The 70,005-nt window shown below is 35.8% G+C and overlaps 8 protein-coding genes across 11 annotated transcripts in view; 5 read left to right on the top strand and 3 right to left on the bottom strand.

Moving 5' to 3' along the window:
- The window catches only part of LOC130711006 (probable receptor-like protein kinase At5g18500), a 4,809-nt gene extending 4,726 nt beyond the window's left edge, over positions 1-83 (top strand). For both annotated transcript variants that reach the window (XM_057560433.1, XM_057560434.1), the window contains exon 8: positions 1-83. This exon is cut by the window's left edge and continues 701 nt beyond it. The gene's annotated coding sequence lies outside the window, so the exon portion shown is untranslated.
- Positions 84-1,508: 1,425 nt separating this feature from the next.
- On the bottom strand, positions 1,509-5,784 carry LOC130711009 (pto-interacting protein 1-like). The gene is made up of 8 exons (XM_057560439.1): positions 5,621-5,784; positions 4,542-4,632; positions 3,968-4,215; positions 3,738-3,864; positions 3,064-3,337; positions 2,674-2,806; positions 2,483-2,569; positions 1,509-1,955 (listed from the first exon to the last, which is right to left on the bottom strand). The coding sequence occupies exons 2-8, from the start codon at positions 4,624-4,626 to the stop codon at positions 1,824-1,826; spliced, it is 1,086 nt and encodes a 361-aa protein (XP_057416422.1). The 5' UTR covers positions 4,627-4,632; positions 5,621-5,784; the 3' UTR covers positions 1,509-1,823.
- Positions 5,785-17,364: 11,580 nt separating this feature from the next.
- Positions 17,365-23,530, top strand: LOC130711002 (squamosa promoter-binding-like protein 1). 2 transcript variants are annotated; one of them, XM_057560429.1, is made up of 11 exons: positions 17,365-17,522; positions 17,750-18,422; positions 18,618-18,802; positions 19,786-20,432; positions 20,662-20,736; positions 20,827-20,934; positions 21,043-21,160; positions 21,329-21,470; positions 21,580-21,724; positions 21,962-22,600; positions 22,981-23,530. In XM_057560429.1, exons 2-11 carry the CDS (start codon positions 17,824-17,826, stop codon positions 23,428-23,430), a joined length of 3,108 nt encoding a protein of 1,035 aa, XP_057416412.1. In that variant the 5' UTR covers positions 17,365-17,522; positions 17,750-17,823; the 3' UTR covers positions 23,431-23,530. The 2 variants fall into 2 exon arrangements, with proteins under 2 accessions (XP_057416412.1, XP_057416413.1); XM_057560430.1 differs by lacking the exon at positions 17,365-17,522 and adding an exon at positions 17,531-17,642.
- A 1,430-nt stretch (positions 23,531-24,960) lies between these two features.
- LOC130711007 (pentatricopeptide repeat-containing protein At3g06430, chloroplastic-like) lies at positions 24,961-27,567 on the top strand. Its single transcript, XM_057560435.1, has 2 exons — positions 24,961-25,400; positions 26,054-27,567. The coding sequence occupies exons 1-2, from the start codon at positions 25,050-25,052 to the stop codon at positions 27,185-27,187; spliced, it is 1,485 nt and encodes a 494-aa protein (XP_057416418.1). The 5' UTR covers positions 24,961-25,049; the 3' UTR covers positions 27,188-27,567.
- Positions 27,568-27,954: 387 nt separating this feature from the next.
- Positions 27,955-39,128, top strand: LOC130711001 (pleiotropic drug resistance protein 3). The gene is made up of 24 exons (XM_057560428.1): positions 27,955-28,399; positions 28,822-28,945; positions 29,056-29,141; positions 29,396-29,480; positions 29,740-29,899; positions 29,977-30,053; positions 31,194-31,247; positions 31,362-31,452; positions 31,534-31,835; positions 31,920-32,201; positions 32,290-32,603; positions 32,926-33,086; positions 33,164-33,267; positions 33,689-33,839; positions 33,932-34,069; positions 34,219-34,292; positions 34,388-34,720; positions 34,821-35,111; positions 35,630-35,713; positions 35,845-35,978; positions 36,105-36,332; positions 36,583-36,754; positions 37,850-38,104; positions 38,794-39,128. Exons 1-24 carry the CDS (start codon positions 28,011-28,013, stop codon positions 39,058-39,060), a joined length of 4,356 nt encoding a protein of 1,451 aa, XP_057416411.1. The 5' UTR covers positions 27,955-28,010; the 3' UTR covers positions 39,061-39,128.
- A 2,584-nt stretch (positions 39,129-41,712) lies between these two features.
- LOC130716205 (pleiotropic drug resistance protein 3-like) lies at positions 41,713-51,704 on the bottom strand. 2 transcript variants are annotated; one of them, XM_057566404.1, is made up of 24 exons: positions 51,047-51,704; positions 50,304-50,427; positions 50,067-50,152; positions 49,739-49,823; positions 49,343-49,502; positions 49,173-49,249; positions 49,044-49,097; positions 48,845-48,935; positions 48,348-48,649; positions 47,981-48,262; positions 47,561-47,874; positions 47,309-47,469; positions 47,129-47,232; positions 46,900-47,056; positions 46,672-46,812; positions 46,497-46,570; positions 46,067-46,399; positions 45,683-45,973; positions 44,776-44,859; positions 44,463-44,596; positions 44,098-44,325; positions 43,325-43,496; positions 42,977-43,231; positions 41,713-42,337 (listed from the first exon to the last, which is right to left on the bottom strand). In XM_057566404.1, exons 1-24 carry the CDS (start codon positions 51,475-51,477, stop codon positions 42,071-42,073), a joined length of 4,407 nt encoding a protein of 1,468 aa, XP_057422387.1. In that variant the 5' UTR covers positions 51,478-51,704; the 3' UTR covers positions 41,713-42,070. The 2 variants fall into 2 exon arrangements, with proteins under 2 accessions (XP_057422387.1, XP_057422388.1); XM_057566405.1 differs by lacking the exons at positions 49,343-49,502; positions 49,739-49,823; positions 50,067-50,152; positions 50,304-50,427; positions 51,047-51,704 and having other exon boundaries at positions 49,044-49,087; positions 49,173-49,191.
- A 4,342-nt stretch (positions 51,705-56,046) lies between these two features.
- On the top strand, positions 56,047-59,605 carry LOC130711974 (putative disease resistance protein RGA1). Its single transcript, XM_057561781.1, has 2 exons — positions 56,047-59,016; positions 59,129-59,605. Exon 1 carries the CDS (start codon positions 56,396-56,398, stop codon positions 59,012-59,014), a length of 2,619 nt encoding a protein of 872 aa, XP_057417764.1. The 5' UTR covers positions 56,047-56,395; the 3' UTR covers positions 59,015-59,016; positions 59,129-59,605.
- An 870-nt stretch (positions 59,606-60,475) lies between these two features.
- Positions 60,476-62,706, bottom strand: LOC130711975 (S-adenosylmethionine synthase 1). Its single transcript, XM_057561782.1, has 2 exons — positions 62,554-62,706; positions 60,476-61,872 (listed from the first exon to the last, which is right to left on the bottom strand). Exon 2 carries the CDS (start codon positions 61,870-61,872, stop codon positions 60,691-60,693), a length of 1,182 nt encoding a protein of 393 aa, XP_057417765.1. The 5' UTR covers positions 62,554-62,706; the 3' UTR covers positions 60,476-60,690.
- Between the last annotated feature and the right edge of the window lie 7,299 nt (positions 62,707-70,005).

Genomic DNA, 70,005 nt, shown 5'->3' with positions numbered 1-70,005 from the left:
CAGATTTCATTGATATTCATACATTTTCTTTGTTTCTTGACATATTATTATGATCATGAGATAAGTGGTTTTTCTTTGTGTGAGATGATAAGAAAATGATATCATGCGTCAAGGACAGAAGATATGCTTTGTTGCCTATAATTGTAGTGGACATTTTCTTTATCATTATGAGAGCATAATGGGCTCCCCCTGCAATTTTCTTTGTTATGACAACCAATGTTTGGATCAACTTCTCTTTTATCATAATCAATTATGTAGCCTAGAAACCACTCCACATAATTAATTATGGTTTCAGAATCTCGTAGAAGGATTTCCAAACATGCGATGTTTATTTTTGGTATGGACGAGTGCAATGTTACATAACTTAGAGATTGAGCAGAAAGGAAATTTGTCAAATGTTAACAGACCAGTGAATAGATATTGGCAGTTCGGACACATACAATATGTTTGGATGCAAAGTGAAGCTCACATAAAAGAAAATAAAATGAAGGAAAAGTAAGAGAACATGAGTTTTTTTTTACATAAGGAAAAGAAGCCAAATAAAATGAAAAATAAAAAGTGCATTTACCTTCCATTAGTTTATACATGATTCTATAACAAATTTTCACTCTTGATCGTGGTCTTTATTTTCAATATTTTGATTGTGGTTTGTTGTTTATACATACTTCTTTATTTTTTTTATCTATTCAAGTTTAAGTTTGATTTTCTTTTTTTTTCCTTTAAATTATCTCGATCAATTACGAAATGATTCGATTAATTTTTATCTGTATTAAGGGGGCCCTGACCGATAGCCAAAGACTAATCTCTTTTGAGATGTAAAGATCACTGAAGTGGGCTAGACCTCTTCCAACAAATCTTTTTTTCATACAAATGAACAAGATTCAAACACTTAACAACATACTTATGAAACTCAACTATCCGCCAAATGTGTTATGATTGTTGGTACAATTTAAGAGTTTAGCTAAGTATGCGTTTGTTTGAATAGGAAGCGAAATTTGTAAACTTGTTCTTTCAACAAACGCGCAGTGTTGCATGCTTTCTATTACAAACACATCATAAGTTCATAAAACTAATACATAACGAAAAATCCTCTTACACAATCAGTTTTGGTTTAATTTTTTTAAACATTATTAACTTCCATATAATGTGATAACTCCTTCAATGAACCTTAATGGGCCGCTTCACATGATCATTCTTTTTCTTTAATTCCAAGTAACCATACTTTCTGTGAATGTTTCTAGCAAACGTATAAAATTTGGTTGATAAGTTTAAATATTCATAGAACTATATTTGGATGTGTGCTGGACACACTCCAACTCAGTAGCTAAGAAGCTACATTATAGCTTATGAATGAAGTGATTTTGAAGTCTAAATGTAGGTTGCAGACGTGCAACCAAACATGCACTTAAAAGAATTTCCTACCAAACACCCCCCATAAGAGTTTATGATTATCTTTATATAAATAAGAACCATAAAACCCACAAAAATGAGACAAAACAAAGCTCAAATGGTTCAAGTCAAATATGTTCATTTGATAATGCAACTAAACTCATGTTATTCAGGAAAAGTATACATATATTCAAGTCAAATATGAATCCTTAAAAGAACAAACATAAATTTCCAATAACCATCCAAAACCACAAACCTAAGGGACCTGCATTACAATTTCTATATAATGCTTAGTTAAGAGACAAATCTAAAATGCAAATGATACTTAAATACTAAATGCCTTGGACTCAAATGTGTAATTATTGACACTAGTTACAAAACAACATTTGTTAACGCAGTCTGCAGTCTGCTAGAAGGGACGGAGGGTGAGGAATTTACATGTGGCGCACTTCCTTTGGAAGAGTTGAGCGAGTATTCAGTAGAGGCTGTAGAGCTTTCACTATGATGCTCATGTTTGGCCGAAACTCAGCTTCATATTGCACACACAGTGCAGCAACAGCAGCCATCTTTTACAAAATACAAAACAAAACAAGTATAAATAAGTGGATGAAATGAAAACTAGAAAAAGTTCCCTTCAGAAAAAATATACAAAGCATGTTTGGATCAGCTTATTTTTCGTCAAAATCAATTCTGGTATCCAGAAGCTACTCTCATAAGTTTCTACCCAAAATTGAAATCCAGTAGTAAAATCTCAGAATTGACTATGTTCAACGTAAACACTACTCTTCTCTAGCTTCTACAGACTAAAATTAATACTCGAAGAAGAACTCTTTAACATCTATATTGTCATCCAAAAGGAATTTTACTCAACCAGAATTGACTCTGAGGTCGTCCAACACACACTGAGTAGCTTTTGGGTTTCAGAATTGATTCTAATGAAAGAGAAGCTAATCCAAAGATGCAAGCTATAAGCTCACTAACAATAGAATACAATAAAAAGACCGAAAGCAAGATTTATAAAGAAAGTGTTTGTGGATTATCAAAGTTGAACAAAAAGACAACATTCCACGTCCATAATGTAACACCTTATTACCTTTGCAACTGACTTAACCGGGTACTCTCCCTTTAGTCTAGCATCAACACACTGCTTTACCTTATCTTCACTAAGCTTTGGTGTGGCCTGATAAAATCCAATGAACAAGAATCACAACTTGCAAAATCCGAAGTTCAAAAAAGGGAAAGAAGACCAAAAACAGAATAAACGAAGCTAGCAAAAATTGATACCCATGTAACAAGGCTTTGCTGTCCTCGAGGCAGTGTATGATCAACAGGTTTACGCCCGGTTAGGAGTTCCAAAAGTACAACTCCAAAACTGTAAACATCACTTTTTGAAGTGAGTTGCCCAGTCATTGCATATCTGTCATCCAAAAAATTCAAGCCATTAGTAGTTAAAACAACAACTGTACAATGTAATGAGACTTAAAGAATCAATGAGCCAAATGTATGACCGAGTCTGAGTCTAAAGTGGATTGTAGTTAACTATATTAGAAATATAATGTAAAACCATTCATGTGTCTTTTACCCAGAAACTTAAGCTTTTGAGATAGTTGGTTCATAACATGTTATCAGATCTTCTGACCAAGTGGTATAGAGTTCCATCCAGGAATAACTTACTCTGGAGCATGATAACCGAAGGTTCCAAGAACACGGGTAGAATGAAGACGTGCTGCTGCATCGGGGGCTTGATTTGACAAATCAAAATCAGCAATCTTTGCAACGTCGTCATCGAAAAGCAGTATGTTACTAGATTTAATGTAACGATGGATAATATGTGTCTCTGCCTTCTCATGGAGATATTCAAGTCCTCTGGCTGCTCCAACAGCAATTTTAACTCTCTGAGTCCATGAGAGAACTAAACCAGGTTGTGCACCCTTGACACCTTTGCGTCCTATATCCACAATTATAACAAAAAAATTTATATTACAATGAAGAGATTACTTGATCTAGTTATCTTTAATTAAAAAGAATAAAAAAAGAAGCTTCAACGGTATTGGAACGAGGAACTTGAAGAACTTTTTCATGCCAAAGATAGCTTTCATTGAATTAGTAAAAATTGTGAGTGAACATGTAGGCAAAGAAAAGAACTGTTTGTATGGTATGATTTCAAAGTTATCAAGCCTCATGCACAAGGATGATACTGTTTTCAAGTCGAAATTCCAAAATCACTTGCAAGTTTCTATATATAAGATGTGTAAACATTAATCTTAAATTCACAACAAGAAGTTCGAATGTATTTCTATAACTTCTGCATAAAAGTGAGGATTAATAAGGTATCAGTTATGACTAACCATGTATAATATCATGAAGGGATCCATTAGGAGCATACTCATAGGCAAGGGCGCGACAAGGACCATCAACGCAATAACTAACAAGCTCAACAACATTTTCATGCTTTAGCCTTGATACCACAGATACCTATATAAGTAAGAGATTAATTTTTTTGAATATGATCCAATAAATACAACATGTTTTGTTATCTTATTATTAAGGAAAACTTGTAACAGTTGTTGAACCGAACCTGAGAAAGCAATTCCTGGTCTGGCTGCTTACTGGAATCTAGCTTTTTAATCGCCACTTCACGTCCATTTTTCAATGTCGCACGATATACTTTCCCATATGCACCCTCACCAATGAAAGATTTTGATCCAAAATTATCTGTAACAGACTTCAATTCATCTATGGAAAGGGAAGGGACAGCAATTGGTTGAAAATTTATAGTTGGCGGAGTTATTATTGGTGTGTGTCTGCCATGATAACTATTGTTCCCTGCATGGTATAAACAGAGTTTAAGCCACAAGAAACTGGAAAAACAAAACAGAATTAAAAAGTTAACAGAAGTACAAATTGATGATTAGAAAAATCACAGATTACTAGAGAATGGTTCATAAAAATATAAGCAACGTGTAATACGAAATGTTAATGACAACAAGTTCAATTTGTCTTGTAACACGAATTCATGCAGACTACAGACACAAACTACAAACTTTGCATTTCGAATCATGGTAATGGCATGTATGAAAGTAAATGAAAGATAGAATCTTAAAGCACAGAATATTGTAAAGAAGGAAAAAGGACTGAAAATAGGGAATTACCAGTAGGATAGGTTTGCATGAAGGGTCCTCCTTTGTCAGCAGTTGTATAAGCATCATTTCCTTTGCAAAAGCCAAAGCAACCCATGATCCTCTGCTTTGGAGGTATGTTTCAATGTCAATTGTTAAAACATTGCAAGAAGTGTGAATAAAACTAAGCAAATATGATCAATACAGAAAACAAATTATTCATAAATTAACATAGATATACTCCTTTTTCAACTTCTTCCCTTCACTAGTTTATAAAGTAATTTTAATTTTGCAAAAGAAACAAATTACTACAAAGTCACATGTTAGTCAAACTTTGCAACTAAACTGAAAGAGAAGAAGAAAAGTCAGGCTCTTTGAAAACCACAAATAGAATAACTTTGTGTAACAGATATGTACAATCGTGGACACATACATTCCATTTAATCTGATGTTACAATGACAGAACACCAAATTTCATGCAGTTGGTACTTACAATAAATGCAGCAAAATTGAGAAGGATCATAAACAAACCTCACAAGTCAAGGGTCAACAAAGGCATACTATTATCTTCTTCCCAATTCCCAATAAATAAATGAAGTCAAAACAAATTCCACCAAAGGGTTATAATGATTTGACTAAACGCATGTTTGGATGCACAGTGAAGCCAAAATCAAAGTGCACCGCCCCAAAAGTCGCCCCAAAAGTTAAGGCAAATTGCTTCTGTCCACGATGATTTTGACTCAATGTGGTTTTCTACCGTTTATCCAAACATGCACCAAGCGACACAAATAATTGAAGGAGGCCAGGAAATTTACAAAATACTTCACTCATCTCCCTATCTATGTATTGTTGCAAAGTGAAAGGAAACCCAGAAAAAATAACTGGCTAAAGAAGCAAACAAACACGAACACACACAAAACAAAAACTTTGAAGAGACCCAGAAAGTGATTATCCGAAAAATCAAACTGTATATATAGAATTCCTCTAAGAGAGGAAAAAAAACAAGTCCTGATATTCCAACGTGTTGATGAATAGAAAAGGGTAACTGACCATATAAAGAAAGAAAGATAACAAAAAACGCAAAACTACTGAAGAGAAAAGATCCTATATACCTCTTGGAAAGACTTTGAGATTGTAGTGGTTTGTGTTGTTCAGAGATGAAAGGGAAAAAATGAATGAATGAAAGAGAGAAAGTTTGTAGAATATGGAAGAGGAAGTTGAAGAAGAAGAAGAAGAAGAAAGTTCCTTGACTTCACCGAGAGAAGAAGAAAACTAAACTCACGGCAGACATCAACAAACGTTATTTATTACCTAGTCAACTAACCGTTCCAATTTGGCGGATGTTCTGTCCGCGTCCGCGTCTCTATTTTCTTTTGCTTTACTTTTTTATTTTATTTTATTTTATCGGATTCCGACTTCGACTTAATACTCTCTTTCTAACACGCATTTTTTGATTGGTTGAAATTTTATGTACGACTCAATAAATAAAAAGGGAAACTTACATTTTTAATAGATCATACATAAATTTCAATTAATTAAAAAAAGTGTTCAAGTGAGTGTGGAAAATAGTATGCTACTAACATTTTCCTAAATATAAATTTTGTTGTAAATTTTTTTTATATATAAATAAATATTGCAGCCAAAACCGGTTTAGAGAATCATCATAATTATCGAAAGATTGACAATTAAGATGCCTTTTAGTAAAATTTGCAGAAATGAATTGATATAATTTTTAGAAATTATTCTTTTTTTAATTGGAAATTGTTAAATGTTTCTTAAGTTTTTTATTTGGATTTTTAATGTTTTGTAAGAACTAAAAATAATAAAATTTACTAGAAAAATATTATTTTCATAAAAGAAATAGAGTGGTGGGAAGATGATAACGAAAGAACACTTATAGAAGTATACTTACACTTACTTCACTCCAAGATGATAAGTGGATGCTCGACCCTACAACTAGTCATATATACGAATCAATTAGTCATTAGTGAATTATGATGACAAGAGGCCCGTGTTTTGTGTAACCCAGTTGTAAAGCAACAAAAATAGATGAAGATAGAGCAAATTAAACTTGCATATGCAGCAAACAGCTTCAGCTAGAGTGAGATACTTTTGGGTGGAATTGCATTTTGGTGCTGGATTTGGCTGGTTTGTGAACTTATCTCGTTGGCACTTTAGTATAGATTCCTTCAAGTTTTTCTTTTCCGGGTTATTCACCTCATTATATATAGGACATGTTTATGTTATAAAATTGAATCGAATATCACTTTCCATAAAGTTAAGATCATTTAATTATTTCACTCTCAGAATACCTGAACGGCTGAACCAGTGGATCATTTGGAGGGTCTGAAATATAAAATAAATAAATAATAGTTCAAGTTTTTAACCTTTAAATGAGAAAATCAGTAGTAGACTACTAGACTAGTAGTATGCTCCCTTTAGTTCATTCAAAAAATGCTCCCTTTAGTTGCTATAATAGCTCTTTAATAGTTTTTTTTTTTGAAATTTCCTAGCTCTTTAATAGTTATTTGGTTTAAAATTGATAAAAAGTAAAAAAATTAGTTAATCCAATTGAGTTCAGAAATTGATTTAATTTTATCTTGATTGTGTTAGTTAATTTCATTTTTTTTCCATAAAAATATTAAACAAAAAAGTCACACACACGTTCATTAAAGGGAAAAACTTATATGCAGTACCATATGTGCAGTTGGTACTGTTCTTCAATAAAAAAAACGACACATGGACATAATGTTGAAAAGAAATCCAGGTGTCATGATTTGGTTGGAAAACAGTTCCAACAGCATAATAATTGGTATTGTACTTAAGTTTTCCCTTTCATTTAAACCCCTAGCTCTCTCTCATTGAACAGCCGCCACCTTCCCCTCTCTCTCTCTCTGTGCGTTTCAGATTGGTGTGTGTTTATGTTTTGTTGTGTGTGTCAGTGTGTGTGCGTTTAATGCAATTTATTCTTTTGGTTATCGCCTATCGGGTAAAAATACATGAGCAGAAAACATATCTATCTTGTATGCATGTGTAGAATTACATCTGTCTTGACTAAAATTTGCACAGTTGCACTAATCAACTTGAGGTGACCCATCTTAGGACAAACTCATTAGGGGTGTGGGGTTAATTCTCCACCCTTCCTTCCTTATGCCTAAACAAACTCCTGAGCTTAGCTTTTGTAATGTGGTGTTAATTCTCCGAAAAAAAGTTTGATGCACTTTAATTACACTGTTAACCGGTTAACAAATCAGTGCATTGTAAAAGATTAAGGACTAAAAGTACTAACACAAAGTCCATGAGGACCTGATTGTAATAAGATTAGTGTTAGTTGATTAGTTGGTTACAACTGGATTTACAGCTGGCATTCAGTTAGTAGGTTAGAAAGTTTGTTACAGGATAATTGATGTATAAATAGATTGATCCAGTGTAAATTCCGATTATGTTGAATAAACAAGAAATTCATCTTCTTCAACACTGAAATTTCTCTGTTGAATTCTTTGATGGTATCAGAGCCCTAACGTGGGCTCTGCCATCACCAGCTTCCGCAACCATGGTGCGTCAAGCACAAGCTAGCAACAACAATGGCAATCCGCAACAACATGTGGTCTTGGAGCCAGCATAGAATCCGATTTCACCGTTCTACATCCATTCCGGTGAAAATCCCTCTGCCACAATGGTGACACCACCTCTCAGTGGCAGGAACTACAACGCTTGGGCGAGATCGATGAAGAGAGCCCTAGTAGCGAAGAACAAGTTCAAGTTCATCAATGGCGAAATTCCAGTCGCAGTGCCTGGAGATGCAAATTATGAAGCGTGGGAACGCTGCAATAGTCTAATCCATTCCTGGATCATCAATTCGGTAACATCTTCCATAGCCAATAGCATAGTTTTCGTTGAGAATGCATGTGATGTCTGGAAGGATCTGCGTGATAGGTTTTCACAGGGCGATCTAGTTCGAATTTCTGAATTGCAAAATGAAATAGGAAATTTGAAACAAAATACACTATCTGTGAATGATTACTACACTGAAATCAAAACACTTTGGGAAGAATTGGAGCAATATCGCCCAATTCCACAGTGTAGATGTGCAGTACCCTGTAGATGTGAAGCAATTGAGCATGTTAAGATGTTTAGGGAACAAGATAATGCTATCCGGTTTCTCTTGGGACTGAATGAGAGTTTTGTAGTGGTAAAATCACAAATATTAATGTCGCATCCTTTACCTTCCATAGCTAAGATAGTATCACTAGCTATGCAGCATGAAAGGCAATCTGATTTTGAAGAAAATGAAGATTCTAAAGCACTGGTTAATGCAGTAGAAGGGAAGAAGTCTTATGGAAAAGGAAAAATTTCAGGTTCAGGATACAAGAACATTGGAAAGTACTGTACACATTGCAAGAAGCCAGGGCACACTATTGAAGTTTGTTATAGACTTCATGGCTATCCTACAACTTTTAAACCCAAGGCTGATTCAAATGCTGTTAGTCATGTTAATAATATCTCTGGAGGTTATGATTCTGCAGATGATGCAGATGAAGGCTCAGTTTTGCACAAAGAAAATGAGGATCTTTTCACTGCTGATCAGTATAAGAGGATCCTGACTATGATACAACAAGCAACAGTTTCACAGAAGTCTAAAGACATTGGAGGTGCTTCTGTCAATCATGTGATCAAATCCAGATTCTGTGAGGCAGAAACCACTGGTCATGGTAAGCCTCTTGCCTTATCTTGTTCACAGCAATATAATACTAAGGATTGGATTATTGACTCTGGAGCTAGTGACCATATATGCTTTGACAGAATGAGTTTTGATACATTGACCAAGATAAAACCAATTAGTGTAAAATTACCTAATGGTGCATCTATCCAAACTAGCTATGCTGGCACTATTAAGATCACTGACTTAATTGTGCTTACACATGTTCTGTTTGTACCTAATTTTACATACAATTTGATCTCAGTTCACAAGTTAGCCAAAGCAACTGCTTTTGAAGTCATTTTTGGTGAATTTACCTGTTTTGTTCAGGATGTTCACACCAAGAAGAGGATTGGTTTGGGTAGCTTACAAGAGGATGAGCTTTACCATCTAGTTGTTGCTGGTTTTTCTAGTACTTTTTTTGCTGTTAATAATGTAAATACTGAAATAAATAGCTCAGGACAGGTTATTCCTCCTGGTGCATTGTGGCATTTCAGACTAGGTCACTTGTCACATGATAGGATTCATGCATTGAATGCTTTGTACTCTTCTATTTCTGTAAATAAATCACTTGTTTGTGATATTTGCCATTTGGCAAAACAAAAGAAGAAAATGTTTTCAGAAAGTTTGCATAATGCAAAAGAATGTTTTGATCTAGTGCATATGGATATTTGGGGCCCAATTGCCACTTCTTCTATTCATAATCATAAATACTTCTTGACTGTTTTGGATGATCATAGTAGATTTGTATGGATTGTGTTACTTAAGAGTAAAGGAGAGGTTCAACATCAGGTTAAGAACTTTGTTACTCTAGTAAAGACACAGTTTGGTCGAGCTATTAAGGTCATCAGAAGTGACAATGGACCAGAGTTTAGCTTGCCAGATTTCTATTCTGCTCAGGGCATTCTACACCAGAAAAGTTGTGTTTATACCCCTCAGCAGAATGGGAGGGTAGAAAGAAAGCATCAACATATACTTAATATAGCAAGGGCATTGCTTTTTCAATCTAGTCTACCTAAGAGAATGTGGAGCTATGCTGTTTTGCATGCTATCTATCTCATGAACAGGATACCAAGCAAACTGTTATGTGATAAATCTCCTTATGAATTACTTTTTGGGGAGAAAGCAGATTTACAGCTGATTAAAGTTTTTGGTTCACTATGCTTTGCAAGTACTCAAAGTTTTAATAGATCAAAGCTAGAACCAAGGGCAAGAAAATGTGTTTTCTTGGGGTTCAAGCAAGGGATCAAAGGTTATGTACTTTTGGACTTGAATTCCCATGAGATTTTTGTATCTAGAGATGTGGTCTTCCATGAGTGTGTTCTGCCTTATAAGGGTAAAGCATCTCAACCCTGGACCTGTTTGGATTTGCAAACACAAAGTCAAGATACTGCCAACAAAGCCAGTTTTGATACTCAAAGTGAAGTACTTGAGGGAGAAAGGATTGTTTCAGTTACAGAACCTATTTCCTCCATAGAGACATCCTCATCTCAGTCTGAGAAATTGTCATCTTCATCTCAGGATACTTCATTGCAAGCTACAGATTTGGAGAGAAATGATTCTATTCTCAGAAGATCAACCAGAAATATTAAAAGGCCAGCATATCTCCAAGGCTTCCAATATGATTCTTTGCCTTCCAGAAGTAGTACAGCTCATAGCATTACACAGTATTATTCTCATGATAAGCTGTCTTCTGCACATAAGTCTTTTGTTTGTAATTTGTCTACAGATCAAGAACCAACTACATTTGCAGAGGCAAGTCAACATTCTCACTGGCAAGAAGCTATGCAAGCAGAAATATCTGCATTAGAGAAGAATGGAACTTGGAAGCTTGCAGACTTACCTCAAGGAGTAAAACCTATAGGCAGTAAATGGGTCTATAGAATTAAGAGGAATGCAGATGGTAGCCTTGCAAGATATAAAGCAAGATTAGTAGCAAAGGGGTATAATCAAATAGAAGGACTGGATTATTTTGATACCTTTTCCCCTGTAGCTAAGCTTACTACAGTAAGAGTTGTACTAGCCCTTGCAGCTGCAAAGAATTGGCATTTACATCAGCTCGATGTAGATAATGCATTTCTGCATGGTACACTAGATGAAGATGTTTATATGGAAATTCCTGCAGGAGTCTCTTCAACTAAGCCTAATCAAGTATGCAAATTACAGAAATCATTGTATGGGCTTAAACAAGCAAGTAGGAAATGGTATGAGAAGTTATCTTTGCATTCGAAGAATCTTGGTTATTCACAAACATCCTCAGATCACTCTCTGTTTGTCAAATTCCAAGGGGATCATTTTACTGGGTTACTTGTTTATGTAGATGATGTAATACTGTTTGGAAATTGGCTTGCAGAATTTCAGCTGGTAAAAGATTCCTTGCATCAGGCTTTTGGAATTAAAGATCTAGGTGTACTTAAATACTTCCTTGGCTTGGAGGTAGCACATTCTTCACTGGGAATTTCTCTTTGCCAGAGAAAATATTGTCTAGATCTCCTGCAAGAAACTGGAACATTGGGCAGTAAGACAGTCACAACACCCCTAGATCCAGCATCTAAATTGGTTCATGACCAAGGAGAACCATGTATTGATGCAGCTGCATACAGAAGGCTAGTGGGAAGATTACTCTATCTTACTACTACAAGACCTGATATTTCATTTGCTACACAGCAACTGAGTCAGTTTATGAGTAATCCAATGGACACTCATCATAAAGCAGCATTAAGAGTTTTGAGGTTTTTGAAAGCATCTCCTGGGTTAGGTCTTTTCTTTCCAAGGAATACTCCTCTTTCTCTTCAAGGGTATTCAGATGCAGATTGGGCTGGTTGCTCAGACACACGAAGATCCATTTCTGGTTATTGCTTTTTCCTCGGAGGTTCCTTAATCTCATGGAAAGCTAAAAAAGCAAACTACTGTTTCTCGATCTTCAAGTGAAGCTGAATATAGAGCCTTAGCCTATGCTACTTGTGAGCTACAATGGCTACTTTATCTTCTTGAGGATCTTAAGATTACTTGCACAAAAACCCCAGCTTTGTTTTGTGATAATCAAAGTGCATTGTATATAGCAGCCAATCCTGTCTTTCATGAGAGAACAAAGCATCTTGAGATCGACTGCCATGTTGTAAGGGAGAAATTACAAGCTGGAGTTCTCAAGCTATTGCCCATTCCTACTGCTCTTCAAGTGGCTGATATCTTCACTAAACCTCTTCAACCACGGATTTTCCAAGGGTTCGTTGCAAAACTTGCCATGGTCAATATCTTTCCATCTTCAGCTTGAGGGAGGGTGTAAAAGATTAAGGACTAAAAGTACTAACACAAAGTCCATGAGGACCTGATTGTAATAAGATTAGTGTTAGTTGATTAGTTGGTTACAACTGGATTTACAGCTGGCATTCAGTTAGTAGGTTAGAAAGTTTGTTACAGGATAATTGATGTATAAATAGATTGATCCAGTGTAAATTCTGATTATGTTGAATAAACAAGAAATTCATCTTCTTCAACACTGAAATTTCTCTGTTGAATTCTTTGATGCATCAAAATTAAACTCTAATAATCTAATTCTCCACCCTCTTCCCTATGTATAAACAAACTCCTGAGCTTAGTGGCGGCTCTTTTATTTTAGATAGGGTTGTAACGATGTTTTCTCAAATTTTCTAGTGGCTTATGCTTGGTCTTTTGGTGTCATGATTAAAGTGAGTTTTACTTCATGTAATGTTTTCAAGTGTATAATTGAAGCTTGCCCAGGGCACTGCCTTGACAAGTATTGGAGGCAATAATTTAGTTCACGCTAGAACGAGTTTTTCAATCAAGTTGCAAAGTATGTTTTATTGATATTTAAGTACTTTTTAAATTGCTTTCTCTTGTTTTGGATAATAATTAATTGTTGATAGGAAAGCCAGTGGTAAAGTGAGGATAGGGGAAGTGATTAAGACTCACGTGAAGCAAAAAATCTAAAAAAGCAAATCGCCTATCTAAAAGAAAAGTTGCCCTTCCCCCTTAGGTTGATATTTTTGCTCGGAGTAAGATTGCAAATGCATAATTGACATAGAAACAATCTGATTGATAGAGTTAGGCCGATAATTTTAGATTGTTGTTAAACAGGTGTGTTGATAAAGGGAGCATGTGAATCTCAAATTCTAATTTGTGTAATCAATGCTCCTGAGTAGCACGAGTTTAAAATACCGTGACTACTACTCTAGGTGGAAACTTATCAATCAAATTGTTACCTGATATGATATGTGCGTTTGTAGTTTGACTATGAGCAAACGATCGCTTGATAACACTATTATATACTCTTCACAATTCCAACATTCATTTCAAAACTGATTTATGTTTCTTTAATCAGTATACAATTTTGATGAAGTGACGGTATGTTCTTTGACATGGAATTGATACTCTCAGTTCTTTATAATTTTTTGCTGACTTGTTTAGCAATCCAATGTTTAATTTGAAATGGGTATGTTTTTTTATGCCAGATTGTTATATACAAAGCGTTTTCACATGGTAAATTTGACCTTTTAGAACTTTCAGCTTGATCATTCTCCGGGGAGCTAGTTGCTCCACTAGGAGTCAAGCAGAGTATCAACCTTGATGATACACTTGACTTTACTGACGTTCTCTCAAATTTTCTAGACATCTCAGTGGTAATGTGTCTTATGCTTGGTCTTTTGCACATTCAATTTAAGGTTGAGATTGATATAATTTGTTTCGTCTTCAAATTGAAGGTGCACATTGGAACTTTGTTCATGCTACAACACCCTTCTTTATTCAAATTGATTACAGAGAAGTGGGGAAAGCAGGCAAAGGCAAAGAGAGGATGGGTGAAGTGATCAGTGACCAAAAGATGCAAGAATGCTCGCCTCCCGCAAAGAAAAGTTGTTCTTATTGGATTCATGTACAAACATAATCCTGCTATTGGTAAACTGAATTGAAATATCCCAAACATGAAGTCTAGAAGATGCAATCCAGACCTCAACATACAATTTCACCAAGGATGATATCATCCTATACTACTGTGTGATGATCAAGCCGTGGTGACAAAGAAGAAAGTAAAATGCCATTTGAAGATGCTTGTAAGCGACTCCAAGTCAGGGGATAAACTAGTTATCCACGTCTCCTCACACGGGTGCATCACAAGCTTATTTTGGGAGCACTTATGTGATCATGTTTGGCCTGAAGCACCGTTCACCATCCTACTTGATTGTTGTTACTCGTTTGTTGAAGGCAGCCCATGAAAGTGATCGGGGTGAAGTAGTCGTGTTTGCTGCTTGCGGGGAAAATAGCCTTACATATGATGGTGAATTTATTTTCCCTGCAACCTGCAAACACAATAACTTCGTCTCGATCATCGTGATTCACAGGCTGCCTTCAACAGGGTTTCAAGTAGAAGCAATCAAGTAGGACGGTGAACAGTTCTCCCAAAATAAGCCTGTGATCATTTTCCTGTTTGAACAAACAATTCCTTTAGTTGGTGGTGTGCACCCGTATGACGAGGCGTGGTTATCCTTTGATTGGGGGTTGCTTACAAGCATATTCCCCCGTTTCACAAGGTCGACGCTAGATTGACTGGTGAAATTAGTGTATGTGATGAACCCCAACTAATGAACGAAAGACGAACACTACTTTGGCAGGTGATTTTTAACGTCGGTTGGGGGCTGACACTAATTGAAGGTCAACCGATGCTTATTATCTTTATCATTTCCTACTCTATAGTTAAGTGAGCATACATAATTTAAAATCTGCGCATTGGACTGACTTAACTGATACTAAAGAGTGAAGATTAGTGTTGGGTGAAGTGTGGTGGTGGTGGTGGTAGTGGAGAGAGAATGGGTGAAGGGAGAGAGATGAGTGGTGGTGGTGGTGGTGAGAGAGAGAGACTGAGGAAAGGTAGAGAGAGATTTGAATTTACAAATGGGCAAGGACTAAATTGAGACTAAATGGAAAATTTCAGGGACCAAATTGAAACTAATTTGGCACATAATGTGACATGTGAGTTTTTTTTTCCCATGGATTAACGACACTAAAGAAAAAGGACAAACGAAAGTGTTTTGCAAGTTGAGGAGTTTTTAAAACTATTTTCTAAGTTGAGGGGCCGACCTGCTATAAGCGTGCAAGTTCGATGACCAAATTAAGTATTCACCTCATATTGTTGTTTTTCAAACCCTTGTCTACAATGCAATCACTTCTGAACCACTTAACTTTTTAGACTTTTGTCGGGTGATGATGGGGAATCTTGAAGACTAAACATCTCCAATGGAGATTGCTTAAACCAGTTGGCCCACTTAAACAATGTTGCTTCTTTTGGAGCACCACTGAAGCAACATGACATGACATAGTTGCTTAAATTTAAGTAACGGTTGCTTATCTAAGTAAGAGTTGTATATTTTCTTTCTTCTTACTTTTTGATTAAAAATTATATTTTATCTTTTATTCATGATTTTGAATAGTGTGATGACTTTGAAACAATATAAATATATGAGGTATAGTGAGACTCAAATACAAGTAAAATAAGTAATCGTGGTTGGAGCGAATTCTGTTTGAGTTGCTTAAATCCTATGTGGCAGTTTGGGTCCACTAGAATATTGTTTAAACAACTCAACTAGCAACCTTGCATTGGAGATGCTCTACGGTTTCTTCTCATACGGTAAAAAATGTTCAATTCAAACCCATTTAATGCGTGTACTGGATCTACTGGTGGCTCACAATTAAAGGGAAGGGGCCAGCACCATAAGCATCCAATTCTAACTATTGTTATAGCATGTTTGAATAACATTCTCCATTAGAATCAATTCTAAAACCTAAAAGCTAATTACATCAGCTTCCCCAGAATTGATTACAGTAACTTCAGAAGCTACATTTTGTAGCTTTTCCACTTAAGTGATAATGAAACTACCACTTGCGGAATTAATTAAACACAGTAGAAAGATCTACATCAATTCTTATGACACTTCAGTGTTAGAGAGGACAGGATCCATAGAACTCTAAGCAGGTTAATTTGGATTTGCTGCTGTTAATTTGTAACTTTCATGTTTAATTAACATTATATTTCAACTAATAGATAAAATTATGAAGGATAAAAGTTTGAACATATAGATGCTTAGAATATATATGTTTCCCTCTGTCAATTATTTTTTTCCTTTCAAAGTAGTGACAAACAAATGGTCCCAGTGATTGTGGTTTTCCCAATTTCGAACACCTTTAGCCTCTTGAGAGAAAGGAACTCTGAAAATCTTAATGGGATTTGCCAAGTGGATTTTGATTTTTAGACCCCTTTTTTCCAGTTTCTACCAATTGCTCAGGGCTCACATTAAGATTTGTAGCTTTCACTTCCTTTCTCAGGCTAAACACATGCAATAATTGATTCCTCCATTTCATAAGCTGCCTGAGTCTATCAATTACTTTGAGCTGAAACTATAATTGCTTCAATAATCCAGGTAACCCGTGATTAATTGGTTAGTACAGTTTATCAAGTACTAGTAATAAACTAATAATTAATTTTTTAAAAAATAAACTAATAATCATCGAAAAAAAATCAAGTACTTCAATTTTTTTATGAATTAATTTGAATTATTTAATATAAGAATTAAAAGCTAAAATTTTGTAGTAGAGAGTTGCAGAGAATATAGACACTTATTAACGACTCCATAAAAAAAGCAAGACTAAAACCAAAATTATATATATACTAAGGACAAAATAATGGTTTCAAAAAAGGACAAAATAATTAAAAAAAAAGGCCATATCTGGCAAAACCAAATATAATTTTGAAATTTGTAGCTGAAACTTATTTAAGAAAAAAATACTTTTTTTCCTCTAACTAATATAAAACGTGGGGAATGCTTGATTTCTGATAAATAAGGTATGATGTTTGAGTTTTGTGGATGGAAAAATATCCACCCTAAAAATTAATCACACATGATGTATATATTTGGCTTGAACAAAACTGTCTCTCGCAGAGGATACGAGTAAGTGTAAAAAAATGATTTATTTTCTGAGGAAAATAATTTAAAGAATCTCAAAAGGCCATCTCAAAATTGAACCTCAATTCAACCATACTAGTCCAAGTAAATGGATTTTCAAGTAAAGAGAAAAGAAAAAAGAAAAAAAAAAGCAAATGGGTAGACAGAGGACAGTGGAGAATGAAGATTCCTTTTAATCCATCTCCATCATAATATTATGGGACATGATAGCAATGTTCTCACAAACTAAAAACTAAGATAGTGTCAATGTGTCATTCATTGTCTTGAGTCTGAATCTTGAGAAGTTAGCAGTCAGCACAGAAACAAAGAAAGAAAGAAAGAAGCATTTTGATTTGATATCATGTCAGACTCTTCCCTAACCTTTTTCTAATAATTTCCATCTTGTCTTTTTTGACACACACACCCTTTTGTGTTTTTTTTCCTACTTCCTCATCAAATTCTTCTTCTCTTCCATTTTTTCATGTAAAGTTTCATGCTTGTTAGAAAATGCTTAATCAAGTTTCCATTTTTATTTTCTAGGCTGCTGGTTTTTTGTGTTGAATTGTAAGTTTGATTTTTTTTTTCTTCAGGTGGGATTGGAATTGGAGTGTGTTTCAGCTAGTTTTCTCAAATGGGTATTGCTGATTTGGTTGGATTTTGATTCATGGAGGCTGAATTTGGAGGAAAGAATCCATTTTTGTATGGACCAGAAATGAAGGGTGTTGGCAATGGGAAGAGGAGTTTGGAATGGGATTTGAATGACTGGAAATGGGATGGTGATCTTTTCACTGCTCAGCCTCTCAATTCAGTGCCATCAGATTGTAGGGGTGGCCAGTTTTTCCCACCTGCTCCTGAATTTCCAGCAAAAACTGCTAATTTGTCTTCCAATTTGTCTGCTTCTGTCAACTCAGGAGAGGGAAAGAGAGAGTTGGAGAAAAGGAGGAGGGGTGTTACTGTTAGAGGTGAAGGTGAAGGGGATGAAGGCAATGATGGAAATGGTTCTCTTAATTTGAACCTTGGAGGTCAAGTTTACCCTGTCATGGTAGAAGGGGAGGAAAAAATTGGAAAGAAGACAAGGGTAATTGAGACTACCGCTACCGCCACCACCTTTAACCGTGCTGTGTGTCAAGTTCAAGATTGTAGGGCTGATCTTAGCAGTGCTAAGGATTACCACCGCCGGCACAAGGTTTGTGAAGGGCATTCTAAGGCCACCATGGCATTAGTGGGAAATGTTATGCAGCGTTTCTGCCAACAGTGTAGCAGGTCAGTTAGGTTATATAAATGATCATTTCTTTGGGGTACACATTTTTCATATCTGTGATATGATAATCAAATTAATAAGAAAAGAAAGAGACTCTATTTCTTGTGGTTTTAAGTCCTTGCACTGTGATCAAATTAAAATTTCACAGCATTTACTTTCTTATTCTAGTTGGATTCAACTTGTTAAATTTATGGCAGGTTTCATGTTCTTCAAGAGTTTGATGAAGGGAAAAGAAGTTGTCGTAGGCGTCTGGCTGGCCATAATAGAAGGAGGAGGAGGAAAACTCATCCTGATGCTGAAGTTAATGGAGAGGCTCTAAACGATGAAAGGGGCAGTAGCTATCTGTTAACAAGTCTGATAAGGATACTTTCCAATATGCATTGTGAGTATTTATAGCATCAGAAGTTTCTCAGCTTGGAATTATACATAATTTTATTTATTTGGCCACTATGGTATTAAAGTGAACTAATGATCAACGTAAGCAACTTATCGGTCTGTTTGGTTAGTCTTTTAGAAGTAAACTCCTAATAAGGTAGGTGTAATCAGTGTTGATGCTAATTTAGATAATTTGGACATATGGTATCTTGGAATTAAGATGAGTGGCTTGAGTGTGTAGTTCTTTGTAGTTTTATGGTCGTTGGTAATATGGCATAGCATTGCAAAGGTGCGCATGATTTAAATAATTCATTTACTCAGTAGCTTGATGACTAGATGACTGTATTTTGTCTCCTTCGGTAAGCTTCACCTATACTCCAATAGGTAATATTGCAAATGTTTAACTTGACCTAGAAGTTAGAAGTTAGAACTGAGGTGGTTAAGCTTCGAACATATAGCTTGACCTTTCTGCTCACCGGTATTAGAAATTAGAACCTAGGTGCTCTACTTTAGACCTCCATTCGCCTAAATAGGAAAATTAGTGGGCAAGGGGGCTTAGCCACTTAAGCTTTGAAATCTTATCAGGAACCAGCCTGATTGAAATTGATTCTCCAAAATTGTGAATGGCATGAAGATATTGATCAAAATGTATGGCAATGATTCTCTATTGTGTCACTCTCTTATAAGCTTAAGCTGTTGGGTCACATGAACGATTTCATATTATATTTTTAATGGTCTTTTCTGAGTGTATTGTCAATGTTATTATTTTCTTCATATACATGTACCTTATTTCGCCTTTTGAGCAGTCCTATTGCGATCTCCAAAGCTTGTTCTACTGAAACATTTCTTATAATAGAAGAAAGTTCCCTGTGTTTTGAGCTTATATTAATGTCTCTGCTGTAGAACTTTTGTGTCTTTCCTCCTTCATTCTGGACATCATCATTGGCATATTCATTTGACTCCACAGATTATGCCTTCTATAAATTGCAGCAAATAGCTCAGATCATACAAGGAACAATGATATTCTCTCTCATCTACTGAGGAACCTGGCAAGTCTGGCTGGTACAATTAATGGAAGAAGTCTAGCCTCCATATTAGAGGGATCTCAAGGTTTGGTAAATGCTGGGACACCTAGACTTGAGCACAATGTGCCTATCCTTAATTCAAGTGGTCTTGAAACTTCCAGGCCTTCTGGTTCTTCCATCAAGACAGATAATGACTTCATCCATCAGGACCCTCCAAATTCTGCTGCGCATTGTGAGACCTTACCTGCGTATGGTATAGGGCAAAAATGTATACCTCTGGGCGATGGTGGAGTGAGAAATATTAAACCTCCTTCAGGACCACATCCCTCGAATTTACTTCTATCAAGAGACAGCCTTCCATCTGAATTAATTGCAGCACAAACGACAGCTGGAAGGAACAGCTTAAATAACATTGACCTGAATAATGTATATGATGATGCGCAGAATGGTGTTGAGAAGAAGACTCATCCTCCTGTAGCTTCGGAGATTGGGTCCACATATCTTCCTTCATGGTTGCGAAGTGACTCTCTCAAGTCAACTCCACCACAGACAAGTAGAAATTCAGATTCAACCTCTACCCGATCACCATCTAGTTCCAGTGGAGAAGCTCAGGTATACTTTTTATGTAATTTGACTTAATTTCCTTATTTCTAATAATGCTTCTATGTACCTTTGTATTAAAAAATTTAGGGCTGTGTAAATGACTGCTTAGATACTTTTGCTGGTAATGAATTGTGATTCGTGAATCTATTTTGCCCAGACCTATTTCAGGTTTATCTAGCTTTCCAGTTGTGTGTAGCTCTGCATTTATTGACATTATTTATTTGTTTAATGTTTACAGAGTCGCACAGATCGAATAGTTTTCAAACTATTTGGCAAGGATCCAAGTGATTTTCCCCTTGTTCTCCGATCACAGGTACTTTCAGTGCCTTGAAATCGCTATAGGCAATTTTACTGCACTGTCTCTTTGTGCTAGGTTTGATTTGCATCTTCTTTTGTGTTCCAGATCCTCAATTGGTTATCCCACAGTCCAACAGAGATAGAGAGCTATATAAGGCCTGGATGTATCATATTAACAATTTATCTTCGTCTAGAAAAATCTACATGGGAGGAGGTATTGTTTAGTTGAACACTATGATGCTGTAAATGCAGGTTTTCGAGTGACGCCATTTAAAAAGGAAAAATCTAAATGTTCTTGCTTATTACTAATTTTTTATTGCAGCTCTGCTCTAATCTAGGATTGAGCTTGAAAAAGCTTATTGCTGCATCAAATGATCCTTTTTGGACAACAGGATGGGTATATACAAGGGTGCAGCATTCTGTGGCTTTTCTGTATAATGGTTTGTTCCCCCTCACTGAGTGTGTTGTATGAGCATTCCTCTTTTATGAATGTAATTTTTCCTTTACCCAATTGCTTAAGATTTTGGGATAATTGGTTCGTGACAGCTTCTATAGTTTGAATTTGTTTACTAGAAACTGGTTTTCAATTTCATGTATCTTTCCTACAGGTCAGGTAGTCTTAGATGTGCCCTTGCGTCTCAAAAGTCCACAAGATTGTAGGATTTCATGCATTAAGCCACTTGCTGTTCCTGCAAGTGCAAGCTCTCAATTTATTGTGAAAGGATTTAACCTTTTGCGGTCTAGCACGAGGTAATTCTCTTCACGTCGGATGATATTCAAATTTGTTGATTTGAAAGTTTCTAGATACAATAAAGCATTTCAAACTGGCAGATATCAATCTGTAGCTCATGGTTTCCAGGTTGCTCTGTGCACTTGAAGGGACGTATCTGGTACAAGATAGTTGTCATGATTTAAATGATGGAGCTGATGTAGCCAATGCAGCCATTCAGCGTCTTAGCTTCTCTTGCTATATACCAAATGTATCTGGGAGGGGGTTTATTGAGGTGGGATCATCCAATCATGCTTCTAATTTTTTTCCTTTTGGGAATTTTCTTTTTAGTAAAGTTAAATATGTTTATTATGTGTTCATTTATTTTGAAAAGCTCTGAGGCTTGCTGCTGTGATGTTCTTTGTTAAATACTCCTCAGATAAAGCAGTATATTTGGAATGGCTTTTTCTGCACGATGGCTTATTCCAGTTTGCTAGCTTCTGAGCTAATTTTTTATGATTTTTACTCTCAGGTGGAAGATCACGGTCTCGGCTGCTGTTCCTTTCCATTTATAGTTGCAGAGCAAGAAGTTTGTTCTGAAATCTGCAAGTTAGAGACCGTGATTGAGGCAGGTGAGGCCACTGATGTTATCCAGATAACCAACCAGCAGTCGGAAGAAAAGACTCGAGCTTTGGATTTCATACAAGAAATGGGCTGGCTCCTTCACAGACGTCATGTCAATATTCGGCTAGGTCCTGTGTCACCTATCCATGATCTCTTCTGTTTCAATCGATTCATGTGGCTTGTTGACTTCTCCATGGACCATGGTTGGTGTGCTGTGATGAAAAAACTCTTGGACATTTTGTTTGAGGGTGGTGTTGTTGATGCTGGAGAGCATGCCACAATTGAGGTTGCATTGTTAGACATGAGTCTTCTACACAGTGCTGTAAAGAGAAATTGTAGGCCTATGGTGGAACTACTGTTAAAATTTGTGCCGGTTAATACTTCAGATGGCACAGACAGTAAAGTGAAGCAAGTTGACAAGTCCCTCGCCAGATTCTTATTTAGACCTGATGCTGTTGGACCTGGTGGGTTGACTCCTCTTCATGTTGCAGCAAGTATGAGCGGCTCGGAAAATGTGCTGGATGCATTAACTGACGATCCGGGAATGGTAATTTCTTTCGTATCTGTATGCTTTATGTATTTTAAGGCTTTATGCATTACCACCTTAAGAGGGTGAGCCTTGACACAACGGTAAGGTTGCTGCCATGTGACTATGCGGTCAGAGGTTCGAGCCGTCTAATCAGCCTCTTGCAAAAAATCAAGTAAGAATGTCTACATTAGATCCCCAAAGTGGATCTGGACGCTTCGTAGACCTCACGCATAGCGGGGGTTTTATAGCACCAGATTTTCCCTATGCATTACCACCTTATTGAGGGAGCACTTATGCTGAAAATTTAACACACTTTTCATCATATTACATTGATTTGTGATTGAGTTACTGATGACAGAACTTACCACACATTTTCACCTCTATGTCTGCATGCTCAGGTTGGAATCGAAGCATGGGAAAGTGCCCGGGACAACACAGGTTTGACACCAAACGACTACGCATCCCTTCGGGGCCATTACACTTACATTCAACTTGTCCAGAAGAAGACCAGCAAAAAAGGTGGAAGGCAATGTGTGCTTGATATCCCTGGCACCCTTGTAGACAGTTACACAAAGCAAAAACAATCAGAAAGGCATGGTACATCCAAAGTTTCAAGTTTGCAGACTGTGAAGATTGAAACAACAACAGTGCCACTTCAATGTGGACTATGCAAGCACAAGCAGGCTTATGGTGGCATGAGACCAGCACTGGTTTATAGACCAGTCATGCTCTCTATGGTGACCATAGCGGCTGTATGTGTCTGCGTGGCCTTGTTCTTCAAAAGCTTGCCTAGAGTTTATATGACCCAGCCCTTTAACTGGGAATCTTTAAAGTACGGTTCAATCTAATGTGGTGTATCAGACCATGTCTAGATATCCGTGGGCACCGGTGCATATAAAAGTTAGCACACATTTCAAAATAAAGTGAACGGAATGTTTCTTATGAAAATCTGTTCACATTGCACCTAATTTATATCCAAACACACACTTAGGTGTTATTTGCGGTACGATTGCATTAAAAAATAACTGTGGAATTAGTTTTTGGGTATAGTTCACACATCAAAGTAGAGGTAAAAAGAGGTGGAGGAGAAGGGAGATAGGAAGAAAAGAGAGAGAAACAGAAAATAAAGATGTGATAAATGATTTGATTAATAGAGAAGAGAAGTAGATAGAAAATAAAGGTGGAAAAGAAGTGAGAGATGTGGATGTATCATAATTCATAACTCATGTCAATAGTAGTAGTAGGTAGCTTATCAAAATATTTAGGGAAGCCAAGTGTGAACACTTCTGATGTTCCGCATAGAATCTTGATTACGTAATTTATTAAATATACTAATTCAATCATATGTTAGTAGGTCATTGTGTATGTAGTCATTGATGAGGTCACCATAAATGTTATTGATACAAAGAGTGAAAGAGATATATGCATGCAACGAATTGAGCTGTTATAAATTGAGGCATTTTAGAGAATGAAATGTAAAATTACAAGCATTTATTCGAAAATTAATGATTGAGACTTTATTGATTTTTCAATTAACCATGATTAGTTAGCATTTTTTGTCGTTCGTGTCATTCATACTTGAATTCATTTTATAAAATTATGATGTAAATTGTTTTTGAGAATAGTCAATCCTTCAATATTACCACAACTCTTAATGTTCAATCCAAAACTTGGTATTTCATCTTAGTGAAAATATGATCAACACCTAGTGAGTATCTATATATTTGGTTGGCTTATAAAAAAAAATCTATATATTTGGTTATGAAAGGAAGGTTATTTACCCACAAAATATGTATGGATACAGGTATGAGCAAGTCATAAAATTATTTTACAAGTGAAGTATGTGTGTTGAGAGCACCCAAGTATTTATAAAAAATTACGGGTATGGATATTGAGTTATGTAGTGTAGGCTTGTTTTTGAAGAACAAACGTAAGCGTGACGTGATTATTTTTTTTGATGTTTTCTTTGTAAAAACTAAAAAGACAAATTGTCTACAAAAAGAACTAATTTATCTACTGGATTTCACTATTTTATTGATCATCATCATTGAAAAAATCTTTAACTCTGGTTCTTTAAGTGATAAATTAGCAATTTCTTTCATGATTCACTCTTAAAAATTATATATTTTTTTAAAATACAAGTGTCCTAGAGGTGTCCAGCCAAGAAGAGGTGTCGGCTTAAGTGTTTGAGTCATAAAAAAATATTTTTTTAATGAGACACGACGAGGAAGTGTATGACACGTGTCATATATGCGTGGTACGAGTGTTAGTGTCATATCGGTGTCCGACACGACACCGGGACACGACATATCTTCATAGTTCACCCAACCCAATGCTCTTTTCTATTAGGTTTTTTCAAAAGGAAATGTTAATCAATTAAAAAGAAGAAACTATTTTGCCATTTTGGTACAAGTAAAATATCAGATTTAGAGTTTCAGTCACACCCTCTCTTTCTCTCTCTTTGGGCATGGCTTCCATATCCCTTTCGTTCTCTTCTTCCATCGTCCCCTCTCCGATTTCCCACCACAAATGCAAGAAAACCCAACACCCCAGTTCCCAAAATCCAATCTTTCGTGTAACCCACTGCGCAATTTCATCTCCACCGTCCAAAACTGCACCTCCGGTTGTCAAAAAGAAACACTGGAAACGAGGTGAGTTTCCTGGTACTTCGGAACCTGGGAGTACGAGGAAGGGTGGTCCCATTAAGAATTTGAAGAAGAAGCTCGACAGAAAGAACAATGCTAAAGCTTGGGTCAACACTGTCACTGAAGACCTATCTGAACGCATTGAGAAGAAGCAATGGCTTCAAGCCCTTGAGGTTACCCTTTTATTGTTGTTGTCAAATTCAATAGTTTGTATGTGTCTTTGTGTCTTAGGGAGCTGAGCTGAGTAAACTTCTTAACTAAGAGCTTGTCACATAATCACTTATCCATAAGCTCATTGAAATAAATTCATTGAAATAAATTCATAGTAGCTTATACTCATAAGCTGTTTTCATTAACTTAGGCCCCATTTGGGAGAGCTTATCTGATAGCATAAGCGCTTTGCTAGTGTTTGGGAGAGCTTATGCAAACAGCTTATGACCTACCATAAGCTGTTTTGACTGTTTTAAGCTTATTTTCATAAGCTACTCAGGATAGCTTATGAAAGAGAGCTTATGCTTATATATAGCTTATTTTCAATTCATTTTAATATTTTTTTAATAGCTTATGAATAAGCGCTTATGTCATGAGCGCTTGTGGTCGCTTATGATCATAAGAACTTAATTAAGCTGTTTTCCCAAACAGGGCTATTCAAACATTTGTATAAGGGCTTATGCTATAAGATAAGTTCAAATAAGCTTTTCCAAACGCGGTCTTAGTAGTTTTGTGTATTGTTTTTATTAACTAATAACAATTGAGATTGTTTCTTACTGGGAGACATGATACTTTGCTGAAGTGCAGTTGTGCTTTTACTCGTTCATGTGTGTAGGTATTTGACATGCTTAAAGAACATTCCTTTTATGAACCCAAAGAAGGGACTTACATGAAGCTCATTGTGTTGCTTGGAAAATCCGGTCAACCCCACCGTGCCCGGCAACTTTTTACTACAATGATTGAAGAAGGTTGTGACCCTTCTCCTGAAACGTACACGGCGTTACTTGCTGCATATTGCAGGAGCAACCTGCTTGATGAGGCATTTTCGATTTTGAATGAGATGAAGAACCATCCTCTGTGCCAGCCTGATGTTTTCACTTACAGTACCTTAATAAAGCCCTGTGTGGATGCTTTCAAATTTGACCTTGTTGAGTTGCTGTATGAAGATATGGCTGCGAGATCTATCATGCCTAACACGGTCACTCAGAACATTGTTTTGAGTGGTTATGGCAAGGCTGGGAAGTTTGATCAGATGGAGAAAGTGCTGTCGAGCATGCTTGAGAGCACTTCGTGCAAGCCTGATGTCTGGACAATGAACACAATCATCAGTGTCTTTGGTAACATGGGTCAGATTGATATGATGGAGAAATGGTATGAAAAGTTCCGCAATTTCGGGATAGAGCCAGAAACTCGCACTTTTAATATCTTGATTGGTGCCTATGGAAAGAAAAGAATGTATGACAAAATGTCTACTGTTATGGAGTATATGCGGAAGTTGCAATTTCCATGGACCACCTCTACTTATAACAATGTGATTGAGGCATTTACAGATGTTGGTGATGCTAAAAACATGGAGTATACATTTGATCAGATGCGTGCTGAGGGTATGAAAGCAGATTCCAAGACTTTCTGCTGCCTTATCAATGGTTTTGCAAATGCAGGTCTCTTCCATAAAGTAATTAGCACTGTTCAGTTGGCTGAGAAGTTTGAGATAGCTGAGAACACCACATTTTACAACGCAGTATTATCTGCATGTACAAAGGCAGAGGACTTGATGGAAATGGAGAGAGTTTTCAAGCGAATGAAAGATAACCAATGTCCACCAGATGACACAACATACACGATCATGATCGAGGCATATAGAAAAGAGGGTATGAATGACAAGATATACTATTTAGAGCAGGAGAAGAAAACAATGATAACTGATGGTATAAAAGTGAGCCAGCCGGAGGATGAATTCTTCAGTTGATTCGTAGCGTGTTTGGATCGGTGGTGGCATACAATCCAAAACACAACTCCAGAAGCTACACTTCCTAGCTTCTCCCCAGTAGTGATTTCCAACCGCAGAACCAAACATGTGGTTTTTAGTTCAGACTGCTAATTCATCTGTATGCTTTACCTCTTCCATTTTCTGGAGCCGCTGTTGTATTTTGTTTGGGGGGTGAAAGGAGTGATCAGCTGCCGAGTTGCATAATCAAGCTTCATTTTCATGAATGATAGCAACTTCGCCCAACTTTTATACATGCTTATTGTAAAGTTAAAATCGCAGAATAGAATTCAAACATCAGAATTTTTTGGTGTACAGGGTTCATGAACTGATAATTGAGTTATTAGTGTTTTTTTGTCAAATTTGAGCCCAGTGTTAAATTGGAATTGCTTACAATCGCTGCACTACATGAAAGAGAAAAATGAATGGATCATGCCACTTTAATATCCTTGCTTGCTCTCATTGACTTCTGACCACGTACACCTTCCCCTTCTCTTAATAATATATTTCCTAACATGTCTCAGCGTTTGGACTTTTGAGATTAATTAGCGTATCTATGAAAACACACTTGTCATAAAAAACTATTAAAGCTTTATAATTGTAATCGTTTTGAGTTATCACCCTGACAGCATGTTTAGTAGCCATTCTCATGCCATGGTAATACATGACATAATGCATTACATCATCAACTAAAACAATCCAGCTTAAAAAACCAGCATGACCCTTTCTATAAAAAGTATAGAAGTGGAACATATCATGCACTCCACATTTCTCCGAGGTTTGAGCTGCCTAATCTGGTGTTGAGATGGCTCAGCTGGCAGGTGCAGATGAGATAGAGTCTCTGAGAATTGAGTTAGCAGAGATTGGAAGGAGTATAAGGTCCTCATTTAGAAGTAATGCATCCAGTTTCCGGAGCATTTCAAGCATCATTCATGTGCAAGAAGATGATGTTGATGAAGGAGATGCCTTACAATGGGCTGAAATCCAGAGGCTGCCCACTTCTGAGAGGGTCACTTCAGCTTTGTTTGATGCACCTGATGGCATGGAAACAGGTGGAAAAACTAAAGGGAAACAGGTGGTTGATGTCAGCAAGCTTGGAGCTCAAGAAAGGCATATGTTCATAGAGAAGCTTTTCAAGCACATTGAAAATGATAATCTTCGATTGTTACAGAAACTCAGGAAAAGAATTGACAAGTAATCATTTTTCTCTTAGATAACCTACATCTCTCTCTCTCTCTCTCTCTCTCTCTCTCTCTCTCTCTCTTTCATTTACTCATGTTGTTTGGAGATGTTCCACCGGATTTTATTAAATTACTAATCATGTTACCAGTCAACCAGAATTGTTATACTTCATGTAATATAGCAAAGGTTAACATAAGGATCTAGCTCAGATTTTTTCAAAAAACGATAAACATGATGTGATGGAAAAAGGCCTTTTTTTTCTTTCAAGTATTTGTAATTCATATCTGAATATCTGTTGGCGTGAAAGTTTCATGGTTTTTAGTATCATATATGGTGCTGTCCACTAAACCTATTAATAGCCAAGTAGCATAACAAGTTATTATGTAAATGTGAATGTGGCTAGTATATTTTGTGCTTGTTCTTTTGCTTTGTAGAGTTGGTATTAAGTTGCCCACAGTGGAAGTGAGGTATCAAAATCTTAGTGTTGAAGCAGAGTGCAAGGTAGTTCAGGGCAAGCCCGTACCTACTTTGTGGAACACCCTAAAGGACTTGATCTTTGTAAGTATCTAAAAGTAGCAAAATTTGGATATATTCTTTTTCAGATGTTATTTCTCTGATCATCATGACCTTTTTTTGACTCCTTTTCTCCATTTTTTTTATCTTGAAAGGACATGACAAGATTATCAGTTCTGAAATCTCAAAATTCCAAGATAAGCATCATCAAAGATGCCAATGGAATTATAAAGCCTGGAAGGTTTGTTTTGTTGAGTTCAACATACTTATTGTACTGATCAATCACAGTCAGTTGTAATTCTTGTTTCATTCTAAACATCGATTGACTGTGTTTGACATTACCTTATGTTCCATATGCTGTAAATAAACTGGGAAGTAATGATCCCAGAGCCAGCTGTTGGAGTGGATCTTAATGCACATTATAACATTATTTCTGGAAAGAAGAACAGAGAAGCATGTCTACTGATTTGTTTTCTATTCCTGATTCTGTTGCAGGATGACCTTATTGCTTGGCCCTCCAGCAAGTGGTAAAACAACATTATTATTGGCATTGGCAGGAAAACTTAGCCATTCTCTCCAGGTTCTCAATCTCAGGACTTCTTGTTGTAGTTTATAAACCTAGAAATCTCAATGAGAAGTTCGTAATAATTCATATATGTTGATACTGCTTGAAATGAAATGAGAAAGCTTGCTGATATGACATTTTTATAGCGTGCACTTCAGAAACTATATATTACAATTTGATAGCATGTAATTCAGTTGGCTTTTCAAAATCTGATAACTCTTTTAAGTTAAAATGGACCTTTTCCATGGTTGTTTTGGTGCATGCTCTTTAACAGGTTCATGGGGACATTTCTTGCAATGGACACATGCTAGAAGAATTTATTCCCCAGAAATCCTCAGCATATGTAAGCCAATATGATTTGCATATTCCAGAGATGACTGTGAGGGAAACACTCGATTTCTCAGCACGTTGTCAGGGTGTAGGAAGCCGAGCTGGTAGGTATACTTTAAGTTACAAAAATATAAAATATATAAATTGGCCTTAATAATGACCTTTGTTCCATTTCTAAAAGAACTCCTGATGGAAGTCAGTAGAAGGGAGAAAGAGGCAGGGATAGTACCAGATCCTGATTTAGATGCATATATGAAGGTACTATATTGCACATATGTCTCTGTCATGAACCTACTAAATTTAAAGCTCGAGTTATTGAGTGAACATACATAAATGGTTTTTATGTTATCTTTTGAGTATGCCCCCTCATACAAGAGCCATTTGGACTTAGAGCAAGAATGTTGCAAAAGACCACCTATTTTGTGCTAAAGTTCAATTTTTTATTGGAAGAATGGGTGGGGTGGGAAAGATTGAACTCAAGAGCACTTGGTCATTGAAGTTCTAATCCAAAACCTTAAGCTATTGGGTAAAGAAATACGAATGGTTTTGTATTATATTTCTAACAACATCCTTGACAAAAATAAGTTACTCAGATCCCGAAACTGAAAGGGAAAAGACTAATTTTTTTAGTTTATGTTAAGTGTTCCTCACTTCCTTGCATTTATTAGATACAGATTATACTGTTGAGCATAAAAATGTTCGTTGGTAATGCTAACATCACAGCAATGTTGGATTCCTCATGGATGTTAGCATGATCATCTTGCTAAACTGTGATATAGGAACATAAACTTAAGAAAAATCAATACATCTACTTCGATAATGTTTAGAGCTTCCTTAAAGGTTCTCCGTGCCCGTACTGTCTCCTAACAATTGAGAAAAACTTGAAGTTAAAATTTTTTAATATGTTAGGCTACATCCTACAAAGAGTCTGCATCATCCAATATATCCTCAAAGTTCATCATGGCCTGATCAAGTTATTGGTTTTGATTTTGATGATATTTCTCTTCAGGGACCCTCTGTAGGCTTTTTTATTTCTCCTAATCCTAGGTTTTCCATGCAAGATATGACACAAAAGCAGGAATTACTTAATCAACAAGTTCTTCAATAAAAATTATAAAAAGAAGAAACCTCTCAACATTTAGCTTTTAGAAAGTTATGATTATTTTCTTAACTGAATTCCATATGTTTCAAACCTGAATTGTAGTATGATAAGTATCAATTATTTTCAGATCAGTGAGACCAGAAAAAACTCGCTAGCATTATATATATATATATATATATATATATATATATATTAAATCAGAGAGCATGACTTTGTAATTGATCATAGTTAAGCCTTTATGCAAATTTATTGTCTGGGGTCTTGATTACTGTTTCAACTGAATTTTTTTGTGATAGGCAACATCAGTTAATGGACTGAAGAGCACCCTTCAAACGGACTATATCTTAAAGGTAGTATACTCATTTTCTCCATGAAACTAGAGTTTCAGTGGCTCCTTTATCAATTTTCTCCACCAAATACTGTTCAGCTATTGTTTACTTACTGACTATTACAATAACTTACAGATCCTTGGTCTTGATATATGTGCCGATACGTTGGTTGGAGATCCTATTCGAAGAGGTATATCAGGCGGTCAAAAGAAAAGATTAACTACAGGTATTGTGGGAGTGCTCTATACTCTATAGGAACATCATTGATCTATGAAGTGACCATTCCTGACTCTGGTGCATTATACAGGAGAGATGATGGTTGGACCAATGAAAGCTCTATTTATGGATGAAATATCCAATGGTTTAGACAGCTCCACTACTTTCCAGATAATATCTTGCCTTCAGCATCTGGTTCATATCACAGATGTCACTGCATTAATTTCACTTCTTCAGCCAGCACCGGAGACCTTTGATCTCTTTGATGATGTTGTCTTAATGGCAGAAGGGAAAATTGTGTACCATGGCCCACGTGATTATGTACTTGTGTTCTTTGAGGACTGTGGGTTCATATGCCCACAGAGAAAAGGCACAGCTGACTTTCTTCAAGAAGTATGTTAAGGTCAACCTTGTATCTCCATTTCTAGCATAATAATTTTTTGAGTTTGATTATTATGAAAAGTTTGTTAAATCCAGGTTATATCAAAAAAAGACCAAGCACAGTATTGGAGCAGGACAGGAGAACATTACAGTTATGTTTCTGTTGACCAGTTCATTAAGAAATTTAAGGATTGTCCTTATGGTCAAAAGCTTCAGGAGGAGCTCTTGAAGCCATTTGATAAGTCTCAGAATCACAAGAATGCTCTCATGTTTACAAAGTACTCATTAACAAAATGGGAATTATTTAAGGCTTGCATGATGAGGGAACTTCTTCTAATGAGAAGAAACTCATTTGTCTATGTATTCAAGTCTGTACAGGTAAAAAGAAATCCGTTCCTCTCCAATCATTATATTTATACCCAACTTCTCAATTTTCTAAGTATCTTTGTATTTTTCATCCATGCAGCTTTTCATTATTGCCTGTATAGCAATGACTGTTTTCATACGAACACGAATGAAGGTTGATGTGCTCCATGGGAATTATTTTATGGGTTCACTGTTCTATTCACTCATCATTCTTCTGGTTGATGGATTTCCAGAACTATCTATGACTGTATCAAGAATTTCAGTTTTTTACAAACAGAAAGAGTTGTGTTTTTTTCCTGCATGGGCTTATACAATCCCATCTGCTATTTTAAAGATTCCACTTTCACTATTGGAATCTTTCATTTGGACAGCACTTTCTTATTATGTCATTGGTTACAGCCCTGATATTGGCAGGTTAGTCCTCAACAGAGAGCTAACTTTATTCCCAAAATTTTCAGTAGTATTATTAGACATGGTGACTAGATTTACATAAATACTCATTTAAAGCGAGAAGGTTCTTCATTTGAAGTGCCTCTTTCTCTCTAGAATTTGATATGGGTTATACTTTATTTACAATGATGCTGGAAGCTTCTGTGTTTGATCTTATACAAGGAGAAGGACATGTTAAACATAGCATGTATAAGATCTATCTTATGTGTACTGTGTCATCACTATGAAACTATCTTTTGGAATTTCTGGCATCTTTTAACTATGTTTTCACCTTAATTTCCTTCAGGTTCTTTCGCCAGTTCCTTCTCCTATTTGTCATACACATGACTTCAGTATCCATGTTTCGATTCATTGCCTCAGTTTTTCAAACTGTGGTTGCTTCTACGATAGCTGGTACCGTGACCATACTAACTGTTTTACTATTTGGTGGCTTCATCATTCCAAAACGTAAGAATCAAGAACTTCTTTTCTTTTAGCCTTGATTTTTATTCAGATGACTATGTTCATTTTCTTTTCCATTGCAGCATATATGCCATCTTGGTTGCGGTGGGGATTTTGGGTTTCTCCTTTGGCATATGGAGAAATAGGCTTAACTGTGAATGAATTTCTTGCTCCTAGGTGGGAAAAGGTAACCATTTATTACTTTTGCATTTCAAAGAATACACATTGCATGCAACTAAAAGTAGTGGCTAAGCCTCCCTCTTCTTTTTTATTAATAAGGTGACCAGTTAGGTTCAATTGTTAGTAGGGTAATTCAAAGGCTCAAATTACTAATTATAAAGCCTCTACCTCTTTTACTTTAAAGTTTTTTCCATTTTGTAGAGATAAGTACTCATATGTGAAAAGGCCACAAAATCTATCAATGAAAATATTTACTTTCAATATCTAGCTTCTTTCAGTATTTTCATCTCAAATGTATACGTTACATAGTGTTGGTAACCAACGTATACTCATAATAGAACTTAAGGCTGGAAGGGAAGTCCTTACATTTATCCTTCTAGTAAATGGGACTCATCTAACCATTTTGGCTTCTTTGTTCTTATTGAAAGGTGTCTGCGAACTCAACAATGGGTCAACAAGTACTTGAAAGCCGGGGGCTAAACTTTGATGGTTACTTTTATTGGATATCAACTGGTGCCTTGATTGGGTTCACATTGCTGTTTAATGCAGGTTTTACCTTGTTATTGACTTTCTTGAAAGGTAAGTTCATCTATCATTGATAACTTTGGCATTTTAAGTAACAGGGCTTTTAGATCTTCATTTTAATCTTCACTTTCGTATTGTACCATCAGCTCCTGCAAGGTCTCGCACTCTTATATCTTACGACAAGCATTCAGAGTTACAAGGGAACAAAAAAATCGATGGTAGCTTTGGTGCGGATAAGAAACCTGCTCGTTCTCTGACTGAAAGTACTGTAGAAACCATAAAAGGTGATCAGTTTTCTTATTCATGTGCATTTTTCTTCAATTAAATGTTAGCATCGAATATATTTACATTTTTTCCTAATAATATATACAATTCTACATGCACAACTCTTTTTGTTAAAACTACTTTTCTCATTCATTTCTCTCTACTCCAGGAGGATTGGTCCTACCTTTCCAGCCACTAACCTTAGCATTTCGTGATGTGCAGTACTATGTTGATACCCCTTTGGTAATTTTCATGGTTTCAATTCTCACTTGTTAAGTATGAAGAGAAGTTAATGCCAAAATACATAGTTTGAGTAATTATATCACACTGAATTGCAGGAAATGAGAAACAGGGGTTTTACTCAGAAAAAGCTTCAACTCCTTTCTGACATCACAGGCTCATTCAGACCAGGCATACTAACAGCATTGATGGGAGTCAGTGGAGCAGGGAAAACAACTTTAATGGACGTTCTATGCGGAAGAAAAACTGGTGGTATTATAGAAGGAGAGATTAAAATTGGTGGCTACCCAAAGGTTCAGGAAACATTTGCTAGAGTATCAGGTTACTGTGAACAAAATGACATACATTCTTCAAATATAACAGTAGAAGAATCTGTTATGTTTTCTGCCTGGCTTCGGCTTCCTTCTCAGATCGATGCAAAAACTAAAGCTGTACCATGATTTTCATTTCAACTCAACGTCATTATATTTTTTGATTTTTGAGCTTGTTCATTGGTATTCATTTCCTCTTATAGCTTTCATTGTTTCTCAGGAATTTGTAAATGAAGTCCTTCATACTATTGAACTTGATGAGATCAAAGATTCTTTAGTAGGCATGCCGAATATTAGTGGTTTATCAACTGAGCAAAGAAAACGCCTGACCATAGCCACTGAGCTTGTTGCTAATCCGTCAATCATATTTCTGGATGAACCGACTTCAGGTCTAGATGCAAGGGCAGCTGCAGTTGTGATGAGAGCAGTGAAGAATGTAGTTGGAACCGGAAGAACTGTTACATGCACTATTCACCAACCAAGTATTGATATATTTGAGGCATTTGATGAGGTAAACTACAATTACCTTATAAGTTTTGCACATATTGTAATCTCAGAGGTAATGGTAGTTCCTTTTGAGCCTGATTATCCAATTACTCAAGCTCACCACTTCCACTTCTGAGGTCAAATATTTTCCAAAACAACTTTTGAGCTACAAAATCGTGTTAGATGCTATAACATCTTAAGAAGAACTATTGGTACATACTTATTTATTATTATCTCTATCCATAATTAGATAAAAGAAAATGCATCAATTTGGGAGACATCATAACTTTGTGGCCCTTTAAATCTGCTTGCCTTTATCATGTATTGACATTCCCTATAAATGCTCATGCAACAAAAAGCATTGGAATTTGGGGGAGCCAAGCTATGGCTTTCTGTATTCATCCTCAGTGTATATTGATTATACTCACAAAGCAGCAAATGTCTTATACTTGAAGAGAAATAACCCTATGCAATGCAAACAGGATGGTATGCTGCAAATTCATTATTATAGTCACTTTGGTTCTTTTTTTGTAACCCCTTCAGGTGATTCTTATGAAAACTGGAGGACAAATAATCTACTCTGGCCCACTTGGAGAGCACTCAAGTAGAGTCATTGAGTACTTTGAGGTCAGTTTTCCAAGTATATCATACCTAACTTCTTTTTCATCTAAAATGTAGTTTTGGTACTCCTTGCCAGGAAACAAATGATTGATTGCAAAGTCTTTTTTTACATTCTTGCAACTTGTGTTTTTATGTAGAGTATACCAGGAGTACCAAAGATTAAAGACAACTATAATCCATCAACTTGGATGCTAGAAGTTACTTCAAGGTCTGCAGAAACTGAACTTGGAGTAGATTTTGCCCAAATTTATAGGGAGTCAACCTTATATAAGTAAGTAATCGCAAAGAACTTTAGGGGCCACTGGTTGAAACAGACAAATGGTGACACTAGGAATTTCAAAACACCTCTCTAATACAATGCATATAATCTTAACATGATATTTACTCGTGACTGCAGACAGAACAAAGAGTTAGTTGAGGAATTAAGTTCACCACTTCCGAAGTCCAAAGATTTGTATTTTCCATCTCATTTTCCACAAAATAGTTGGGAACAGTTTAAAGCATGCTTGTGGAAACAACATTTGTCCTATTGGAGAAGTCCTTCATACAACTTGAACCGCATCTTTTTTGTGACTGCTTCATCTCTTCTGTTAGGGATACTGTTCTGGAAGCAAGGAAAGAAAATGTCAGTGAGCATAATATTACTAATGACTCCATTAGGAAAATGAATATTTAAAGTTTTCCCTAATATATCTCATTCACAATATCAAATGAGCTTCAGGTTGTTAAACTAAATCTGCATTTTACTATGTTTTCTCATTTGCTAGTCATTTTTTTTTTATAAATAGATTATAACTCTTAACATGAAGGTTAAGCTGAATTAGAAAGTCTTGTGCATAAATGACTGAATTTTATATCTTCTACTTATTTCACAGAAATAGCCAACAAGATCTGTTCAATGTATTTGGTTCAATGTTCTCTGCTGCTCTCTTCTTTGGGATAAATAACTGCTCAACAGTTTTACCATATGTGGCTACAGAGCGTACTGTTCTATACCGTGAAAGATTTGCTGGAATGTACTCTCCCTGGGCCTATTCTTTTGCACAGGTTTAGTTCTGAAGTTATGGATTTGTCATTTATTTCCATTTTTTTAATTCAGTAAGAAAAGGGAAGAGTCATTCTTTTATATCATTGCTAATGCAAGCTAAGTACCATAATATTCTTTTAAGGGTCCAGAAAATGCAGAGACTGTTTGCCTGATTGTGACTGAAAGGTAAACGTATCATAGAAATTACCAAAAGTTTCAAATGTAAAATTATTTTATTTTTGAAAGTAATTAGAGGAAATGTACGAAAAAAACCTATAAGAGATGCTAATGCTAGATTGTTAGGTCAATGTTATCTTTTTATGGCTTGCAATATTGTATTCAAGTAAAGACATTAGACATATATTTAAGGGCAAACCTGGAACTGTAAAACTCCTGCTATGTGTGAGGTTCAAGGAGGGGTCATACCCACTATGTAGATATAATGTAGGCAGCCTTACCTTTGCACTTTTGCAAAATACTGATACCACAGCTCGAACCAGTGACCGCAAAGTCACATGGCAGCAACCTTATCGTTGCGCTGAGGTTCGCTCTCACATTAGACATTAAGAGGACAAAAAAGCAATGATAGCTGATCCTAACCCGAATTCTAAGATGGTAGCTGAGTCGATATTAGATCCATTGTTGGCCGCTTGTTGAATTTTAAAGTTGAAGAGTTCCCCTGACCCACGGTTGTTCCATGAAATTTTAATGAAGTCAATCTGGGCTGCTGATTATTTCAAGAGAAATTTGTGAAGTTTTTCTAGTCCTGTAGATATCTCATAAAGAGGATACGGACATTTCAGTAAAATGAAGTTTGTGATCTCCATGACGTTATAAGGGGCCTTAATGTTGCACATTAACTAGACAAATAATTTTTTGTAGGGGACAGCACAATCCTCACCCTTAACTTAGTTTTTGGGGTAAAATTAAGCTTAACTCGAATTCTAAGAGCTTGATGTTTGAATCGAAACATGATAAATTTTGTTGTGGAGCACAAGTATTAAGAAAAAAAATCATTAATCACTGTTTCTGTTTACTCAAGGGTTCTATTAATTTATGTTTTGAGGTGACAGTTGGAACAAGTTTAGAGTAACTTGGATTCACTTCTTTTGCAGGTGCTAATTGAGGTTCCCTATTCATTCATTCAAGCTGCTTTATATGTGATAATCACATATCCTATGATTGGTCACTATTGGTCCGCATATAAAATATTCTGGTCATTCTTCAGCATGTTCTGCAGCATATTAAACTTCAACTACCTAGGAATGTTCATTGTTTCCGTGACACCAAATGTTCAATTGGCTTCTATATTGTGTTCATCTTTCTATACAATACTGAATTTATTCTCTGGGTACTTTATGCCACGACCTGTAAGTTTCATAAAATATCATTTTGTTTTACTATATTTGCATGAATGGGAAATATATATATATCTATAACTCCTGCAACTGCTAGGACTAGTTAGTTTTATTTTCTTGTTTAGAAACATGCCTTGAAAACTAAAAATGCTTTATATTTAATTTGATCTTTTTCATTTTTGACAAAACACAATTTAATATGTAGAAATGCTTTCAAATTTAACATTATATAGGCGATACTATGTAGTAATTAATCTAATTTATCGTCTAATATGCAAACTTGAAATTTATGAGTGTGGGAAGAAAAAGAAGAGCAGTTAAATTGATTATAGGTCAGTAACAATTTTGTGTGTTTAGATATCAGTTGAGTGCAACGTAAACACACTTTCATCTCAATCCATAAGAAGTGTACACTTTGTTCCCTTTTTATTGTGAAATGCATGCTAACATTTGTTTGCACTAGTGACAAAGAATATCGAAACATAGGCTTAGCATTAAAGCCAAAGTATCACCACTTTCAGTTTACCATTGCATTATTGCATTTTCACCTTCTTTCTAAGGCATAAATAACTGGTTTAAGAACGCATCATGATAAGTTCATAGTAATGTGTGCTTATAGATTACTTATATAATATATTCCATCTACTTGACATATATTGCTTCAAATGTAACTCTAAGGGATGTTGGTTTCCTCATTGCAGCAAATGCCTAAATGGTGGGTTTGGATGTATTATTTATGCCCCTTGTCTTGGGCAATGAATGGGATGCTGACTTCACAATATGGAGATATAAACAAAAATATGTCAGTCTTTGAGGATGTCAAAACAGTTGCTACATTTTTAGAAGATTATTATGGGTTTCGCTATGATTTTCTGGGTGTGACTGCTGTTGTTCTCATTGTCTTCCCCATTGTATTTGCCGCTCTATTTGCTTACTGTATTGGAAACCTCAACTTCCAAAGGAGGTAAAAATAAAATGATGTAAAAGTATAAATGCATGTCACTGCAGTTATGTGAATCATTTGAGGCTTAAAGGATCCGAAGGCCCCTGAGATTACAAAGGAAATTAAATTCAGGACCTAGAAAATTATTTCATCAAATTGGGTCCCTAAAAAAACTTTTTTAATTCAATCAAGGCCAAATGTTGTCACAACCCAATTTTGTCCTAGTTACCTTTACCACGTGGTTTTTTTATTTAATTTTAATTAGAAAAATTAATTAAAAATAAAATTTTAATTCCAAGTCAGTTAAATAAGCAGAAAAAAAATAATAAAATCATAATCTGAATAAAATCTCTAATCTAATAAATAACCTAAACTAATAATATTAAATCTCTAATCTAATTCCCCTCAATTCAACCCTCTGCATCTTCAACCCTCTTCAGCACCTATTCTAACTCTTTCCCCTAAACCTAAACCTAAACATAATCTTCTTCATGATATACAACAAAAACCTAGATCCATTGAAACATTAACCGTATCTGCTTCTTCTTCCTCAAAGCATCGACCACAACTCCGGTCGGAAGGAAACCTAAATCAATGAAAGGAAGGAAACACATATCTTGGTGGTGGTTGTGTGTGGCCTGAAATCAACCATCTGCTGCAACCATCACCTCAGACCACAACCACAGTCTCTACCCCTTCCTTTTCCCAGATTTGAAACCGTCCCCTCCTTTCTCCACCTCCAACACCACTATCTTCTTCTCTCTCACCACCACCACCATCACCATCACCAGATCTGCAAAAATCGAACCACCACACACCAACACCACCCACTAGTCACGGCAACCCCAACTCACCAGCAACGGATCGTGGGTGAGAAAAACGATGGCTGTGTTGGCTGAGAGAAGTGGTGGCTGGTTGGATTTAGCTATGGTTCTATGGTGGCCGGTGTACCTGTTGCAGCGGGAGCGCCGCTGGTGTGGCTGTTAACCGTCGGTGGCTGTATAATTTTTGTTCTGCTTCTTCTGGGGCATGTTGGTAATTGCTTTTAGATCTGGTTATTTGGAAATGGGGATGGAAAAACTGAAGAGCTTTTTGTGACAGAAGATGAAGAAGAAGATAGGGTTGGAAGAGAAGGGTTGATGTTGAGGAATCAAAGAGTGAGGTAAATGCATATGACATTGTTCTGATCTGGAAAAGTTAGGTAGTTTTGATTTTCGATTGGGAAGGCCCTCTATTTGAAGCTCTGTACTGTTTTAAGTGGAAAACAAATTTAGCCTTTGAGATTTGGGTGTGGGTTTACAGTTCTGGATTTGGGTGTGGGTTTACAGTTAAGAAAGGAAGAAGAAGAGGCTGAAGAAGATGAAGACCATTTTGTCTGGGTTTTGTTCTTGAGATGGAGATTGAAAGTAGAGTGATGAAGATTATGTGTTTAATTTGAATTTAGTTCAGGGATTTATTTAAGTTTAGGTTTATATTAGGATTTTATTAAAGTTTTATTTTTAATTTATGAGTTGGAATTAAAAAAATAAAGTTTTATAATTTTTCAATTAAAAAAATAAATAAATAAGCCACGTGGTAAAGGTGACTAGGACAAAATTGAGCTGTGGCAACATTTGAGCTTAATTGAATTAAAAATGTTTTTTTAGGGACCTAATTTGATGAAATAATTTTCTAGGTCCTGGATTTAATTCCCTTTGTAATTTCAGTGGCATTTGGACCCTTTAAGCCATCATTTGATGAACTAAATGAATTTCTTGTAAATTCTATTTCATCATATTAGCAATGGTCTTAGTCACAAGCTTAAACTGAACATTACACAAATTGATAGGTCGAAACTGATTAGTGTGCATAGGCCGTTTTAGCTTGGGAATCAGTACACGCAAGGTCCAATTAATTGAGTCAGGAAAAGCGTCCCCATTCAAGAATCATAATTTAGCTTTTATTTAAAAAATCTATTAAAATAAATTTTATTTATTTTAAAATAAAAATAAGTCCTCTCCCTCTTTTTCCCTTCAAAAACATTCTCACAAACAACCCCTAAACCCGAAAGGAAAAGAAATGTTAAATGGTTTCTAATCCCATTCTCCCTATTCCATCTCCAAGTCAATTTTTTTATATACCTTAGTATAATATAAGTGACTTTAAATATCTCTGTCAAGTATTAAATATTTTTTTCTTATTTTACCCTTAGCATAATGCATCATTTTTTAGAAAGAAAAAGATAAATTAGATAAAGGCTAGAGAGCAAAACTCTCAAGCAGAGAAAAAAAACCAGCCGTCAACGGTATCACCGAGACAAAAAAAAAACCGCAAAAAGACCCAAAGCGCCCGACAAGAAAAGCGAAGAAAAGCCTACAAGAAACTTCATTCAATTAGTATCTAACTTGGTCCTTTTTTTACAACTATAAGAATCATGGTAAATTTTATGTTGCATTAAATTTTTTTTACTAAAATATTTAAATCAAAGTTTGCACACTATTAAACTTTCTTTCTGTCCCTAGATGATAACTCAAGTGATAAGAGTTGTGGGCATATGAGTTGGAAAGGAGAAGATTCAGAGATCAATCTGTGCAATTTATTTTTCCGATGTAAAAGAAAAATTGAATTCTCTTTCTCTGTCCACTCCTCCTCTTCTTAATAACGTGAAGTAGTTAGTTTCTATAATAAGGACATGAGGTACAAAATGCTACTCCAATTCAAGTTTTAAAATGCTTTTCAAATGAAAATAAATAAATAAGTTTCCCAATACAGCCAACCTATTCCCTATGCCTATTTCAGACTAGAATAAGATAACTTTCAATAAAATAAAATTCTACAATACCAAAAAACGATGAATAACCCAAACCAAAAACCTTAAATACATAATAAAATAAATAACCTAATGTCCATCATTTAATACCCAAAAAAAATGTAAAAATCTCAATATTGTATGTTTATTGTGAAAGCTTATGCTCATTGATGTAGTCTTGACTTCTATATTTCTATACATGAAAATTGTAGTTGCTATACTGCAGAAGAAGCAATCTCATCTGTATCTATCTTCTTTGGTAATTCACTTTACCTATGCAATAGGCAAAGAGAGAGGCATAGATAATTGGATAAGCAATGAGCACCACAGCCACAACACTTAGTCTGTCATGTCTGAACCCATAGTAATCTTTTAAAAAGGAACCAACTGATTTTTGCTCCCCAAATATGAGTATCTCCTTGTCTAAGTCTCCATATTGTGAAGTCAGGAGGCCATTCAAGGACCAAGCTGTAGGGCATATCCAGTAGCACCACACCCACCATTTAGGAATTTTCTGCATATAAAAAAACATAGTTGTCATCTCAGGCACAAAACATCCACTCCTAATAGGTATATATGGACACTGGAAATTCACTTCCAAACAAACACACAATATTTTTGGTTTCCCAGAGTATCCTCCCACCCGATAGATGAGATCTTAATCTCCCAGGGTACCGTCGACCGTCGGGCACCAATGTGGGGACCCCTCCTCCCAACCGTGTTGTTTTTCATACACATTGATCGAGGGATTTAATTCAGAACCACATACTTAATTACGAGACCCGAATCTCTTCCACCGGGACCAACACATTGTTGGTAATAAAAAACACAATTTGGTACTATTCAGATGCAGCTATGATTATGGTGCAATAAAGACTGTGGATATAGAGAAAGACTAACTGATAACTCACTCTTTCATTCAAAATAAGATCCCCTAACTACAAGAAATTCATAACTGACAATTGATAAAAGTTACCTATTAATCTGAAAAATAAATGACAAATGTAACAGCTCATAACTCCCACTACTGCTACTAACAATGCTCATGAGGAATTTTACAATTATAACAAAACTCTAATAATAGATGTTGATTCATATTCTCAACAAATACTAAACAATTCGAAAGAAAACTTTGGACATCCAGAACACTTACCGGTCCTGGCATGAGAAATCCAGAAAAGAGATTGAATATGGTGTAGACTGCAGTTGACAATACAGAAGCTAGATCGAGATTTGCACTTATCGATGTTATCAGCATTCCTAGATACACAAAGTACAAAAATGTGCAGAATGTGGTGTAGAAGTACCAAAAGAATTTCGGAGCTGACCAATAGAAACCTATCATTGGATATGTGATAGACACATATAAAATTGCTTGCACTAAGATATATGGTATTTCAATGGCCACCTACACCGAAAAAGAATATCACAGATTTTATAAACGTTACTGGTTTCCCTGTCAAATAAATACCACTTGAACTTGCTTGAAATAAATCCAAACCTGTGCAAATGAATAAGCCATGGAAGAATACATTCCAGCAAATTTTTCTCGATACAAGACAGCGCGCTCAGTTGCCACATAAGGTAGAATGGTTGAACAATAATTTATGCCCAAGAATATTACAGCAATGTACATTGATCCAAAAACATTGAACAAATCCTGCTGATTGTTTCTTTAACCAAAGAAAAAACGTTTTGTCAGTACTTTCATCTGTACAACTTCAAATTTTACACTACGCTAGAATCATGCCAAAACTACAAAATGCCTGCATCATAAAACGCAAGTGGCATATTATTCATTGAACTTGGAGGAGTCATTTACTTTTATCTATCTGTGGTTATCACAATGAAAGTGTTTTAAGTACTATGTTATGGATTTCAGCTTCTGTCTGTTGAATGATCTTCTAAAAAGTATAAGAACCTTGGATATGTTTTTCCACAAGAGTCCATTTGGGGAAAGCTCTGGAAGGATTTTGATAAAAGATTGCAGCTATATGGACTGGAGTTTAAAATTGTGGAGATTCTTTTAACATACATATTTATTTTCCATATTAAGGGTGTGTTTGGGTAAAACAATTAAACGCTTATTGCAATAAGCGCTTATTCATAAGCTAATCTGGACGCTTATCAAAATAAGCTCAAATCAACTTATAGATAGGTCATAAGTTCTTTGCATAATCTCTCTCAAATACTTCCATAAACGCTTATGATATAAAATAAGAGGCTCTTCCAAACGAGGCCTAAACGAAAGAGTTTTGATTTGTGCAAACTTACATTTCATTCCCTTTCTGCCAAAATACGGCCCCAAATATTACTGCTGCAACAACCATGAATATGAAACGTGTTAAGTTGTACTCTGGACTTCTCCAATAGGACAAGTGTTGCTTCCATAGGCATGCCATAAACTGCCCCAAGTTATTTTGTGCGAAGGGAGTTGAAAAGTGCAAGTCTGTCGAACTTGGCGCTGGTTCACTTAAAAGATTCACCAAATCAAGGGTTTCCCTAGAAACAGAAATAGTATGATCAAGACAAGTTTTCTTTCATATGTATTATCACTATCATTATAGCTGAAACCAGTTAAGGCAGGTGAAACAAAAATGTTTTTTGTGAAAATGAATGACAGCCAACTGGATGCTCACCAGTAAAGGTTTGATTCTTTATAGATTTTTGCAAAATCTACTTGAAGTTCTTCTTCTACTGATGCAGAAGTAGCTTCCATCATCCAGGTTGCAGGATTGTAATTGTCCTTGATCTTTGGAACTCCAGGTATACCCTGACAGACAGTGAAATTACTTAGATACGAATTTGAACAAGGACAACTTAAATTATTTGCGTCTATTTTTTATCAGTCACTCACTTCTTTAAGACTATTGCAAGGAAATAACATTTGAAAATAAGGTGATCATGGATCTGTATGGAATCTAAAATACTTTTCTGCAGATTTCAGCATACCTGGAAATATTCAATTAGTCTGCTTGAATGATAGCCTAGCATTCCATTATAAATAATCTGTCCTCCAGATTTCATTAGAATCAACTGCATAAATGACAGAAAATAATAGCATGCTTTTATATTAGCAAAGAAGGGAAGTTGAATTCTTCTTCTAATTAAAGAAGAAAGAAATCAAGATATATACCGAATTACACAAAGACATGCATACAAATTACACAGATTTATATGTGTAGGGTTGTTAGTTAGTAAAACATTTTATAGTATCTACATTGCCAATAGTTAATAATAGTATTCAGTATTCACCTAATGAATATTTGAAATATAAATCTATGACTAAAAAATATTTGTTAAATTTGATAATTCTTCGATCGAGTTAAAAGTAATTTCTCCATCATTGAGGTCAGTAATCACTTCAGTCTTCAGAGAACACTAGAATAAATAACTGTAAATGCTGCCATGCTTTCCAGAATTTTAGCACTTATCTTGATATTTATATAAGAGGAAATGACGGCATGAGGTTGTGAGGTATACAACATGGACCAACAGCATATTTAGTTAAAACAAATAGAGAACATGGGCAGCAAAATTAGTTTTAAAATGTTTTTCATGTTTTACTTAGAAATAAAAATGAAATGTTGATCAGATAGAATATCCTGAGGTCACTTATGATATTACAAAAAAATGGAAGTTCTTGTATCTAAAGTGAGCAAGGAAATGTTTATCTACTCTTAAATTTTAGTGGGTTAAGATCATGAACCATGATGCACTTTCATCAAATCAAATGTGGCACACCCTTACTTGCTAACTTGAGACAAAATTACTTTAGAAGAGTCTTATCTGAAGTGGAGTAATATTATTCTACACACTAATATAGGGACTTATACCATTAGAATGCACTTTTGACTACCTCATCAAATGTCTCAAATATGTCAATGCTTGGTTGGTGGATGGTGCAAACTGTGGTCCTGCCCGTCCCAACGACATTTTTCACTGCACGTATAACAACCGCTGCTGCTCGGGCGTCCAAACCTGATGTAGGTTCATCCATGAATATTATTGATGGGTTCGAAACAAGCTCCACTGCAATGGTTAGCCTTTTGCGCTGTTCGGTAGATAAGCCACTTAGGCCAGGGATGCCAACTAAAGAATCTTTTATATCATCAAGTTCAATTGTTTCAAGGACTTCTTCCACAAATTTCTGATCAACAGATATACAGAGAAAGTTACAAAATGCATCTATTATCTGAGAAAAACAAGCCATGGTACAAGAGATAAGGATGTCATATCATACGCCTTTTGTGGCTGAATCAACCTCCATTGGCAAACGCAACCAAGCAGAGAATCTGACAGATTCTTCAACTGTTATATATGGAGAATGTATGTCATTCTGTTCACAGTAACCTGAAACTCTTGCAAATGTCTTCTGCACTTTGGGATATCCTCCAATTCTTATATCTCCTTCAATGGTACCACCAGTTTTTCTTCCTGAAAGGACATCCATCAGAGTTGTTTTCCCTGCTCCACTGACTCCCATCAATGCAGTAAGAACTCCTGGCCTGAAGGCACCTGTGACATCACGGAGCAATTGTAGTCTTTTCTCATCGGAACCATGTTTTCTCATCTCCTGCTCAGAAGGAGAAAGTTAAATTTATTTATTGACAAACTTACAAAAAATATACATGATTAAATATACATGACAATGTTGCTGTTAAGCTCATTACCGGAGGAGTTTCAACAAAATACTGGACATCCTTAAATGCTATTGTCAGTGGCTCAAACGGCAAGACCATTTTTCCTTCATGATCAACCACATAAAACATACCGAAAGTTATTAGTATTTGTTTGAAAGAAAGAATTCAGCTTTGAGGTAATTTATCTTAAAACAGCTTTATTCACCTGCACTTTGAGTTTGCTTTGATGTTTTGCTAATATCAACTGTAACCGACTTATTTTTTAGGTCCACATTATTGCTTTCGTCTCCTCCCCTTAGCTGAGAGAGCTTCTTCTTTGAAACTATAGCTCGAGATGGCTTAGGCTCTGAATGCATTTCCCATCAAATCAGTGGATTGAGCAAAATAAATAATTGTTCATTTGTTTCCTTGTAATAACTTAGACAGGATTTACCTTTTAAGTAAGTTAATGCTAAGATAAATCCAATATCAAATACTACTGCGAAACCAAGTAGGGCTCCAACTGATATCCAGAAGAAGTTGCCATCAAAATCTAAACCATGACTCTTAAGAACCTCCCTTCCTATGGTAACATTGTTACCATTTTGGATCTGAAAAAGTAATAACTTAGATAAGTACATATACTTTATTTAGTAATAATAAACATAGAAGTTAGATGATACCTTCTCCCAGCGAGGGGCGAGAAATTCATTTAGTGTTATTCCTATTTCCCCATATGTCATGGGAGAAAGCCAGAAGGCCCACCTCAACCACTTTGGTAACGATGCTGCAGTGAATAAACACCATAAGTATCTTTGTGATTAATAACACTACATCTTATAACTGTAGATAGAATGGCTTACGTCTTGGAAGAATAAAGCCTCCAAACAAGAACATGAGTACTAAGACCAGGGAACCGACAGTTGTAGCTGCAACATCAGTTTTGAAAACTGAGGCGAGGAAACGACACATAGAGGTTGATGACATGTGCAGAGTGACAAGCAAAATAAACATGCGCAAGAACCTGATCCCACAAAATAAAAAAATAAGAAAAACATGCAAACTAAAATAGAAAAGTGCAATATTCTGGGCATGAAATTAAATAAGCTACTTGCCTTGTTATTTCAGGGCTGTAGCCTATAACATAATATGTTACTGATGTCCAAACAATAGAATCAAGAACTGAAAAAGGAATCTTTATAATGCAAGATGGAAGACAGTAAGCCCAAGCTGGATATAGATAGAACGCCTTCTGCTTATAAACAACAGGAAGTCTTGTAATTGTCATGATCAACTCAGCAACTCCATTAGTCATGAGGCGGACAAGAGTATAGTACAGTGAACCTAATAAATAGTTTGCTCCAATTAAGTCCACAGTCAGCTGAGTGCGTAAGAAGACGGTCATTGTTATAATTGCAGTGATTGTAAGCTACAAATGAGAAAAAGAAACAAGTGAGATAGAAGTGGTTGATTGAGGTGTTAAGGTTTTTAAACTTAGCTGAGTTGAACACTTGTACTTGAAGGATGCTACTAACCTGTACAGTTTTGAATATATAGATGAATGAGTTTCGGTTCATGAGAAGAAGCTCCCTCTTCATACAAGCTTTAAACAAGTCCCATTTTCCCAAGGAGTACTTGCTAAATGATAAAGATTTCTCATGGGATTGAGATTTATTATATGGCTGTGAGAGCTCAGCGTTTAACATTCGTCCCCAGTAACTTGTTTTGAAGATTTCAGCGAATTCATCCACTGAAACATAAGTGTAAGGAATATCTGTGCGGTACCAGTATTGCCTTTGATCTTTCTTAGAAATGACCTGTACAAGGATGAATTTTCTAGATTGTGAGTTTATGAGGTCAGATTAAACAAAAGTGGAAATTCACTTCGGCTTGTTATCTCACCTCTTGAAGGAAGTCTGCCACTCCTTTTCTTTCTGGGCACCAGAAACCACAATCCCTAAAAAATTGAATTGCTTGATGGCAGGGACCATGGTATACTATCTTCCCCTCTGCCATCAATATAAGATCATCAAATAGCTCAAAGGTTTCCGGTGCTGGTTGAAGGAGTGAAAGAACTGCAGTAGAATCTGTGAGATGTGCCAATTGCTGGAGACATGTAACTATTTGAAAGGTTGTGGAGCTATCTAAGCCAGTTGATATTTCATCCATGAAAAGAGCTTTTATGGGACCAACAATCATCTCACCTGCCATTAAGGAACAGATTATTTATGAAGAATGATTAGTGCGCTCGCAGTTGCAGCTCAAGCAGAAGTTTCACTAGCCTTTGTTATATCACTGGTCTTGTTAAGAGGTGAGTCTTCTCATACATTTTCAGTTATCTTTATTTAATACATTTGCGGTAAAATGACAAAGAAAACAATATATATCTTTCTAGATACCTGTAGTTAGCCTTTTCTTCTGTCCACCTGAAATGCCTCTCTCTAGTGCATCACCAATCAGTATGTCAGCACACATATCCAGTCCAAGAATCTAGGACATAAAAGTTTTATTTTACATGTTAAAATAATAATAGAACATCTTAAGTGAGACTCCCAGTAATTGTGCACTCTAACTCAACCCTGCTTGAAGCAGATGTACCTTTAAAACATATTCCGTTTGAAGATTTTCGCTTTGTCCCTCAACTGCAATTGCCTGCAAAAGTCTTGTTATATTTTTCAATTGGACGCTTTTAAACTACGACATACAAGTTGTCCTTACTACAATTACCTTCATATAGGTATCAATATCTGGGTCAGGGATGACTCCTTCTTCTTCTTCTCTCCTGTTGAGTTCAGCCAATATATCTAGAGTACAAAGGATATATATGAATAACTACTGCTGTTGTATTAGTTACAACTTTTTGGATAATCTAGGATTGAATAAATCAGAAACCTTACCAGCTCTGCTTCCAACCCCTTGACAGCGTGCTGAAAAGTCAATTGTTTCTCTCACTGTCATCTCAGGAATGTGCAGGTCATACTGGCTAATGTAAGCTGATGTTTTTTGAGGGACAAATTCATCTAGCTTGTGACCATTGTAAGAGATTTCTCCAGAAACCTGAGGATAAGTAAACGTGGTAGGATGTTACTGGGACTGCAGTATAGGGAAATTCAGCTGGTTGAATGCCTTACATTAGTTTCTGAAAGACTACTAGAATTCTATCAAGAATGAAGAAGCATCAATTGTGATGTTAGGCATATTCTTGATTGGTTTAAGTTATGCTCAAAATGTCACTTTAAGTCAATAAATTTGTTTAATAATTTCACTCTATATTATTGTGCTTACACACTGACCTTGAGAGATTGCTCTAGCTTTCCAGCCAATGCCAATAACAAGGTTGTTTTCCCACAGCCGGGTGGACCAAGAAGAAGAGTAAGCCTGCACTCGAACCATCTTTGACGACTTAGAAATTTGATCCCTTGTATTGTAAACTTTTAACATTTTGTTTTTTTGTCCCACTACTCTTTTGTTGTGTAAGGAATTAAATTCTGAAAGGCTCCTCAAATGCAAGTGCTTGAGGCATACTTTAATGTGCATTTTTTAATATTTCATTATTTTGTCACTAACTAGCTAAAAAAATATTGTTCTAAAGTAACATACACATATAAGAGATTCACTTACCTTGCTGGCTTTATGATGCCACTGACATCATTCAGAATGCTTATACTGGCTCCTTGTGAAGTGCATGATATAGTTTTCATGAAACCCTGTTCAAATGACAAATTAGCCCATGTTTGCATGAACTGATGTAAATTTTTTTTTTTTGCTTTTGCTTAATCTTCATCTCATACATTGCTTTATATTACTCAGTTTTGCATTATGCTGACATGTTTAGGTTCAAGAAGGAAGCATACTCACTGACAAAAAGCTGGAAAAAGAGTTCCATAGAGTAGGGAGTGGCTTCCCTTGAACAACCTCATATTCTGCTTCTACATTTAGGTTCTTGTATTTGACCTCCACAGTAGGTAACTTCACATTGACTCTGAAAACAACAATGTCAATTCTTGAAAATAATGAACCTGTATTACAACATGTTTGGTTTTCACGTTGAAATCTTCTAGAATCACTTCTACTTTCACAAAAGCTACACCTAGTAGCTTCTGTCAGAAACCTAACGAGTTTCCAAACATGCACTTAGTCGTAGTCAGTACCCGCTCCCCCGCTCCTTCTTTTAACAGAATGACACATAGTGACTCTTTAGTAATTAGAAGTTTATATCTCCATATGATCTTACTGAGAATCTCAATAAAAGGGTAAACAGAATCCGGGGAAAGCAAAAAAGGAAGTTTCCAATTTCTAAACTTTCAGTGCTGATAGACAAATATAAAGTGACCCACATAGGGAGCAACAAAAGCAGTGCTCCATCCATCCATAAAATTGACCACAAGTCAAAGGCTATCCTATTCAGAATTGGAAACCCTTCTAAAGTCAAAATCAATTCTGGGGAGAAGATTCTCTGAGCTTGTCAAAATTGATTCTGAGAAAAAATAAACTGATCCAAACATGCTATAGAATATGAAGGGTTGTTGATTCTCCACTCTACAAATTAATCTACCAAATATTTGTAATAACAGCATGAATGAATGAGCCACTGTAAATACCTGTCCATCCTTTCTCTGAGTTTCTGCAGAAGTTGAAGATTATCATTTTCAATGTGCCTAATGAGCTTATCTATGAACAAACGCTTCTCCACCGCTCCAAGCTTGGTGACATCAATTACCCTTCTGCCATCTGCTTCTTTGCTGGTGCCTACACCCTCCTCCTGAGTAACATCAACAAAAGAAGTTTGAATTCTTTTGAAAGTGGGAAGTTTCTCAATAGCAGCCCACTTTGACTGAAGCTCCCTATCTTCCTCAACAAAAGAGTCAGCATCTCTGTCAAAGGTGAAGCCATGGCCTTGAGTTATCCCTCTTGGAGTCAAAGCTCTTGGGGTTAAGGAAAGTGGAGTTATGGATCTTGGTGTCAATGATCTTGGTGTCAAGGATCTTGGAGTCAAGGATCTTGGAGTTAAGGATCTTGGAGTTAACTCCATGGTGAACTGGTTTTGCAGCTGCTACTACTGGAGCTGTTGAACTTCAAGCTTCCTTACAATCACAATCAAAAGTTGCCAATGATTGTTACAGGAACCAGTGGGGGGATGCATGGAAAGGGGGAATGTTTACACAGAAAACACTGGAGTGTCTTTTCTGCTTTTAAAACAGGGGAATTAGTTATGATAGCAGCCACCTCTTGAGACTGGCCCCCTAATATGGAAACAAACCATTCTGGTCAGTTCAATGTCAAAGGTTCATTTAATTGCCCCATGAAGAGAGCTTTTTGTTAGAGCATCTTCAATGGAGTCCTTATTTTGAGACCTTAAAATAAGATCCGTATCTTATTAGATCCCACAATTTGAGCTATCCTACATGGCATGAGATCTTAGTGCCTTAGCTCAGGTACTCTTAAATGTGGGATCTTAAATAAAATAATATTTTTTTTCTCTCTCCTTCAATACCATAACCAAAGTGAAAATTATGGAGGGAAATAAATAATATAAATATATTGGGTACCATGGGTCCAGTCAAAAGTAAAATAAGATCTCAACCACTAGAGTGAAATGTGCATGAAGACCTTATGAGTGTCTTAAATCCTATGTGGCAATTTGGGCCCACAAAAATTGAGTTAAGTCCCAAAATAAGTTCATACCATTGGAGATGCTCTTACATCTACAATATTAGAATGGTTGGGTTTTTTTATAAACAAAATGGCAAGACTATGAGAGACATCTCCAACTAATCGGACAGGGTGTCAATGACATACTGGGATCTTCGGCGGGATGATTATTTCCCTTTAGCGACATGTAGGAGCGTCAAGAGATCTTTATAAGTAAGAACGTTCACCAACTTCAATTTTCTGTCCTCAGAATATTTGAACCCACAACGGCGTGAGACTCAAACTCGGGTCCTGAGAGCTAAGTGTGTCAACTCATGTTGCTAAAATGGTTGGTTGTTGGTGTTTATTTAATTGGACTAAAACCGTTGACGGCACAAACTCGTTTTAAAATAGTGGAATCAAAATTAAACAATCGTGATAAATCAGAGACAAAAAGTGAAATTAAACCTATTTAATTTGATAGCCCTAGATTTCAGACACTCAAATAGTAACTAACTAAGTAATTAGAAGTCGTTTTAAATGGTACATAATTCTCCTTAAGTAAGGTCCGAATTCTAATTTAAAAATATATATACTCATCTTATGAAAAAAAAAATCACTCAAATGGTATTTGCATCCGACATTTTTTTTTCTTTTCTATTTCTCTCTTCATGCTACCATCTTATATCACAAATAACATATATGACTTATCTCTTTTTTAACTCCTTCTCTTTCTTTGTAATATTGGGTGAGATTCTCCTTTTCCTTAATTATTTTATAATCTCATTTTTCTTCATTGACCCTGCACAGAAAGTCCTTGTGTTGATTGTTTTTGCCTATGAAAGCCTCTTTACTTTTTTTCTAAAAAAATTTAATAAGACACCATCATCTGCTGGTAGTAGTTATTCATATCTTATACTTAGAAAATGTTTTCTAACGTCAGTGGTTTAGCTTTCAAGTGATAGACCCAGATTTGTCTCTTCCAAAAGTACTTTTTTTTAAAGTTATTTTCAATCCAACCCCTAATCCACGTTTGTTGTCCTAGCTTTTGCCCTCAAGAGAATGGAATCAATAGATTAGGTGGGGTGTGAGTTTTATTTACCCTTTCCTATGCCACAGTGTGTGTTTGGAAAACTTCTGCTGATCCACGTTTGGCCCCGATCCACGTTTGCAGAAGCAAAAAATAGTTGCTTTTGGATTTCTGGATCCACGTTTGGCCTCTCCAAATTTGAAACCAAACACACACAGTCGTTTTAGAATTGTAAAAGTTACTCAAAATATATAACTTACGATCATAAGTGATTATATTTAATATTTGAATTTTCCAAACACCCCCATAGGAACAAGGAAGCCCAGCTATACTTTTTTTGAAGGAATTTTCACTGCGATGGAGCCATGGATTTTTCCATATTGTAGACTAAGAAGAAGGAAAAAAATCATAAAGTATTAATATTGGAGTGCCGAAAAAATGTGATGTTTATTTATGTTTTTTAAATGTTTGTTAGAAGTTTGGAAAATTGTGCTAATCTCCACTAAAGTTTGTTATATTGCATTGGTTTTCCTCTGTTTTGCATATTGAGTGTTATTATAATGATAAATCGCGCAGTGAAGGTTAGTGCAATATTTATAATAAAATAAAAAAGATTAGGATCTTATTAAATAATAAAATGAAGATAGCTATGACAACTTGAAAAGAAGAGTTGTGCAATTTTCATAAAACGTTTTTGCTTAAATTAAGAATTAATTAAAATTATGTGACACTTATCTTTGCATAATCAATTATTCGCATCTTTTGGGTCAAGCCAAAATTTAATGAGCTAATTCATTGCAAATTCTAGCATGCATTCGTTGAATAGTTGTGCTTGTGCATGTGGACTTTCAAAGTTTAGTGGCGGCTGGTTGATATAAAAATTGAAAATGTACTGAAAGAGCTTGTATTTATTTGATTCTTTTTATCAAAGCTATGACTCGTGTAGATAATGAGGTTGAAAAAATTGCGGTACTTATACTACGTGTAATGTGAAAAGAACATGTTATATACTATGCTCTGTCGGTATGATCTGCTATCAAAATTCTAAAATCATATAGCAATTAAATTCAAATATGATGAGCCGATATGAGGATTTGATTTTTTTAATGATTTACATGATAGGATTTATACTATTTTCTCTCGTGTGAATGTTATGCTAATGTGATCGAGAGAGTAAGATACAATTAGAATAATAGACCGTACAAGTGGTCAATAGTTTTAAGCAGTTGCATTATATTGCTTTATTATTTGCCATAAAATATGCAGCTAGCTAGCATCTTAGTTTAGGTTATATGATCATTTGTTTGTTCCAAATTAAAGGTGTTAATAATGTTCAAGTTGCATTTGTACATATATTTCACTTCATTACGGTGTCACATGAGATTAGATTATGATAAGAGTATCAATGGGCCACCACCATGTCCATAACTAACTACGACTTTGTTTTGTTTTGTTGCTTTGATGAGTACTGTCTTTTTCTTTCAGCCTCTAGCACTGAGTGACTGCAGGGCCTTGCTGTCCTGCTTTGGTTCTTTCTTGTTGTTTAATCCACAACTTGTTACACACATCTCAATTAAAGTTTTTAAGTTTACTTACTACTATGATTATCGCACAGATCACGTGTTGGCAATATTTAGTAATTTTTTATATGATTTTGATTTCTCAAAAGAAGTTTTTTTTTTTAACCACAAAAGAAGTTAACAAGTATAAAATGAGTTTTACCTCTTCAAGCTTCCTAGTAATTCCATGAGTACACCTAGAGTATTTTCTGAGCATTAGTCGGAGATTAATCCCTTTCGAGGTATTTCGAGGTACAGAATTATAAAATAAGTTTTACCTCTTTTATAATATCGTTTTCGATATATATGGATACCGATGTTTGAACCTTTACCACATATACTTAAGAAACTTCACTATATTAACTGTGATAGACCTTGTGTTATTGAATAAGTATATCTACTGTATTTTCTTTTAGAATTTTACATGTCTATTATAAATAATTCAATAAACGATTATTTGTGTAGGAAAAAAAACTCACCATGTTTCAACTCCTTTATTTACATCACAGGCATTAAAAACTAAAAAGTTAAATTAATTTCCATACTATAGGTTCACATGCATGGCAGACACTGGAACCTCCTGTACATGTTTAAGCTGAATGAAGATAATGATTGGAAGATTAGAAAAATGAGTAAATGGTAAGATGCGATTGCTATTCTTTTTTCTGCTCCTGACCTTTAAACAAGACATCATTGTAAAAATCATTCCATAATATATCCAAGCTTAGAAGATGAACTTAATATACTTAATTTGAATATACTAAATAGCTTAAATATCACCATATCATAAATTTTTATGAAATATATATAATCATGTTTATTAGTTTATTAATAGTGTTAATACTTTATTGCCTTATAGTGTATCCCTTTTTTGGTCGAATAGTGTATCCTTTATTAAAAATTGCCAATCAAAATGACACAAGAAATTGAAAATGATTATCGGGCTAAGGCAAGCCCATCTCAGGCCTGTTAATAGCTCGGACCTAAAATGTTTTAGGCCAAATCCACAATTTTAAATTGTTGGGTTTTTTTTGTTACAAAATTGTTAGGTTATTTAATTGAGAAATGGTTGATGTGTCATTAGTGTATGATTTCCGCTACATTAGAAATTTATTTATATTTTAAATAAAATTAGAAAAAATAACTACTTCAATCCCATGTAGTATAGTGTGATTGAATGTCACAACAAAACTTTCTTACACTATCCGTGCATATTCCTTAATCTCTATCTAATTTTACCATATAATTTTGTTAAGACAAACCACTTAGTTCATTTATATCTAGTATTGTATGAGAATTTGATAAGCATTTGATAACTAGTATTGTATGAGAATTTCAAAATGTTATGTACAGCTTAAATAAGTTGTTTAACTAAACACATCTTAATTGGATGGTATTTTCCTCTAGTTAATTGGGTCAAGTTCAGTGTTGATGGATCACTTAGATCTCAGGGGTAAGAGTGCAACTTGTGGAGGTATCTTTAGAGAAACTACAGGAAGATGGGCAGTGGGTTTCTGCAGAAACCTTGGCTCTTCCTAAGGTATGGTGGCAGGGTATGAGTGATTGAGTGTGTCTCACTTGGATGCCAACTGGACCACATAATAATTTTAGATTTAATATAAGATTGGTTGGTAAGTTGGTATAACTTGACTTTGTTGTGTGAACAAGTATACTAGAGGTAGACTTAGATCCACAATCACCACAACAGCTTGTTCTCACTCCTGATTGACATGGCTGAATCATTTCTTTTAGAAGTTGCTGGTTCACTACTAAGGAAGCTTGGTTCTTATGCTTATGAAGAAGCTTCCCGAGCCTATGGTGTGTATGACAATCTGCAAGGGATCAAAAGCACTTTGTCCATTGTCAAAGGTGTGCTATTGGATGCTGAGCAGAAGAAGGACCAAAACCATGGGTTGCTTGCATGGCTGAGGCAGATTCAAAGCATATGTTCAGATGCTGAAGATGTATTGGAGGGATTTGAGTTCCAAAGCAAGCGCCAGCAAGTTGTCAAAGCTTCTGGCAGCACCAAGATGAAGGTAGGCTTCTTACTTTCTTCCTCTAATCCTGTTATTTTCCGTCTTAGGATGGCTCATCAAATCAAAGATATTAGAGATAGGTTGGATAAAGTAGCAGCTGATGGGGCCAAATTTGGTCTTGAGAGAATTCATGTTGATCACAAACTTGGTGTGCAAAGGAGAGAAATGACTTATTCTCATGTTAATGCTTCAAATGTCATAGGAAGAGAGAAGGATAGAGAGGAAATTATCCAACTTTTGATGCAAACCCACCATGATGGTGGTCATGATAGGGATAAAGGTGTTTGTGTTATTCCCATAGTAGGAATTGGAGGTTTGGGGAAGACCACACTTGCAAAATTGGTGTTCAATGATCTGAGGATTGATGAACTTTTCCAACTGAAAATGTGGGTGTGTGTGTCTGATAACTTTGACATCAGGCAGATAATTATCAAAATCATCAACTCTGCCTCTGCTTCTAGCTCAGCTCCAACTATTGCTCTTACCAACCAAGAAAGCATTAACAGTTTAGATATTGAGCAGCTACTAAGTCGTCTTAGACATAAGCTTTCTGGTCAAAAATTTTTGCTAGTGTTAGATGATATATGGAATGATGATCGTGCCAAATGGATTGAGTTAACAGATTTGATCAAAGTTGGTGCAGTAGAAAGCAAAATCATAGTGACGACACGTAGTAACTCAATTGCTTCAATGATGGGAACTGTTCCCGTGCATGTTTTAGAGGGTCTTTCTCTAGAGGATTGTTTCTCTCTGTTCGTAAAATGGGCATTTAAGGAAGGTGAAGAAGAAAAATATCCAGAACTAATGGAGATTGGAAAAGAAATTGTGAAAAAATGTAGAGGGGTTCCATTGGCTGTGAGAACATTAGGAAATTTCCTATTCTCAAATTATGATTCAGATAAGTGGAAATTTGTAAGAGACCATCAAATATGGAATTTAGAGCAAAAGAAAGATGATATTTTACCTGCTTTGAAATTAAGCTATGATGAAATGCCATCCTATTTGAGGCACTGTTTTGCTTCTTTTTCCCTTTATCCTAAAGATTTTACCTTCACAAGTGAAGAAATTGTCAGTCTTTGGGTGGCACTTGGATTAGTTCAATCCTGTGATGGAAGTCAAAAGCTAGAGAAGACTGCAAAGGAATATATAAATGAGTTGCATTCAAGATCATTTCTTGAAGATATGGAAGACTTTGGCCACTTTTACTTGTTCAAAGTCCATGATTTAGTGCATGATCTTGCCCTCTATGTTGCGAAAGAGGAGTTTCTAGTGGTAGACTCACATACTCAGGCTATACCTGAGCAAGTGAGGCATATATCAGTAGTTGAAAATAATTCACTTGGCCATGTCGTGTTTCCCAACTCTAGAAGTGTTAGAACTATACTATTCCCCGTTGAAGGAGTTGGTCTTAGCAGTGAATCTCTTTTGGATACATGGATTTCACGATACAGATACTTGCGGCTTTTAAATTTAAGTGATTCTACATTTCGAGCTCTACCTGATTCAATTGGTAAACTGGAGCATCTCCGACTTCTTGATCTTTCCAATAATTGTAAAATAAAAAACCTGCCTCATACTGTATGCAAACTACAAAATCTGCAAGTTTTGTCACTCAGAGGATGCAAGAATCTTGAAACATTGCCTCAAGGATTTGGGAAGTTGATTAGTCTTCGGCAACTGTATATAACCACAAAGCAATCTTTTCTGTCAGAAAGTGAATTTGCAAATTTGAGCAATCTACAAATTTTGTGTTTTGAATATTGTTGCAACTTGAAGATATTGTTCACAAGGGTGCAACTTGTTTCCCTTGAAGCATTGTTTGTTCATTCATGTTGGAGCCTGCAATCCTTACCTCTATATATACTCCCTCAGTTAGTTGCTCTGTCAGTTGTAGATTGTAAGATGTTAAATGTGTCCTTACTCAGCAATGACAGACCAATCCTGAGGATGAATTTTCTGCACCTTGAAGATTTGCCGGAGCTTGAGGAATTGCCTGCATGGATTCATGGAGCTGCAGACACTTTACAAACCTTGATAATTAGAAATCTTGAGCTGCAGATACCTCCTCCTTTTCGTGTCTTGCCTCATCTTAAGAGGTTCCATGTTGCAAACTGTCCTACCCTGGCCATTCTTTCATTTGACATGAACGATCTCGCTGCCCTTGAGGATTTGAGCATAGATGGTTGTCCTGAATTGTGCCGAATTTATCAACCACGGTCCGGTCAGTTCTGGTCAGTGATTGCTCACATAAAAAGTGTCACCATTGGGGAACCAACAAGCGAGGAGGAACGGAAGTCATGGTTATCCACTTGAAGGTAAAACTTGTCACTTTCCTTTTAAAGTTTGGGCTAAATACTAATAGTAAATCTTATGCTTTCATGGGAGCTTGAATTCTCATCCCCAAACAACTTCTGTTTTTCTGTCCAGAGCGCCTATAATTAAGAAGGAATGGAGCAGGTGCTAGTTGCTCATCTTGTTCCTTGACCATGAGATCATGGGTTCCATACTTACCTATGAGAATGAAACACATTTCATAGCCAGTCGTTTATCACTGTTATCGGCAGTCTGGTTGTCTGTTAATTACCTATATCTCTTTCTCGTTCTTCCATTACACATGCATGAAGCTTAGAAAGGGTTAAATGAGAGGGAGTCTGAGGTTGAAGGTTGCGGTGCAGACACAGAAAATAGTGACAAAACGACTGCCCCCAACTCTGGTAATTGGCATCCTTGTAATGGCCAATGGGTGATTTTTCTCTGCTGGATGAAGACATTGCTACAGTAGTTACACATTTGCTTGCAAGAGGCTTTGTTTCTAAAATAATATTTTAACTACATTGAGACTCACCGTTGCTAAGTGGATTTTTCTTATAAAGTTGAAATTGATACATTTTGTTCTCTTAAAAATAGTAAAATACCAATGAGTCATGAAAATATGCATACTGTCCTAACCTTTAATTGCCATACCAATGAGTCATGAAATTGATACATTGCTGCCGTATGTTTTAGGTCATGGGCACAGGCTTCTCAATACCTTAATGCACTTAGACATTGAGTGAGGAGGCATGAACATTGATATATTTTTTACAACACCACATTAGACGAGCACTAAACCATATTAGTAAAAAACATCAAATCTTTCACATAAAACCGACAAATATCATATCTATCCCCTAATACCTTAAGGTAATGTATGTATAAGTCCTTTAACTTATAAACTATTGAGCACTCAAGTTTTTATCCAATATGAGACTTATTTATTTATTTATTCTTATTTCTCACACTTGAATCAACAATTTACCCCTAAGTATGAGTATCATGGGATTACTATGCTACCCCTCAACGGGTGGTTGTTGATTAGGTTGTAACCATCGGCTTTGGTACCACCTTATTGAGTATGTTTGGATATGAATGTAAACAAAAATATATTAGTGATAATTTTATTGATCAAGCAAATAAGTAATAGAAAAATCATAAATATAATATAAGATAATAACTATTTCCATTTTTTTTGAAAGCAACTAATTCCTAAATCAAGTGATGCTCAAATACAATTAAATTTAAATACAGTCTTCGATTTTAAGAATCTTATCTTATTCTTGTCTTGTCTGCTACCACGTCAGCAGATAGATTTCAAGCAACCATAACAGCACGATTGGCCAATGCCCAAAACAATGAGCCAAGTTATCACTTTTCAAAGATAAAATTATTTTCAAAAGACAAAAGAATCATACAGAGTATCAGAATTCAGAAGAGCATATTAATAATAGCATTCCCTTTTAAAACATTGATTACTCACTTTCTGATATGAATATATGAAGATATGATACTAGTATATGACACTGAGCATCAGCATTCACAAACTGAGAGTACAGTTTCCAATTGATCATTCAAAAAATATCACAAAGCGACACAGAAAAACAGGGCATTAAGAGATTTGAATATTAGACATACTACTATTAAGGTAAAAGGGCAGAGCCCAGAGGTGTCACTTAAGCCTTCTCCCACTTCAGAGGCTTCACCACTTCCCATGTGAAGTCAGCATCATCCCTTCCAAAATGTCCATAAGCAGCAGTCTTCAAGAACCTGTTGTTGCCACCCCTCTTGAGATCAAGGTTGATGGAGATCATACCAGGCCTGAAATCAAACTCCTCCTTCACAATCTTCAGAATCTCCTTATCAGGGATCTTCCCAGTACCATAAGTGTCAACAAACACAGACAAAGGCTCAGGCACACCAATGGCATAGGAAACCTGGACAAGGCACCTCCTTGCAAGTCCAACAGCAACAATGCTCTTAGCAGCTTGCCTCACAATGTAAGCCCCACTCCTATCAACCTTAGTTGGGTCCTTCCCTGAGAAAGCACCACCACCATGAGCACCCCATCCACCATAAGTGTCAATGATGATCTTCCTCCCAGTGAGACCAGCATCACCATGAGGACCACCAATGACAAAACGGCCAGAAGGGTTCAGGTGGAAGATGGTCTTCTCATCAAGATACTTCTCAGGAATCACAGGCTTGATCACATGCTCTTTCAAATCAGCAGCAATTTCATCGTTAGTGACAGTCTCATCATGCTGGGTTGAGATGAGAACAGTGTGGACGCGAACAGGAACCATAGCACCATTGTCATTGTAATACTCCACAGTGACTTGGGTCTTACCATCAGGTCTCAGCCAAGCGCAGGTTCCATTCTTGCGAACCTCAGTTAGGCGAGCACCAAGCTTGGTAGCAAGGACATGGCTCAGAGGCATCAGCTCAGGGGTCTCATCGGTAGCATAGCCAAACATGTGACCCTGGTCACCAGCACCAATTTCCTCAGGCCTCTTGGTCAAATGGCCATGCACACCCTGAGCAATATCAGGACTCTGCTGCTCAATGTAAACAAGGACCTTGCAGTTGTCAGCATCAAGTCCAACATCAGCTGAAACAAACCCAATTTTCCTGCAGGTGTCACGCACAATTTTCTCATAGTCAACAATGGCCTTGGTGGTGATCTCTCCAAAGACCATGACCAAGTTGGTCTTGGTGCAAGTCTCACATGCAACCTTGCTATCAGGGTCCTGCTCCAGGCATGCATCCAGCACAGCATCAGAGATCTGGTCACAGAGCTTGTCAGGGTGCCCCTCGTTCACTGACTCAGAAGTGAATAGGAAAGTCTCCGCCGCCATCTGCAGAATCACACAACCAAAATTCAACTACAATAACTGCATGTTTGTATGGTTTGACATTGATGCAAATACAAACAAATACAATCATGATTTCATGTATCTCAAGTTGAAATCCAAACACAAATCAAACCAGTACCTAAACTCATACACAAGAACAAAAACACCATCATGCATGAATTTCAGAGATTGTAAAAAAATGAGAAAAATCCAAATACAGGTACGTAACATCTCCCAACAATGCACATAACAAAGAAGAACCCTAAAATTTGCTAAAAACCCTCAAATCACAAAACCCCATCTCAGTCAAAATGCTTAGCATACGAAAATGACACCAAATTTCCCCCAAAAAAAGCGAAATTATGATCGTAAGCGATCAATCAGCATGTGAATTCAACTAGATCTGAAATCTGAAAACCAAATTCCCATGACTACAAGACAAAAATCAAACACAAACGGTGCATGTCAAATCAAGAGTGCCGACAAATAAATCAAAACAATACACATTCGGTTACAGAGGGTGACCCATTATCAGAAAACCCAAAGTAAACCTACCCAGAAGTGCGAAATCCCAAATTGAAGTGAAAACGATACAGAAATGCTAACGAAAAGACTATACAGAAGAAGCGAAAAAGCAGAGTAACGAAAGCGTGAGACAGGGAAGAAGAAGAAGAAGAAGAATACCTTGAAAGGTAAAGGAGCAGAGAAATTGCTACAATGGCGAAGTGGGTGGTGGTTGAAGGAGGAGAGGGTGGTTCGAGTTGAAATGGGAGGTTGAAGGAGGTATTTATAGTCAAAAGCGCGTACGTAACAAGATTGGATTCTGGGTTAGGTTCATCCATTTGCGTTTCTTGTTTGAATCAACGGCTCAGATTAAGGGGTTAGAGTCAATCTCAGCCGTCGATGGATTTGGAATGAGTTGGTGGACTCATTTCAGCACAAATGCTACCAACAATTTTCTTCATTCTATTACTTTCTTTCTTTGACCAATAATTTTTTATTAATTCTTTAGACTAATTCTCTGAAGCTCTGAGATCACATTAAATGGGTAGATCTCTCCTAACAAATGTTTATCCATACGGACCGTCCAAGAATTGAAAAATATGGAGAGGAGTTACCTGGATGTCGCAAAAATAAATCCTTGTTAGCTTGTTGCAGCTACTTCCCTCCTCCTACTTGCTACCTGGATGATGGGAAATAATGTATCCTTTTTCTCCAACTTGCTACTTTCCTCACAAACGGACGAGTATGAAACTTACTCTCTCACTCAATGTATTTTAGAGTTGCAGTTCAAAGATGGAACTACAACTCAACAATGTGTCTCCACCACAAAGAGGCTCATCTATTAATAACCTAGGGTTACTTGCTCGCTACTCTTGATATCAACTTGATTTACCCTTGATTTGTTTCCTCAATTTCCTAAATTAACTAAAATTTTATTTGACACCATTCTTCTTGGAGAGCAAGAAATACTTGATCTAGAATCACCTAATTTATTTTATAGCATTGATCCCTAAAATTGATTCACCGATGGTTCTTAATGAGTTTCGACCAATTTCGCTTGTGGGGTGTGTGTATAAAATAGTCTCAAAGATTCTATCTAAGAGGCTAAAACAAGTGCTGCCCAAGTTGATAGATGTGAACCAATTCGCTTTTTTGGGTGGGAGAAACATGTTGGATGGTGTCTTGATTGTCAATGAAATTGTAGATGAAGCTAAGCGAAAGAAAAAGGCCTATGATTCAGTGAGATGGGACTTCCTTTTGTATATGCTTCGGCGGATGAACTTTTGTGACAAATGGATAAACTGGATAGCATGTTGCTTGGAATCCAATTCTGTTTCGGTGTTAGTCAATGGAAGCCCTGGCCCAGAATTTAAAATGTGGAAGGGGCTTCGACAAGGGGACCCTTTAGCCCCTTTTCTATTTCTGGTGGTAGCAGAAGGTCTTAATGGCCTCCTCAAAAAGGCAGTTCAGAGTGAAAAGTTTTCAGGGTTCAAGTTGGGCATAAACTCAGACTTGGATGTTTCGATGATTCAGTTTGCGGACGATACCCTCTTCATTGGAGAGGCATCGACTCAGAATATCGTGACCTTGAAGTGTGTAATGAGATGCTTTGAATTAGCTTCAGGACTGAAGGTGAACTTCTCCAAGAGCAAGTTGATTGGGATATCAGTTGGTGAGCAGACGCTTACAAGCTTTGCTACCACGCTTCACTGCTTGATTGAGGTCACTCCCTTCAAGTACCTTGGTCTACCCGTAGGAGGCAATCCTAGAAGAGCAGCTTTTTGGGAACCAGTGGTGTCAAGGATAAAGAAGAGACTAGCATCTTGGAAGAATAAAGTGTTTTCTTTTGGTGGTAGGATTTGCTTGATAAAAAGTGTACTCTCCTCAATTCCGCTTTTTTTCCTCTCATTCTTCAAGGCTCCGGTGAATGTTATCAACTCTTGTCACAAAATCTTGAGAAGATTTCTGTGGGGAGGAGATGATAACAATGTTAAGACAGCTTGGATAAGTTGGACAACAATCTGCAAATCCAAAGAGGAAGGAGGATTGGGGATTAAAGACTTGGGTAATTTTAATAAGGCACTTGTGGGAAAATGGCGTTGGCGGTTCTTAACTGAGAAGGAAAGTCTTTGGCATAAGGTGTTATGTGCAAAGTATTGCTGTCAAAGACCCTCTAAAGCTTCTATTTGGTGGCAAGACTTGAAGCTCTTGTGCTTTCCAGAGGGTAATGAAATCTGGTTTGAGAATCAGCTTCGCAGGAAAGTCGGTCAAGGAAATGACACATGGTTTTGGTCTGATGTATGGCTTAGTGACCTGAAATTGTCTGACAGATTTCCAAGACTTTTTTCTTTATCAGTTCAGAAGGAATGCTACATAAAGGACATGGGATCTTGGCAAAATGGAGTATGGGTCTGGAATTTATTGTGGAGAAGGAATTTATGGGAGTTTGAGTTGGATCTTCAACATCATTTGTTGGTAAGTTTGCAGCTGTTTGTTCCATCCTTGAATCAAACCAATACTTGGTTTTGGCTCGCTAATTCTGATGGAAGATACACAGTGAAGTCTGCCTATCATTGTTTGCAACAACCGGGTATGGCTACAGGTGAGGAGGTCTTCAAAAGCTTGTGGGGAGTCCCTGCTCCCTCGAATACTTTGGCGTTTACTTGGAAAGTTTTACAAAACAGAATTCAGACCCGTGATAATCTTCATAAAAGACATATAATATCTTCACAAGTAGACTTGCTATGTCCTCTTTGTACTTCTCATGAGGAATCCTCCTCTCATCTCCTTTTCTCCTGTACTGTGGCTTGGAGAGTGTGGATGGCTATTTACAATTGGATAGGCCTATCTACTGTTCTCCCAAACACTGGTAAAGATCATTTCCTGCAGCATGTGCTCCTATGGTGGACAAAATCGCAGAAACAAGGGGCATGGATGTTATGGATAGCTGTCATTTGGGCTATATGGAATCTTAGAAATAGTCTTATTTTTAGGAATGGACAATTAGACATTGCAAAAATGTTGGATGGTATTCAATTCAAGACATGGAGCTGGCTCAGAGGAAAATTAAAAGGCTTCCAATACAACCTTTATGAGTGGCAGGCTCAACCTCTTCTATGTATCAATTCTCTGTAATCTTTGGTCTCTCTGTCGCCCATGTGAAGCTGCTATTGCAAGTGTCTCCACTGATTTATTATGACAGCTTTTGTGGCTTTTTGTTAGTCTTCTTTCGGCTGGTACAAGTGGGATTCAGTTTTTATCTGCTTTGTCCTTGTAGCTGTATACGTTGCCTCATAGTGTGTTAAACTTTTGGAGGGCAATTGCTGATTTTTTATTAGCTTTTGCTATCATTTGTTCATTTTGTTTTTTATCTTTTGTACTTGGTTGGAGTACCCATAGTACTCTTTATTTATATCAATTTGGCTTAACCAAAAAAAACCTAATTTATTTTTTATATTTACTATTATTTTCGTATTTATTTAATTAATAATTATTATAATTCTGAAATAATTTAATTAGTTATTTTTAATATAATTTTGAGTGTTAATTTTTATTAAACTAATATTATTGAGGTGGGACAAAATTAGGTGTTCACAAAAATATACAAATTAAATTTTAAAATTATAAATTTTGAAAAAAAATACATATATTAAAATTCACTTGATCTTTTACAATAACAAATTTCTTTTTTAATAAATATATTAGTAAAATTATATTGAGGAAGTATGAGAAAAAAAATTATGACAAAAGTAATATATTCAATGCTAATTATTTAAATATATTAGTAAAATTATATTGAAGAAGTATGAGAAAAACAATTATGATAAAAGTTGAATAAATTTAAATTAATAAAATAGTATTTTATGCCATTAAAATTATAACTTAGAACTGTATTATTCTAAAAGTTAAGATTACTTGTAAAAAAAAAAGTTAAGATTACTTTATTATTCTTGGTCCTGATAGGTGAAAACATGTTTGGGAAAATGTGGTTGGTTTTCTCAACAATTCATTTTCCAAATAAAAAGTATGTATTAAAATATTTCAAATTAACTTAATAATTTTGTATATTATAAAATAAATAATTTTTAAATTACTTCAATGCTAATTATTAAATATCAATTATTAATTTTGAGTAATATTAATTATTTATAGAATTATAATTTTAATACTATTTATTCAAATGTCTTAACAACTGTTACTTTTATTATATTTATAATTAAAATTTATTTTACTATTTATTTAATTATAATATTTTTTATAAAAGGTTAAAAACTATTTTAAATAAACTCGTGTAACGCACGAGTATTATAACTTTTTTTACAGCAAAAACAATATTATTGATATGAAAAAGCAAGATGAGTACAACGTTCTCATGAACCAAATACCACCAAGGCACCAACAGAGTCAAGAGTCAAAAATCCTCACTTGAGAGGTTGAATTTCTTAGGAGGAATGTCTCATTAAAACCTTTACTAGAAAAAATCTATTTGAGATAAAAACTTAGTGAATGAAAAAGTGTACATCCACCCCTAATGCACGAGTATTATATCTAGTATTAAGTAATTTTATTGCTTATATTAATACATCTCGTTGTCATATTTACCTCAAATACAAGATAGAATAAGAGTTTATAAGAGTTTATATTGCTCGTATCATATCATGTTTTTATGCAACTTTGTTGTCATGTCATGTCTTATCCTATCTAGAACATCAAATGGTCCTAATAGATATGATAAAGGGGTTGAATAAAAATATGATAAGAGTATGATACACCCTCCGGTCACTATTATAAGTAAAAAAACAACATTTTAGATTTATTGAATAAATGATGTATTTAGTCATTATTATAGACTAGATACATCACTTATTGAATGAATTTAAAAACTTATTTTTTGCTTATAATAGTGACCGGAAGGTGTATATTATTATCTTATCCAAATACTTATATAGTCATATACGCATTTATGTTATAAGATAAGTTCAAATAAACTTTTTCAAAAGAAGAGAAGAAATGCAATTAATTTTTTTAATTTTCAGAAAAATAGAATATATTTTCCTATTTTTCCTTTTTGAATTTTATTCATTACTATCTCTCATTATTTATTATTTCACACTCTCCCACGTCATTTATGTTTTACTTTATTTCTCATCATTAATTGCAAGAGGGTATTATTAAAAAAATTACTTAATATATTATTTTGAAAGTGACACATACTCCTATTAACTAAAAATATTTTTTCAGTAAGAAAAAATAAAGGGATCAACAATTGTGAGTGTGAGACAGTAAACATCATCAGAAGTTCAAAACATCAAAATAATGCACAAGTGGTAAGAGTTAGGGGACATAGGGGTTGAGTGAGATGAAGGGTGAAAGTCCAGAATTCAAACCATAAGGAGAGACTAATTTACTAACATTACAAACGACTAACATTTGCATATAAAAAAATAAAAAACAAAAAACAAATAGTATTTTTATTTTTATTTTTATTACCTCAAAAAGCTCTAATTTGGTCCAAATTTCTTTCTTCAACTCATTCATGAGGTCTCTATAACCATCAAATACTACATTCGTGTGTCATCCCCAAGGCGATTTGCAGCTCCTCCGGGCTCCGGTCAATCTCTAAGCTTTATTCAAGCCATACACCAAAATTCAAAGTCAGTAATCAAATCGCTGCTATTGATTGAAAATTGAATGCTAAGTTAATGTTTTGATAAATGTTTTTCGTTGTCAAAAAAAAAAAAAGTTAATGTTTTGATTCAAGTCTAATTTGTTGACTGCGCCATAGGAGTATATTTTAGCCTGCAGCAAACAAATCTAGATTCGTCATCCCACATACGGTCACACCTACTATGAGTATGTGATTTTGACTTTTGACGAGTGAATCACCATTTTGGTCCTAAGAATGAAGGTGTCGGTCATAATAGTCCCTTGAAATTATTAATGGTTAAAAAAATCCCTGTAAGTGTTGGCCTCGGTCAAAGTAGTCCCTATTTAAGTTTAGCCGTTAGTCCCTGGGACGGAAAATGTCCATGTGTCACGTTATGTGCCACGTGGGTTTCAATTTGGTCTCCGACATTATCAATTTAGTCCCTGACACGTAATTAAATAAAAAATATGAATTAAAAATTAAGAAAATAGAATTATGAATAAAAAAATAAAAAAATTAATCAGAGTCTTTTTTTTAAATATTAATTACCATCTTATTCATTATCAGTAACATTAAAACCTAGAAAGATAACAGTAATTCCAGTAAAAAACCAAACTTGAAATGGAAAAATACTTCTATGGCTAGCAAGAAATCCCACCACACAACTAAAGTTACATGGAAGATTACAAATCTGGGAAAAAAAATTAACCTTCCGTCATGGAAAACCACACTAAATACATGATTCAAACTCCTTTGGTACATATCGAATGCTATGCAATAGAAAAATTCAACCTTTACTTATCACCAAATATGAAGAAGCTTCATCATCATTCAAAAAAAAAAAAAGAAACAAGCATCACAACAAGAACATGACCAAACTTCCAGAACTACAAGATCCGCCCAGGACCTACCATTCGCCCTCACCGAAGTAATAAGCTCTGCAACACCCATGAACTCTAATACGTCGCTTAGAACCCCTAAACCAAAACGACTCAGAATGGAGGAAGGAAGGGTCACGTTCTGCGTTTTGAGGGTTGGGTGTGAAGAAGTTATTTTCATTGAAGGTTGGGTACAGATCGAATGAAAATTGGAGCAGATCGGAAGAGGAGATCAAAACCAGCCACGACCTCTTCATCTTCCTCTTCCAAGCAGAACCACAAACCATGGCTTTGTGATGGTGATTTGGGGTTCACCCTTGCTGGATCTAGAAGAAAAATGTTTTCTTTCCTCATCTTTTTCCTTGTTCCTCATCCTCTGATGTTTATGGGTTCCTATCTTGCTGGATCTTGGAAGAAAAATGGGAGAAAAAAGTTGTTAACTTTCTCAAATCTGGGTTTTTGGGAATTGGGTGAAGGAGGGATTGAGGAAGAAGATGATGAAGAAGGGGGAGGAGATGAAAAGAAACCCAGAAGAAAGGTGATGGAATTCAAAGGAGAAGATTTGGTGGTGGTTTTTTTATACGGACATAGTAGAAAGGGAAGAGAGTTTATTTTCTTTAAAGAAAAAAAAAAGAGTGAAAGGGTGGAGAGATGGATTTACGGCAAAGGGATAGAAAGATGTTTGGGCATGTTTTTGTTCTTTTACAGTAGAAGAATGAAGCTTGATATATAATTCAGGTTTTTTCTCGGAGGAGTTTGATTAGGGATTTTCCAGGTTTCTAGAGGGATGAAGATGAAGGTTATTTTAGTTTAGAAATTTATGAAATTGGAAATCAAGAATTTTTTAATTAATAATTTTAATTTTAATTTCATTAATAATTAATTTTTTTAATAGACTGATTAATTATGAATTCATATTTTTTATTTAATTACGTGTCAGGGACTAAATTGATAATGTCGGGGACCAAATTGAAACCCACGTGGCACATAACGTGACACATGGACATTTTCCGTCCCAGCCCCAGGGACTAACGGCTAAACTTAAATAGAGACTACTTTGACCGACGTCAACACTAACAGGGATTTTTTTAACCATTAATGATTTCA

This window comes from Lotus japonicus, chromosome 4 (assembly GCF_012489685.1).
Source record: "Lotus japonicus ecotype B-129 chromosome 4, LjGifu_v1.2".
NCBI lineage: Eukaryota > Viridiplantae > Streptophyta > Magnoliopsida > Fabales > Fabaceae > Lotus > Lotus japonicus.
The sequence above is the reverse complement of the archived record's forward strand: the minus strand, read 5'-3'. Positions and strand labels throughout refer to the sequence as shown.

Coding starts and splice junctions, on each gene's coding strand:
- LOC130716205 (XM_057566404.1), bottom strand. CDS start 51,477: ATGGAGTTAACTCCAAGATCCTTAACTCCAAGATCCTTGACTCCAAGA. Junction 43,232..43,324: donor TGGCTTATTCATTTGCACAG/GTTTGGATTTAT, acceptor TTTTCGGTGTAG/GTGGCCATTGAAATACCATA. Junction 42,338..42,976: donor GATTTCTCATGCCAGGACCG/GTAAGTGTTCTG, acceptor TTTTATATGCAG/AAAATTCCTAAATGGTGGGT.
- LOC130711002 (XM_057560429.1), top strand. CDS start 17,824: ATGGAGGCTGAATTTGGAGGAAAGAATCCATTTTTGTATGGACCAGAA. Junction 18,423..18,617: donor TTCTGCCAACAGTGTAGCAG/GTCAGTTAGGTT, acceptor AATTTATGGCAG/GTTTCATGTTCTTCAAGAGT. Junction 18,803..19,785: donor GATACTTTCCAATATGCATT/GTGAGTATTTAT, acceptor TATAAATTGCAG/CAAATAGCTCAGATCATACA.
- LOC130711009 (XM_057560439.1), bottom strand. CDS start 4,626: ATGGGTTGCTTTGGCTTTTGCAAAGGAAATGATGCTTATACAACTGCT. Junction 4,216..4,541: donor CATGCAAACCTATCCTACTG/GTAATTCCCTAT, acceptor TATACCATGCAG/GGAACAATAGTTATCATGGC. Junction 2,570..2,673: donor AGCAAAGCCTTGTTACATGG/GTATCAATTTTT, acceptor GGATTTTATCAG/GCCACACCAAAGCTTAGTGA.
- LOC130711974 (XM_057561781.1), top strand. CDS start 56,396: ATGGCTGAATCATTTCTTTTAGAAGTTGCTGGTTCACTACTAAGGAAG.
- LOC130711007 (XM_057560435.1), top strand. CDS start 25,050: ATGGCTTCCATATCCCTTTCGTTCTCTTCTTCCATCGTCCCCTCTCCG. Junction 25,401..26,053: donor AATGGCTTCAAGCCCTTGAG/GTTACCCTTTTA, acceptor TCATGTGTGTAG/GTATTTGACATGCTTAAAGA.
- LOC130711975 (XM_057561782.1), bottom strand. CDS start 61,872: ATGGCGGCGGAGACTTTCCTATTCACTTCTGAGTCAGTGAACGAGGGG.
- LOC130711001 (XM_057560428.1), top strand. CDS start 28,011: ATGGCTCAGCTGGCAGGTGCAGATGAGATAGAGTCTCTGAGAATTGAG. Junction 29,900..29,976: donor GGGTGTAGGAAGCCGAGCTG/GTAGGTATACTT, acceptor CATTTCTAAAAG/AACTCCTGATGGAAGTCAGT. Junction 31,248..31,361: donor AAACGGACTATATCTTAAAG/GTAGTATACTCA, acceptor AATAACTTACAG/ATCCTTGGTCTTGATATATG.